Below are 60,948 nucleotides of genomic sequence, written 5' to 3'. Positions count from 1 at the left end.
GGCTTGTTGGGAGAATAAAGGTGTAATCTCTTTCAGTAATATACGGGAAGGAAATTATACGTTGAGGAATACAGACGGGTATACATAGTCATTTCCGTTAAAAAGTACGCTATAACGAAAATCACAAAACATTATTATCATGATTATACATTAATATATCATAAATAAGAAAATGGAACTTGCTATAAACACATTATGTGGATTACAAAAATCTTGTAAAACAAAAATTTGTATTTGATAACTGAATTTTGTTACTAATTCGTACTTTTGCCCGTGTCTTTTACTGTGCGCAATTCGATTCACTCCGATAGTACGAGTATTTTTCCATAAGCTCAGCAAATGTGTGGGAGATGGAAGGGTTTTTGATAATCACGTGGGCACGGGTATCTTGATAAAAGGACGAGTATATTTTACTAACAACGACTTTAATTGGTTGCGGTTAAGAGTAACATTGGGACGAGCATACAATAAAAGAGCAACCGGGTCTTCATTTATCGATATTCACCATATGACGATACCATGGTTTCTCAGGGTGCATGACAACCACTTGTTTCTATTCCAGAGATAATTTTTCTATTCTAGACTTGTTTTTGGAATAAAAATCTATTTGATAAACTTATTTCATTTTTCTATTTTTGAAATAGATTTTTTGTTACGAAATTAGATTTGGAATAAAATCGAAGCATAAATTTTCTACTTTTCTATTTCGGAATAGAAATGAGAAATAATAATTTTTTTTTTATCGTTCATCAACTAGTCATTCACCCGTTCATCAACATTCTTTATCCGTTGCCGTTGACCACCATCCATCGGTTGGCCGGCGAAATGAAGAAATTTTGTATTGTTATCAAACAAATTTCTATTTTTAAATAGTTTTATATTAATATTAAATGATTATTTTTGCTTAGAAACTCATCTAGAAATCGCCACGGCATTCGTGCTCTAGGGGTGCATGACAATCACTGTTTACCATTAAAACAATTTTTTATTCTAGCCACTTATTTCATTTTTTTATTTATGCCACCGGTTTGGAATATAAATTACAAGAAATTTTCTACTTCTATAGGCGTTCAGGCACCAGGGGCCGCCGCACCGCCGGTTGCCGCCACCGTGACTTTGCCGGTCGCCGTTCGAAATGAAAAAAAAAATTGTTCGTTATCAAACGAAATGGTTATTTTTGCTTAGAAACTCATCTAGGAAGAGAAATAGAAATTTTTCTCTTCCGAAATCAATTTCGACCGAATGGTTATCATTTGTGCCCTCCCGATACTCAAAAAGTTGTTAATTTGCACGCGACTTATGCCCCATTTGTTTTGTAGAAAAAAAAATTTTTTTAAATCAATCATTTGTATTACTTGAAATAATTTGTTAATAAAAAAATATTTCATTATTAGCAATAATCTATTTGTAAACATTTTTGTAAAAGAAGAGAATATATTTCGTCTATTCATATTTTTTATAAATGATATAAACGATTATTTTAAAAAAATATTTTTAAATTATTTACTTTTCTTGAAACGAGTGAAGTCTTAATCAAGTCACTTTATAGATCAGTTTTCGTTTCTTAGCAGCAATCCCAGCCCATAGCATGTTGCTTCTTCGTGCGATCGGTGTCCATGTTGGTGAAGGAGCGATCACACGGTTCATCTTGTAGCGAAGGCTACGCAAAGCCAAACGCGGCCAAATTGGGGGCGAATGTTGCGGCCGGCTCGAATATACAAAAATAAAAAGGCCACCATTTCAAGAGTTGCGGCGAAGGCATCTCTCAGAAAGACCGAAGAAATGGAGTTGACAAAGGAGGAAGAAACTTCCCCAAATTTAGAAACCCAATTTCAATCACATTGCCCACATTTAACCCATTTTTCTCTTCATTCTCTCTGCCACAAAAACTCTTACTTTATTTTGCAGAAAATCAATGATGTGTAAAATATTTTTCTAAAAATGATTAATGATACCATTTATAAAAATGAATAGACGAAAGATATTTTCATCATTTACAAAAATATTTAGGCATAAATTATAGTCATTAATGAAAATATTATTCATTAACTAATTATTTCAAACTATACAACCTATCATTGTTAGAAAATCATTTTTGAAATATTTATTTTCTATGAAACAAGCAAGCCTTAATATGCTATCTCCATTACACACATATTATTGTCATTTCACATACACATATCATTCTCGCTTCATAAGTGATCTTAAAATTAATCTAAGTCCGTTTCATTTTCGATCACAAATTCATATGGGTCGATACAATCCGATTGAAGATGTTCTAGTCCTTGTTCAATATCCCAGTTTTCCATTTTCTGCGAATGGTGGATATTTCTTCATTTTCTCTTACCAATAGTATAAAAGCAATCGACAATTTGCGGGAGACTTTACTAGATTGAATTATACTCCAATATGTAGATCCAGATCGAATAGCTGTAAAAAGGATGAGGACCTACAACAACTGCTTTCTCCAAGTGAAGCATTCGACCATAGGTTTTTGGGCATACAATATAGCAATTTGCTGCTAGCAAGTTGCAACAAAGCCTCCATGCCAACCCAATCTAGAACTCAAGTACTCTGAATTTTGACTTAAACCGATCTGACTTGCAATGCTAAAAAGGACATTGGGAACAGTTGACAGGAAATCTGAAGTACTTCACACTCCTCACTTTATCTCTTCGAGATGCAATATTACATCCTTTGCAACATTCCTAGTCCCTATAAAAGGAAACCAGGCCGCGACCCTTCTACCAAAGTAACCCATCGATACCCAACAAGCTTAACCGCTTGAGATACGGTCGAAAATGGCTAAACTAACGGCGCGGCTAGGCATGTTCCTAGTCCTCCTCCTCTTCGTCGTCGCAGCGGAGGCGGTTCCGGCCAAGAAAGTGAGGTGCACGGATCCTGCGTACCCGGATTGCATTTCCGACGGCCTCTTCGCCTGTCCCTCCGGGTGTCCTCAGACTTGTACCATGAGTTGTGACAGGTGCGCCCCGGTTTGTCCGAGGTCCCCGCCCCCACCAGCATCGCCACCGCCGCCGCCGCGCAAGCAGAAATCACCACCCCCGCCCAAGAAGCGGTCGCCGCCGCCACCGCCGCGCAAGCAGAAATCACCACCCCCACCCAAGAAGAAGTCGCCTCCACCCCTTCCCCCATTACTCCTACCCACCGCCGCCCCTCCAGCGCCCATGGTGGTCCCCCCGCCTCCGTCCGGAGATGTTTCGGGACAAAAGAGAGCGAGGTGCAAGAACAAGAACTACCCCCTGTGCTATGGCGTTGAATTGTCTTGTCCTGCCGGTTGCCCCACTCAGTGCGAAGTGGATTGCACCACCTGCAGCCCTGTTTGCAGTAAGTTTTTCTTTGCCCGTTCACATCCATCATCCTTTACAAAATGTCGAATATATATGTTCATGAATTCTTGTTCTCTCCATGTCGCAATGAGGATGGGAGATCTTAATTAATGTACGAGGAAGCTGTCAAGATTATTAGGTTACTAAGTGTCCTTTCCTTCTAAAATTTCGTCACTCGTTCTTTCGTGATGGATTTTAAACAGAGTTTAATGTCATGGTACGCATTCATGTGATCAGGTTGCGACCGGCCAGGTGCGGTCTGTCAAGACCCGAGATTCATCGGTGGCGACGGCGTAACCTTCTACTTCCATGGCAAGAAGGACCGGGACTTCTGCCTGGTTTCCGACTCCAACATTCACATTAATGCTCACTTCATCGGACGACGGAACCAGGACATGAAGAGAGACTTCACATGGGTCCAATCTCTAGGAATCCTCTTCGGCAAGCACCAGCTCTTCATCGGCGCCAAGAAGACGTCGACCTGGGATGACTCCGTGGACCGCCTATCCATTGCCCTCGATGGACAGAGCGTCTACCTCCCCGAAGCCGAGGGTGAGAAGTGGCAATCCGCATCATCAGACATATCCATCACGAGGTGGCGGGACACCAATGCCGTCGAAATAGAAGTGGAAGGGAACTTCAAGATCAAGGCAGTCGTTGTGCCGCTCACCGACAGAGACTCCTTGATACATAACTATGGCATTACGCAAGAGAATTGCTATGCGCATCTGGACCTGAGCTTCAAGTTCTACTGGCTCAGTGACGAAGTCACTGGCGTTTTGGGCCAGACGTATGCAAAGAACTACGTGAGCAGGGCCAAGATGGGAGTTGCCATGCCCGTCCTGGGCGGCGAGCGGGAATTCACCTCCTCGGGTCTCTTTGCAACCGACTGTGCCGCCGCCCGGTTCATCGGCGAGCTGAGCCTAAGCAACTCAACTGGGAATTTCCAGTACGGTGACCTTAACTGCTCCGGCGGAGAAGATGGCCCTGGTGTCGTTTGCAAAAGGTAGAGATTCTCGCATCTCAGCACGGGGACATCATTAAAGCTCAAGTACTTTCTACATTTGATATTTGATGTATACAAGCAATAAAGGTCAGAGCCGAAGCAATGATACTCGCGTCTGACCAGTTTCAAAAGGTCTTCTTGTATTTTACTCTTTTCGTGAATAACAATATTTAATAAACGTGTTGTTCTTTAAATGAAGCAGAATAAAAATTAAGCTTCACTAATCAATGTGCAAAACAGTTCTCTCCAAATGACAAAGCGAAAAACAAATAAAGGGAGTTTTACTATTGTCGCTACTAGAAAGTTCAATCTAGAACTTTAAGAATATGTTTAATTTAAATTAACTAAAAGCGAGTTACTTTTTTTCTTTCCTATTAAAAATCTATAATATTATTCAAATTTTAGAAAATCTTTAATAAAAATTATATGTGAAAATTTATGTGCCGAAATATCGTTTTTATCACTTGACAAATGGTCATATGTATTTTTTATATTTATGTGATTTTCTTCACATATCTACTTAAATTTTTAGTTGAACTTTCAAATATTTTTTTGAAACAAGTAGTTATTAAGTGGAAGGATATATATATAAGGCCTATATGAACTCTGTAGATAGATGATGCATCCCAAAAGTTTAAATTATTAAATGGGGTTTATATAAACCTTGTAAACAAATAATATTTAACAAATGCTATCCTTACAATTGCCAGAGGTGTGCACAAAAATTGTAAACCTCCCAGAATTGATCTAGAATCTTTGGTTCTTGGTTATGATTTATTGAATTCCAAATTTGGAGCTACCCATCCAAATCAAACCAATATATATAATTTTTTATGTTAGAAATTTCAAAAATGGAAAACTCTCTCTCTCTCTCTCTCCTCCTCCCAACAATATGACATCTTTTTATGTCACTTCTTTTCATGTCCCTCACAAACTCTCACACTCCCACTCTCTTGTCCTCCCAACGTTACATCTTTTTACGTCACTTCTTTTCATGTCTCTCACAAACTCTCACACTCCCACTCCCTAATTTTATTTTTTATTTTTTTTATGATTTGAAACCGTCATACAACCGACAGCAGCTCTCTTTCTTATACTCAACATCACATCGTTTTACGTCACTTCTTTTCATGTCCCTCATAAACTCTCAGACTCCCACTCTCTTGTCTTCCCAATGTCACTTCTTTTCACGTCACTCACAAACTCTCACACTCACTCCCTAATTTTTTTTTAAAATGATTTGGAAATCGCCGTATAGCCGACAATCGGCGATATAAACCTGGGACAACGCTAGTGTGAGGATCCACCTCCCACAACGCCATACTTAAGTCGCACAAATGCGACCGCAGTGATTCGAACTCCCCCAACCATAAGAAAGGGAATGCTTGAATCAACGTGTCTACAATGGGATGGGGGTGAGTCAACTCCCTAAAGTTTGCTATCCCTAGATTTCTAAAAAAAAAAGTAGTATGCTATCTCGCTAGAGAGATGTATATTTTCTCCCCACCTCTCGTTCTCAGTCATTCTCTGCCCTCACCCTCTACCACCATGCCTCCACTCGTGCTTCACCTCGTTGTTGCCATACTCATTATCGCCTTCTGTCTGGCCCTCTCCCCCTTCTACTCCACACCACCCGATGACCTATGCCCGCCCTTCCCCAGCTCTCTCGCTCTTGCTCTAGCCCCTCACCCTACACCACCATGCCTCCACTCCCGCTCCACCTCGGTGTCGCCATATTCATCCTCATCCCTTGTCTTGCCCTCTCCCACCTCTACTCACATCCCTTTCCCACCTCTCGCTCCACCTCATCATCACCGTACTCATCCTCGCTCATCATCTTGCCCCATCCCGCTTCTGTCCCACCTCACCCCACCCCACCTGACAATTTGTGCCTGTCCTTCCTCTCTTCCTCCACCCCTCCCTACCCCTTCTCTACCTTCTTTGGCCGATTCTATGGACCTACTCAGAAATTGCTCACCCAAGAGTTGATCACCCCAATGATTACACTATTTTTCATCTAGATCAAGATGTGCTTATGGGTTTGTCATACAACTAATTAAAATTCCTGGCAACTCACAATAACGGTTAAAAAAGCATAAGTATATTTTTTCATGACCGTTGCGTTGGTTTTCCTTTCCCTACATTGTTCCAAATTATTAATTAAATGCATTTATCCTTGTATTGTGTGTGAGGAAGAAAGACCAATTTGACTGAAATGTAAAGAAATAAGGAGATGATTTTATCCTTGAAAAATCATGTGCTAAACACGTGCAAACGAAAAATTGCACATGGGTTACAATTATAGCAAAATGATTGTTAAGGGAGGTTTTGTCGAACGGTGGAGAGAGAGGGAATTTACTTCTTTGAATAAAGACAAAATAAGGAAAGATAAAATAGTATTTAAATCTAAAAATTTAACATGAATTTTTAACTTGAACAAACTACTAAATAAATGACTCATTGATTCATTCAAGATCGAGGATAGCAAAATGAAAATTTCACAAATAACATCTAGATATCCAAGATATTTTCATTTCAATAATCATTCAACAAAAATTCTGTCGATGAATTAAAAACTAAAGTTTGTTCAACCGAAAAAAAAAAAATTGAAGATGGCGAAATGAAGACAAAGGAAGAATCCGAAACCAAGAAAACATGAAAGAGAATGCTTTTAAATGTACAAAATATCATGTGAAAATTGAAACTTTTCAATCAAATAATCGATTGGCCAATTAAAAATAAAAAAAGTAAAATTTTAGATTTCATAAATTAATTAAAAATAAGCTTATGTGACCATGCAAAGTTAAGTACTAGAATTATGATTGGGTAATTTAATAAAAACATGAATTTCAACATCATCTCAGAATTTGAATAAATTTTACTTCTAAACATATAACACACATTTAGCATTTCCCAACTTGATTACGTTAACAAATTAATAATATATGTAGTTCCGGTTCAATCATCATCTACAATCCAATATGTAACTTTAAAAAGTATGCTTGATCTCATTTTTTTGAAGTTTCAAAAGTTTTTGTGCATTAAATAAGATAATAAATTTTCTTCCTATTGATAACCACCTAAATTTTTCCAAACGAAAAAGGTGGGCCAAATTACTAATTTATTTATAGCAAAAACTTCCATTCATGTTTTGATTTATTCGGCTTAGCTTTAGATATCTTACGTTTTTAAAAGAGAAAGCTGACTTTTTAATGAGATTTTATTTGCGAGCATTTATATATTTTTATGTTAATATTCAAAATAAAGAAACTTTTTATATTTCTGAAAAACCTTCAAATTTTCATATAATCATGTGATATTAATACACTGATGATACGAATATTTCTTTATTAGCTTCAACAAAAAGATAATAACACAAATAATCCTTGAATTTTAATTTAATATATAATATAACATCTGAATTTTAAATTTATTTAATATCATCTTAGAATTATTGATAAATGATTAATCTATTCTCTTCGTTTGCTTCATTTTCACTTATTTTGAGGACTAAAATTGAATTTTAATAAACAAGTCACTCGGCCACCCGCAAACGACACCGATCTTCTTCTCCGGCAAGGGTTTCGAACGAGTTTCGTCCTCGCTTCCTTCGCTTTCTTCTTCTTCTTCTTCTTCCTGCAATCCGGCAGGCCTGCAAATCGTAAAGCAAACGAGCGGGTTCGGTTCGGCGACTCCGTGTCAGACCCTCTTCCTCACGCTTCACCGTCACCCGAACCTGCCCCCTGCTCTCCCTCGGGGCGCGGGGCTCCGAATTCACGCTCCTTCGCCCCGACTCCATGGCTGCTTCTCACAGCCACCTCGACGAGGCAAGTCGCCACGCATGCTCACGTATGCTGGCACGGCTTTTACCCGCGCGTGCGGCATTCTAATGGTTCGTTTTTCACTATAGGACGACGATTTTGGAGGAGACTTATCCGGGGCTCACAATGCTAGGCGTTCAGGTCTTTCATCCTCAGCATTGGTGTTTCTGTTTCTTTTCTTTTGCTTTAGGGGAAGTTCATGCGACTTTGGGCGGAATTTCTGTCGTTTCAGGTAATAAGAGGACTTTTGGAGACATTGAGGACGATGAAGACGACCTCTTTGGATCCAAGAAGGTACCCAGAGCGTGGAGCAGACACACTCTATTTTGTTCAATCTTGGAATGTCTGTCGGCATTATGCATGCTCATAAGTTGCATGGCATTCCATTATAATTTATAAGGGTGCTGCGCATGTGTTGTAGTTCTTGAAGGCCTGTGTGTCTATCGGTGATCAGACAGTTTCAGCACTTCAATCGTTGGCCGAAAATTACTCCAATGTGAACTAGTCAATTTTATTCTTGCCGGAAGGAGAAAGAGGATGCATTACCGTACAAGCACGGGCATACGGGCACGTTTTGTTTGCCAATTGTAGTTGTTTAGCTCTCTGGTTTTTTGGTTCTGTTCTTGTATGCAACAGCATTGAGCCTTTTTCCATTTTTTCTCTGCTCGAGCCGTTGACTTAAAGGCTGTTTAGGGTTTAACAGTTTACAGTCATGTTTTGGTCTTATTGTGTGTTATGCTTATAATCAAACAGAAGATGCCCGGCATCTTAGGCTATTTGATCTAATTCTTGGAAGTTTAGATTTGCCTTGCTTCGCATACAAGTCCGCCGTTTTAGTTTCATTTTCCTTCAGGCCTTTAATGCTTAAAGAGTCCCTTCTTTTTCTTATTTTTGATCCATAGAAATTTATTCTCTCTTAGTTTCTTGCTACAGGGTAATACAAAAGCCGAAGAAAATGCCCCTGGTGCAGCTACAGGAATGATATTGTCACTTCGTGAGAGGTAATTAAGAACTTTAAATTCATACTCTATGCTTTTTTAGATAATCAATGGTTGTGTACATTTGGCACGCTTCCAACATTTTGGCAACCTATTCAGCTTATTGCTCATGAGTTTCTTATTTTCTTTTTGCAGTCTTCGGAACTGTAATGATACTCTAACGACATGCCAAGTACGTATTCGGTGATAGGTGTTGTCATCTTATCCTCTGTCATATGTTTTTGAACCATATATGCATGTGCAACTGTGGTTCAATTGCTAAAGTTTCCTCGTGCCAGAAGCATGTTGATCATAAGGGGTCTGTACTGGAGATGCTAGAAAGGTTGTTAAAATTGGGATTTAAGTAGAATTGCTAAGGGGTCTGTAAAATTGAGTCATAAGATTTTAACAACTGCAAAATAACGTAGAAAAACATCATCTCCAATAAGTAGTGACCCCAACAATGCAAGATCAATTGAAACAAGCCCAGTAAGGTATAAGCCTCATGCAAATACAAATTTACTTGTTTAAAATGTCGAGTGTTGAAGCGTGAAAGAAGGGTGAACAAAGACAATAGATGCAATCTAATTGCACAATCCATTTTAACAACAAAAACACACATACCCATTACTATTAAATAACTCTAAAATAGATTTTCAGCAGCTTTTACCACATCCTCATCAAGGCTACAGTCATTTCCATCATCATTATCATCCTCATCAAGTTCGTTATCAGATCCATTGTCATTGTTGTCATTGGTACTCTCAACGAAATTAATTTAATTGCTATCCAACTCTAAATTTCTAGAAGCTTAAAATGTTCCAAATCATCTTGAACGTCATCCACATCATGGAATTAGGGGCAGTTAACATGCTCTCTCATTGGAGAATGCTATAGCCTTTTCATCATTCAGTGCTATTGCTTCCATAATGATTCAGGGAATTGTGGAGGTTAGGGCTGTAGTCGTGTTGAGGCAACTTGATTCAAATGTGATGTTCAAATCAAGCTCCATCTGCTTTAGTTTCACACAATGAGGCAATCAGCAGGCTCAAGCTCGACCATCAAATCTATGATTAATTCTAGTTCGGTTAAACTTTAGCTTAAAGTTGAGTTCTCAATGTTCAACAGAGCTGCAAAATAGTTTGTTTATGTTTCTGATGTTGCATGCACTTTTGTGATCTTTGTGCTATTCTTTTTATATCTGTATCTGAAACTATTTGGATTTTTTTACCCTGTCGAGTTTTTCAGACAGAACTGGAAGCTGCAAAATCTGAGATTCAGAAGTGGCATTCTTCATTCCAAAATGAGTCCTTCATACTTTCTGGGACATCTCCTGGTTAGTCTTCTGTTAAATTGGATAATTAGTAATCGGAACTTGATATATGGCATGAGCACAAGAGGTTAGTTCAAACTTATTGCTATATATATACTGATACTCTCCTCTTCCTTGCAGAACCCAAGGTGATAATCAGCTACCTTCAGACGCTTAGATCTTCAGAAGAGGCATTGAGAGAGCAGGTTGGTTCATGGGCAGTATGTTTCTCTTTCCCTTTGTTCTATTTTGCAATCAGAAGTTATTTATCATCTGTTGTTTCAATTTTTGTATATTAGCTGGAAAAGGCAAAGAAAAAGGAAGCAGCTTTGATAGTAACATTCGCAAAACGGGAGCAGGAGATAGCTGAGTTAAAGGTGAATCTTTTTCTTGTGGTTATGGAGGATATTAGAATGATTTGTTAATGTAGTGTTGTTTCATGCTGTATCTCCTTGTTTTACAAATATACTGCTTATCATTAACTATGTGGGCACTTAGGTGAAAAGTAGATGAGAACCCATTGTCTATGATTGTGGCTGCATTCACAATCTAGTTACCAAGATGGATTGTTTCAATTGATTATCTTTCTGCCTTCTCTGTTGTATTGCATGTGGATTCTGTAACCATAGTTATAACCTATATGAAATATTTTGTTGACCTCATGTTAATAAACTTAATGAGATAGCAATAGGTATCATAGACTTTTAGTGACAAAAAGAAAGTTGTCCCACAAATAGGGAGAGTGAGGCAACACCATTTAAGGGCCTCTTTCACAAAGTAAGCTGAGATTCTTTTGATGTTAGTTGGGTAGCCGTCTAAAATTGCTTCAAATTTCTAGTATCTGGGCTGCATTTGACCGACACAAGATTTACCCTTTATCTCAGTCTGCTGTTCGAGACTTAAAAGCACAACTCAAGCCCCCATCTATGCAGGTAAGGCAGAACGTACCTTGCTTCTTGAACATATGTTTCTATGGTATGGCAACGAGTGAATGCATGTGAATTATCAATTAACCGTGTAAATTGTGTATGATTTCTCTTAGAATGAAGTCTACTTATTTAAGAGAGTGCTTTCAATTTTTCTGGCTTAGACATGAATGACTAATATATGTTGACAAGCCATACATTTTTTAATGTTTGCCCTATCTGTTTAATCTGCTTGAATGATGATTTTTGGGTTGGACTGGAAAAGCTCAGGCTGTAGACACTGTGTTTTGATATTGTGATTCATGTGATGATACTGCAATCTTCCTGATGTTATATCTTGGCCAGTTAATCCTCTTGCATTTACTTGCCATAGTGATTTAGTCTGTTCCTACCAAGGATTTCCTGGGTGTAGATAGGATTTAAACTTTTATTTTGGTTAAAATCTGGATTGGCTGGCTCTTGCTGTGGAATATATTTTCTCAAATTGCTTGGTGGCTTGGAGGGAACAACTTTTCTGTTTCAGTTGGGTAATCCTTAAAAAGCGGCAATTTTGTAGCCACTAATGTGTGCCGGTTATTATTCTGCTGTTGGCATCTTAAATTTTGGCTGTTCATGTTGCATTGTTGACAGGCAAGGCGGTTATTGTTAGATCCAGCAATTCATGAAGAGTTTACCCGTCTGAAGGTCTGTAGTTGAACTTTTTCATTGAACTTTTGTGGACGTGGTATTAGTCAAAGCATCATGTCGATAAATGTCCTAGGGCAAAAAACACTAATTGGGAAAACTTGGCGATGTGATTAATTGGAAATGTACACATTACAGGAAAAATTATCTACCCTGCATAGGTGGGTTCACATTCCATGTCACATTTAATGAGTCTGCAAAGTGCCTGAAGACTTTCTTATCATTTTTTCTTAGTACAAGAATCCTTTGCCGTGGGGTTGAAACTTATTTCTAGGAATTTTTGAAGTCCTTTGATAAGAAACTGTCGATAATTGGAGAGGAGTCAATCTGTTTTCTTTTATGTGGAGATCTGTTCTCTGCTCTTTGCTAAGATTTGTCTGATTCTCCTAAAAAATTATGAGACATTTGGTTTCTTGATTTTAGGACTCCTCATAGTAGGATATGCTTTCTACATAAAGCCAAAAGTGAACTTAATGAAACTATTTTGTGCGTGCGAGTTCTTAATGTTTGCTTATATTTTCTCTTTATTATGTGAAAAAAGAAGAAGAATGTTGTCAAGTACATTGCCAGTATCAACACCTCAGTTTTCGTGGTCTTGGACTGGCTGATTTCACGGTAGTAACATTTTCTGCTTTTGTAACTCTAATTTTCCCGGTTTACCTTATGTCGGCTTCTTGCATTGTGCCATATGCTATATGAATATCCATGTTGACCCCACATTTGACTTGGATAATTCTGTCCTTGGTGTGTACCTCGGAGGAGATATCAATTCATTGCGAATGATTCTAATATTTGAATGTCGTTCTAATGCTAGAACTTGGTAGAGGAGAAGGACAAGAGGGCGAAGGAGTTGCAGGATAATATCGCAGCTGTTAGTTTCACTCCACAGAGCAAGATGGGTAAGATGCTCATGGCTAAATGCAGGACCCTTCAAGAGGAAAATGAGGAGATTGGGAATCAAGCAGCTGAGGGAAAGGTACTGCTATATGTATCATGATATCCTGCAAATTTCAATTATTGAGTCTTGTATTTACGTTCTTGATTTGTATGCTTTTTGCGACAGAGAGGAGACACCATTACTAATTAAAATAGCGCTCGTCTATGAAAAGCTATGCGGTGTAGGGGTTCTGTTAAATTTTATCTCAAGAATAAGATGGTTTGGGCTGATTTACTTGTTTGTCCACTGTTATCTGGCTTGCAGATGCATGATTTAGCAATGAAACTGGCTTTACAAAAGTCGCAGAATGCAGAGCTGCAGAGTCAATTCAAAGGTTTGAACGTGGCTCATCCGTGTCTCTTTGAATTTGTACAGTTCTTTTTGCAAATTTTTTAGCGTAAGAGAATCTTCACATGTCTAATGCCATCAGCAAAGGTTACTTCTTCACTAAATGGACATTGAATGAACGTAGAAATGGCATTTGCACGAACAGTGTCACTTGTCTTTGAAGGAATTTGAATGTAGATGTGTATCGCTATTTAGATAATACATAGGTTATTTTCTTCTGTTACGGTCGATCTTCCTTCGAGAGTCTTACATCAACTTCTCTCTCTGAGTTCATATTGTGGTTGTTGCATGCAGGATTATATAAACACATGGAAGGACTCACAAATGACGTTGAAAAGTCGAATGAAATGGTGCTCCCTCCCTCTCTCTCTCTCTCTCTCTCTCATATGCTTCTCAGGAGGCCAGATGGAGAGAGATTGATAACCGACCTCTTGTAAATGTAGGCGCTTATATTGCAAGAGAAGCTGGAAGAGAAGGATCAGGAGCTGAGAAGATTAAAGAACGAGCGGCGGCAGAAAAATGTGCCTGATGCAATGAGCGACAAAGCTCCTGTTAAAGAGGAGAATCAAGGTGTTGGTGACTGACTGGGAAGCAAAGAAATCGGACTCTCGTTTATTCTGTTTCTTTGTCTATCCCCAGTCGTCTTGTTTGTACATTATCATCGTTATATTTTTCTCGCAAGAATCTCGAGTGGAGCATACACCTGTAATGTAACCGTTACCTTCTTCATGTTATTCATCCCTTGTGTATGAAAAGTAGTCAGAAATAAGAAACACCACGTCAAACGTAATGATTCTAGTCCCATCTCTGATGCTACAAAATCCAGTGGGCTTGAACATGAAGTCTCGCAAAGCAGATCAAACCGACAATATTGTTCAAAATTCAGCACAAGAACTTGCCTCTCGATAAGTAAGACGCAACTTGCCAAGACTAGTTTAATGACAAGGTTCCGACAATCTCAGATAAGCGACGGAAGGGGATGGCAAGAATCGACGGAAGAGCATGGTGGCATTACTGGACGGCAGCAGTGACACTAGATTACCAACCAACAGGCACGACAAACCTGGATGACCATTAACCCTAAGAATTGCTGTGAAATGCTGGCGCCACCAGCGTTGCAAACGCTCTGAAATGCGCTACCGGTGTATAGCCGAGTGGTGGCGAAAGGCGTGACTTGTAAGCGAGCTCATATCAGATGCCTGCAAAGACTTCCAGAGGGCTCAACACATCATTTCTTCGTCCGGCTGTGTCGCATGGTCCCGTTGTTCCTTGGAACTATACTCCAAAATAAACCCACACGGTCCATAACAAAACCACATTTAGCCGACTTTGGCAATTTTTACCGCTTACAATTCTAGAGATTGTCAGGTACACAAACACTTCATGTTTTCTAGAGGGGATAATGACATATATGATCCATGAACATCGGTCCAACATGCAATATTTTAGTACATGTTTAATTTAATTCTTGGACAACAGGAAATATTCAATGTTGTCATTTCATTATCTCAAATTCAAGGATAATATAAAATATGTTCATATAATCAATAACTAAATTGAATATGTACCAAAAATTCAGAAATTACATCGAACAATTTAGAAATTCAATGACGACATCGTACATTAGGTTAAAGTTTATAAATTACATTGAACAAATTAAAGATATAGAGACCGCATTACACGTTATATGACGGTCGTCCTCGTCGTCCTCTTAGTCATCCAAATGAAGAGCCTCCAAATTCAAGACTCGCCACGAGTGCTTCTCGGGAGCGACTATTGAAATGGAGGTAACAGAAAAGAGAACCATCCCAATTTAAAAACCCTATCTTAATCAGGTTGCACGCTTATTTACCCTTTTTCTTCTCTTTGGCACCAAAAGTTCTCGGCTTTTATACGTATGCCATTTCCATCTCGCACCTATCATTGCCATTTTATGTCTTTCTGGGAATTGGATTTTCCCGTAGCCATAAGTCGAATCGAAGCCAAGACTTTTCGTTCGCTTGAACTCCGACACTTCGCCTCTCTATACTCAATCGGAGATTGATTGTTTCATCTTCATTTTCGATCTCGACTTCACGTTGGCGCAAATATCCAATCTTCCCCCAAGATGTTCTAGTCCTGGACAAGGTAATCATGGTATCGGCATGGACTATCCTCTTCTTTTTTTCCACGTTGAAAGGCCGATATTTTCAGTTTCGAACGACTCACGATTGATAGGATATAAAGAATTAACGACTTGGCGGAATCTGTACTAAGATCAAATCTCATTCCCTTCGTGTAGATCCAGAAAAGCTGTAAGAAAGGATGAGGGCTGGAGTGATGGAAGGGGGAGAGACTAGGAGATTGAAAGCTTTCTCCAAGTGGAGTATTGAACGCATCTATGCACAAATCTTTCAAGCTTCCACCTATTTTTCCATTACAATATTATGGCAACTAGCTAGTAAATTAATAAGCATTTGCTAAGGCGTTCTCCTGATTAACGCCTTCAATCTATTCAACAAACAGGCTCGCAAATATCAAATCGTGCGATCTTTAACCATCATCGATGACGTGATAAATCTTTTATACCTAGACTTGCGAGTAAAATATCCATCTCTTAATGAAATAATTGCTATAACTAAAAATGAAGAAAAGATGCTGGTGATGTCTCTACAGTGTGAACCCTACTAGCCCAAAGAGCTTTCTTCTTCTTCTTCTTCTTCTTTTCGTCAGCTGCGCATGAAATTTAAGTCCAATAAAAGTACTCTAGATTTCAACTTTTAAACCTAGTTTATTGATCTCTTTAGCCTAGTGTTTCCAAAAGTCAAACAAGAGAGGGAGGGGAGGGCATTTGACTTGCAATGCTGAAGAGGAGCTCATGAAGACCTGACACGAAATCAAGCACTTCGTACTCCGCAAATCAATTGCCTCAAAAAGCAATGTCGATGCATCTTTTTGTGACATTCCTAGTCACTATAAAAGGAAACCAAAGCACGAGACAATACTCACTAAATAGCCAACAAGCCAAACCGTTTTGAGGCATGGCAAAACTAATGGCGCGGCTAGACATGTTCTTGGTCCTCCTCTTCGTTGTCGAAACAGAGGCCATCTCGGCCAAGCGAGTGAAGTGCAAATCCGGATTGCATGGCCAACGGCTACTACAGTTGTCTTATAGGATGTCCTCAAACTTGTACCATGAACTGCGAGACATGCGCCCTGGTCTGTCCGAGGACTCTCCCACTCTGGCATCGCCCCTCCACCACCGCCCAAGAAATCGCCCCTGCGAAAGTCGCCCTATTATTCCCCTCTGCCACCACGTTCTCCGGCGCCGGGTGTGCTCCCTCCGCCTTTGCCTCCCCCCCCCCCACTAACAATGCATCGCCACCGCCACCACCTCCGTCTGGAGAAGTTTCATGACAGAAGAGAGCGAGGTACAAGGACAAGAAGTACCCTCTTTGCTATGGCGATGAGTTCGCTTGCCCTGCTAGTAGCCCCACTCAGTGTGAAGTGGATTGTGTCACCTGCGGCCCCGTTTGCAGTAAGTCTCTTGCCCGTTGAAATCCATCAATCTAGCAAATCTCTGATATATCTGTGCGCGCGAATATAGATAAGTTCCTTTTACTTTACAACTTATAATGACATGTGTATATACTCTAGGGCAACGGCATGCCACATTTGTCGATGAATAATACTTCTTTTATGTTGCAATGAGCATGGGAAATCTTTCCATCGAGAGAGTCTGGTTTGTTTCCTTAATATACGAGGGTGCGCTTCTGCGCTCAATATAATTAGGTTATTAGATAGCATAAGCATTTTGTCGAAAATTTGAATGTGCGCGGAAGCATGGTTTTGATATAAATGATAGTTTGTGTTAATGTGCAGGTTATATTGTGTTTATGTGTAGGTTATAGTTTGTAGAGGAATAGACAAGGGTAGGATACACGAAGGAATATATGTAAGAATTATTGTGGCCCACATGATATGATTTAATATGGTTTAATAATTGTTGAAATGCTATAAAATAAATAAATATTGGTTATGAGAAGTTATGACTCTAATAAAACAAAGAGGTGTGACTTTTATGAAAGTTGAAAATGCGCTTTGATGGAAGGCACCTATTGAAAGAACGTATAAATAGAGTTCGATCTTCTCTCCATCTACGATGAACAACAATAACTGAAAAGAACTCAGTATTCTCTCCTCCATCGATAGAATACATTAAAGAATAGTGGGTTAAGGGAGAGAAATCGGATTTCTTTATTTGGTTCGAGTTCTTCGATTTTTCACAACGATTATCATCAAGGGTGATGCTATGGACAAAGGTACGTCTTCATATATTTGTGAAAATCATGAAGATCAAAGATCACTGTTTTATTATGAATTTCCACATTAAAGAATTATATATATTGTCTAACAATATAGGTTTATGGGAAAAATATATTTTATCTAACATAACAAAATAGTTTGGTAGAGATGTGGTGCGGAAGCTGCATGATATGGAGTTTATTTTCATGCTTCTCACACTTTTACATAGTTCAGCAATGATTGTTCAGCAACGATTGTCTCCACCGCCTTAGATAGTCTGGACTTCTCTTTATAGCTCATTTCCAGCCATCAACTTGCAGCCGTTCTTGTCTTATTCAGCTACCGCCTAGGACTCTTATAGCTGACTTTTCTTGCATCACACGTACAACCTCCAAGCTAGAGATTTGCTACTCGTTCTCTAGGCTGCTCTGGATATTAACTAATTATTGTTCACGTTCTTGACTCTTCTTTCTTCACGATTAAGCGAGTAGTTTCTAGATTTTGTTGAAAATGGATCACAATTTCTAACACATTTTCTATATCATTCTATTGCAATGAACTTTCTTTTGGCCGGTTGTTCAATTTGTGCAAGATCTTTACTCTGATAAACTGAGGGTTTAACGCTGCTGATCGTGTCCAAACTTGATTAGGTTGTGACCGACCAGGCACGGTCTGTCAAGACCCGAGATTCATCGGCGGTGACGGCATAACCTTCTACTTCCACAGCAAAAAGGACCAGGACTTTTGCCTGGTTTCCGACTCCAACATCCACATCAAGGCTCACTTCATTGGAAGAAGAAACCAAGATATGAAGAGAGACTTCACATGGGTCCAATCTCTAGGAATCCTCTTCGACATGCGCCGGCTCTTCATTGGAGCCAAGAAGACGTCGACTTGGGACAACTCTGTGGACCGCCTATCCAAAGCCTTTGATGGACAGATCTTATATCTCCCTGAAGCCGAGGGCGCAAAGTGGCAATCCGAATCGTCACCCGAGGTATATCCATCATGAGGTTACGCAACACCAATGCCGTGGAGATTGAAGTGAAAGGGAACCTCAAGATCAAAGCCATCGTGGTGCCGATTACTGAGAAAGACTCGTTGATTCGTAACTATGGCATTACACAGGAGGATTGCTATGCACATCTAGACCTGAGCTTCAAATTCTATTCGCTGCACGCTGACGTCAGTGGCGTTTTGGGCCAGACTTACGCTAAGAACTACGTGAGCAGGGTCAAGATGGGAGTGGCGATGCCGGTTTTGGGCTGTGAGGGGGAATTCGCCTCCACGGGTCTCTTCGCGACTGACTGTGCCGTCACCCAGGTCGTTGGCAAGCTGAGCCCGAGCGACTCGACCAAGAATCTCGAGTACAGCGGCCTCAACTGCACCGGCGGAGGAGATGACCGTGGGCTTGTCTGCAAAAAAGGTAAGAGATTCTCCTATCTTGAACTCGGGAATAACAATTAAGCCCGAGTAAATTTATACGTTTGCTATTGATGTATACAGCAAAGGTCGGAGCAGAAGCAATGAAGCAGAACAAAAATGAAGCTTCACCGGAACTTCACCGACCAATGTAGATTCAGGAAAGTGAAATGATTATTCCGCTTTCACGTCATAATTGTCTCGTCTTTGCGTGCACTATCATCGGTGAGCTCTGTTCTTGTGTCCTGATTGAGTTCTTGAAAGAAGAAACTGGGCTGAACAAAACAGTCTATTGCAAATCCTCGATATGATATACTCTAGTTTTAAGTGCAAGGCCCTTTTTTGTTTTTTTGTTACGGAAAAGGCCCATCACAATGACGAATGATGTCTATGTAATAACCTACAGGAAGAGTAGTACATCCCGACGTCACTTAACTTTGCAGCTTCATAAGCATTTTCAAGCTTGTTCCTTGATCTAATACCAGCCCACTCAAAAGCAATTTTCAGATTAATTAATTTCCATAAATGAGAATGGATGAACAGTTAGAATACATGAGATATGCAAACCAGCTATTCATTATAGCCAATCTATCTATGACGAACAGCTGATTTCCAGCCTAGTGGCGAGGAGTCATCTTGAGATGCTTGTGATCAACGTGAATAAACAGTAATACGCACGAAGTTGAACCTGTAATGGCAAGCTCAAGAACCGAAGAAGAGTATGAAAATCTGACGATGGGGTGATGGAATAAGACGATGCGAAGGACATCGTGCGATCGATTGAGGCCACATTTGCCTGTACAGTCCAGTTGAGGTTGGACTGATGCTAACATTTGCATGTCGTCTCATGTTCCTTGCCTCCACGTGTTTTTAGGGTTCGTCTTTTCTTGTTTCGGATGGTGGCACATGTCGTCGATTTGGCGATGCATGAAAAGCATCATCTTCCTTGAGTCTATCTTGCTAGTTGGCCACCACCATGTCACGATGGACTAAATATAGCCGCAAACTGAGCATCTCTCCCGACATATTGGCGACAACGTTCTGACGTTGTCCACGCATGTGCTAAACATGAGTTTGCTAGATGTCGGTAGTACAAGGTTCCTTTCATCTTTCCCCATTGCTCTCCCACGTTACAAATGAAAGAGTAGGATCAAGTTTGGTCCATGTGTACCTCCATTCCCTATGGCCACATAAGCCTTCTACAGCTAGTCTTCCTATCAGTAGACTACACGGATGGAGATGTCATCCCCGCGTGCAAACTTAACCATGTGGATGATATTCATGTTTGTACCCGCCGAATCATAGACTCGAGATCCATCAACGGGATATTGGTAACAAAATCGGAGTCGATGGTGAATGTGTAAACAAATTGCCGACATGTAGGATCTGAGTTCCAAACCTGATGGAAACACCAAATGATCTTCTTTTACTGGTAGACTAAAAGAGAGTTCACGAGATTTCTTCATAGAGTAGCTAGCCAATATCTGCGACACGAGTATTCACTAAATCACATTTACAACATGGTGAGACAAGCAAAGACAGATAAGACAATTCTCTGTCCCTAGGCATAAAAGCATGATAAATATTAAAGAACTATGACCAAACTTTCTCCAAGAAAGTTTTTCCCCGTACAACCCCTTTGACACGTCGGTTGGCATCAAAACCCTAGTTAGGAGAAATAGTGTTTTCCAAAGTTGATGATCGTCCTCGTCATCCTCTCTGCGAACGAGATGCTTCTGCAGAAATATGCTTTAGTGCTGGTCAGAGAGAACGGTGTTAAGATAAGCGAATAGTTTTGCCTTTTCAAGACCTAGAGACCGACTAATGCTGTATGACCTGACATAAGTAGAAGGAATCATGTCGCGGAGCTGAGTCAGTATTGGTTCCAGCGAAGAATGCACCAAATGAATTCGAATGTTCTCCACCTTCGCGGACGTTCGGTTCAGTAGAATCAGTCCTGACAGTATTAATATAGTTTTACCCCAAGAAATATGATTTACATATGATGCAGGTTATGTCGTGAAGGTCGCCTTTTTTTATTATAAAATAGTTGTGCTAACAAGTATTTTTTAGACACTTGTTAAACATGCTTTATCTAGAATAACTTTTGTCGATTAGCGGTGACACAAGAGTGTATGAAGCTGCATAAATTCCATAAATTAATTACCTGATTAGTGCCCTAGTTAGCAAAGTCTTTGTACTACTAGTGGTCCTGTATTGCATGCTCTAGTGGTGGGAATAGGGATTTTTGATGATGAGGAATGATCTGTGATGACTTAAGGTGATTAGTCATGTCGAGAGATTATTATGCTTCGGTGGTGCTTTTAGTAGATATTGCAATAATGCTTGTTCTGTTGCTGGATGGGATGGCAATATTTTCGTTCAATTAGAGCTCTTCATCTCGTTTTTAATGTATGTACAGCGTAGTCGATTATGTGCCTTACAACGGCCTTTGACTCGAGAGATATTTTTTGCAACAATTATATTGTCGGTATCTAATCTAATTCATTAAAGTAAAATAGACTTTTGGACATTAGATGCACTAAATTTAATGGAATGAGCCTCTTCTTTTTGGAATAAAAATTTAAGGGTTTTGCCTAAGAAAGTGAAAATCCAAGGATATTTTTTTTAAACTCATTGTACGTAGTATGCACAAATATTTCATTATGTTGTCTTTATATGTGCGAAAAAATTTAATAATGCAATAGAGAGAAATATTTCAAAATTCCTAATTATGTCATGCTATAAAACACGACAGAATTTATTATCATATCTCATAGAAGTAGAATGCGTAAAGGCATAATATGAATTTGTAGTAATTATCAACCATTTAAAAAATATAAAGATAAAATCCATGAGAAGACCAGTAGAAAAGTAATTGATTAAGTTGCAACAACCTGACGATCAAAAAAAAAAAAAAAAAAGTTGCAACAGCCCATTAGCTTCATTTCCTTTGAAAATAACGTATTTTTTCCTCTGTCTTTACCTCCGCAAATACCATTTCCTATTTCTTATAATTGAATTTGAATGCTCTCTCTTTTTGCTGAAAAGAAACGAATAATTACCCACCAAATTAGCGTTGATTGAAATTCTCAGTACAACAATAACAATGACATTTGCTTTTGTATATGTAGATGTTATTCCTTTTTCCCAATATTATGTAAATCTTATTCCTTGTTTTAATACCTTTAAAAAAATCACTCAAATTGTCAGAGTTTTATCTCTAATTTCGCTGAGTTATCATATGTATGTACGTGTGATTTCACAAATTAACAAGGAAATTTGAACGACCAAGGTTTTCTAAGATTAAAAAAAAAACTTCTAATTTGCAAAAAAGAAATTCTCCAAAAACATCTGTGTATCAAATAATGTTCGCATAAACTCATTTATCGGAAATAGAAATTATTTTCATTATATAAGGATCATCTTAATTGTTTGTGTCAGAAGATGGTGGACTCAGAGCATATTGTACATGAATGCTCGAAGAAGAATAGTGTATATATTAATATAAACAAAAGAAATAGTACTCGACTTTGTCCAAACCAAATGGTAAATGGTATCTTTTTCTAATATATTAAGAGAAGTTGTCTAGAGAGTGCTCATTATAAAAAGGAAATCCCTCATCCTATGTGAAGAATAAAAAATATATTCTATCGGAGCGATTATATTAAAGGAAAAGCACTAGATATATCGATGAAAATTGACCATAGAAGAATACATCGAGCCGACAACTTAATCACTTAGATCGAATGGTCTAATTTAAACCACCGATGGTGGAATCCGGACTCCACCACCGGCGGCTGGTAGAATAACTTTTTTTACCTTTTTGTATTGACAAAACATCATTAACGATGGCTTATCGGAAAGTAAACCTCAGCGATGGCATTGGAAGCCATCAAATGAACTTGCAAACAGCTATTTTTTCTATTTTAGAAATCAACTCCGTCGCTTTATTTCATTGACATAGTCATTTCTCAAATTGGAAGTATGTTTAAATATTTTCAATAGGTCAAAATTCTCTGTAATTTTAGGAAAGGATTCATGTGCAGATTGACGAGCAAATTAAATTATCCAATCCAATAACGCGGGTGATAATTATATATTACATAGGCCACCGATAGGTTTATTTATTTTTTTATTAGTGGATAAGATTGAATCATGTTTTATTTGAAGAGTAATGATATATTTTTCGGATTCTGTCTTTTCTTTAAAAAGGAGGAGGAGGAGGAGGAGGAGGGAGTGAGACCATTAACAAGGTGGATTGCTATTCTATAGTTTTTAATTTCACGGACTAATCATATCGGAGCTGACTTCACAAACTACATGAGCCTTCTTTACGAACACAACATAGATCGTATCCAAATAAATAAATAAAAATTTAAAAAAAGGGCAGCCTCATCATGAAACTTCCAAATTCCAAATCTGATCTACTTAGATCCGCAAATCGATTTTAATTCATTAAAGTCTCCTTTTTTCTGAATATAAAAAAAAAAAACGTTATAATAAACGAGCCCTTTGTACTAAAAAGTACCCATTGCACTATGAGCTCCACCATGCGCACATGCAATTTACAACAAAAATTCCCGTGATAAAAATTTGGAAAGAAGTTATTGTCTTCATTCATGCTTAGAGGTTGGACGAACTGAGTGGTCAGACAAAGACGTAATTTAGTGCTTTAATATGCTTACGCTCACAATATAAAACATTCACCCCGACTATTGAAATTAATCAATTCCGACATATATATAAAATAATGCAAAGTTACATCAAATCGATGTGCGTTGAGCCCCCGGATTATCCGTGGCAATAAATTTAACAGAGACATCAATTTAGTTGGTGAGAAGCTCGGTCCCCCTCCCCCGTGCTTCAATGTATATAATTTGAGGGATGACGAGGGAGCATTCGAGGATTCCTAGGTCAGGTGCATTGCTTCATGGGCATGTTTATTTTATATTGTTGTTTGTAAAACCAAGCTGTTTTTTTATTATTTTTTTTTAAATTAAGTCGCTTTTTGAAATCCTTGTTGCTATCACAAGAGATTCGAATATGGGCTCTGGGGCTCGTTACTTGAAAGGTATTGCTTCAAAGAAATGCAATTTGATTGGCGGTTCCTGACGAGGAAATAAACAGAATTGATGTTTGTATTCTAAGCAATCCACTGTATGTTTTCTTTTCTGGAAAATTGCAATAAAAAATAAAAATAAAATAAACCTACTATACATTTACTAATTTAGTCATAAACCTTTTGATTATACCAATTAAGTTATAAATCTTTTCACTTTTGATAAATTGAGTCTATTCGGCCAATTTTAACCAGAAATCACTAACATAAATATCAACCATCCTATGAGACTAACGCTAACGTGAATTTAATAGTGTTTTTTATATTTTTCCATTTTTTCTTCTCTTTTCCTTGTTTTCTTTTTCTTTTTGTACTGTGGCCGATAAGGGCCAACCACTGACGAGAGAGTCCTGACCCTAGTTGGCCATGATATAAAAAAAAAAAAAAAAAAAAAAAAAGAAGGAAAATATATGAAACTAAAAAATAAATATTCTAAAATATTACTAAAAATTTATTCACGTGCTTGCCATACCACGGAAGAGGTATTTCTGGCTAAAATTGGTTAAATGAATTCAATTTGCAAAACGTAAAAAGATTAATAACTTAATTAGCACAACTGAAGGGTTTAGGACTAATTGTTTAAAGTAGAGTGAGTTTATGATTTTTCGGTAATTTTCACGTTTTTTTACCCTTCTTTTTAAAAAAAAAAATTGTAAATGGAATAAGAAAATTCTTAAAAGACCAAGTTTAATGAAATCTCTTGCTAATGCGTGTACATGAGAATGGAAAAGAAAATAAATTAACATGACGATAAGACACCCACTTAATTTATATACCCACGTTCGCAATCATGTTCCACAATGGTTAGACTAACCTAATATATGTTATTCTTAATCTACTTCCAATTGTATTTTCTTTTGTCAAGTCCACCAGCTTTATTTTGTTGATGCAACTATTCAACGACCCACGGCGGCGACCCTGCTGAGGCACCCCTCTCCTGAACAATCACCGGCAAGCCGCCGCTCATGGTGGCAGTGAGACCGGGAGAGAACCGGGCTTGTTGGTCCGTGCCCACGACCCGGACGTCGAACCTCCGCACCAATGCGAGCGCCACGCTCTTCATCTCAACCACCGCCATCTCCTTGCCCAAACATGCCCGAGGGCCGGCCTGGAACACCGGGAACTTGTACAGGCTCTCCGGACGGAACACTCCGTCCTGCAGCCACCTCTCGGGCCGAAACTCGAGGCAATCGGGTCCCCATATCCGCTCCATCCGGCCCATGGCATATGGGTGGTATGTGACCCGGGTCCCGCCTCCGACAGCCGTCCCATCCGGCAGCATGTCGTCCGCCGACGCGAACTTGGAATCGAACTGCACGGGCGGGAACAGGCGCATGCTCTCGTGAACAGCCGCATGCAGGTAGTGCATGTGCTGCATCTGCTCGAAGCTTGCCAGCACATCCCCGGCCGAGCTGCCCATGACCAGGTCCGATTCCCCCCGGATCAACCTTTCCACCTCCGGGTTCCGCGACAGCAGCCAGAAGAACCCGGTCAGGGCCGAGGCGACCGTGTCGCGGCCCGCCAGGAGGAAGCTGATCACAATGTCGCGGAGGTAAACGTCGTCGTCCACCGTGCCCATGAACCGGGACAGGAGGTCGTTGCGGGTCGCGAACGACCCGAGCCTCCGCCTCTGCCTAATCACCTCCTCCGCGAGGGCGTTGACCAGTTTGATCGCGTCCCTCAGCCTCCGCTCGCTCCCCACGTTGAGCAGGCGCTTGGCCTTCCAGACCCCGTGCGACACGTGCGCCGCGCGCTCCGCCGACAGCCTCGACGCGAGGTCGAAGGCCAGAGCGAAGCTCGAGACGGGGAGGGAGAGCTGGAGACAGCCCGGGTCGAGCCCGAACGAGAACTTGCAAATGCTGTCGAACGAGAACCTCCGGAACACGTCTTGCAAATCCACGTTGCCACAACCCATTCTCGACGCCAGGAGAGGGACGAGCCTGGTCTCGATCTCGCCCCTCACGATGTCGAACGCGTAGGCGCGCACCGACACGCTCCCGAGCTCGAGGCTCGCCATCTTCCGCTGGAACCGCCACGATTCCCCGTCGGCGTTGAAGATGCCCCGGCCGAGGAGGTCGCCCAGGATGGCGTTGAAGGGCTTGCCCTTGGGGTAGTTGTCGAACCGCGCCCGGACGATGTGCTCGACGTTGACCGGGTTCGCAGTGATGGTGTTGCGCAGGACGTGGACGTGGATGGTGCCGGTCGGAGAGCTCCGGAGGAGGTGGGTGTACCAGTCGCAGAGGTTGGGGAACTCGGACGACCAGCTGGAGGAGAGGTAGCTCGCGCAGACGTCGCAGCTGCAGAGCGGCGCCTGTAGCGATCTCAGTAGGTAGAGCGCGAGGGAGAGGAGGGCGAGGACGAGGGCGGAGAATAAGAGGAGTGCGGAGTGCACGGGCGGGTCGAACCACAGCGAGAACAAGCGCTCCATCGAGAGAAACAGCTGGGAACGAGAGAGAGAGGCGGAGAGAGAGAGACAGAGATCGAAGGAGAAAGGAAAATGGAGGCATTAAAGACTGCAATGCTCTAGGATCGACTGGTGCAGAGAGGCATTAAATACTGTAATAGTGCCCGGCGTGACGCCGGTGAAAGTGATGCGGGCTTTCATAGCATCATAGTTTTGGTTGGGGCTTTGTTATTTATTTGTTTGCGGCACAAAATATGCTGTACCATCGACATCGTATAAGCATTTATCTTGTTTTTGAGTCACTGTGAGAGTACGGATAGGTCACCAGTCATCAATAATGTCTAATTATCTGTTATTATTTTTTTTTTATTATGGCCCAAAACAAATTGGTAATATCACAATAAATTAAAGATAATCACATGTGCATTTCTCTTTCACGAATGTACACTCTATGGAACGGTTCTTGCACAATCCACATTTATCACCGTTAATTTGGATGTTCGCTGGAATTTTCGAGTCGTTACTATTCAATAGATGGAGATGGAATGTGGGTTGCGTGAAACGAGATTACACGAGCCTTGTGCCACATAAATACTATTGCAAATAATGTGAATACTTGGTCAACTGTTCAAATTATAACCGTCCCCCAAAAAATTGATTATGAAAAGGTGAAGAATACACGAGCTATGTGCCATATAAGAATGTTTTCTATAAATAGGCATTAGTTTCTCGGACAATATATTGTGAGCCATGAATTGTTGAAGAAGTGGATCCCATAGATTTTTAATTATTTGTTAATTATTTTTTGTGATCCAAAATAGGTTGTTATTCTCATGGTAAATTAAAAACAATCACATAAGCATTGTTTTGTTAACTCGATTTTTTTAGTGAAATGGTACATAGTGACTCTATAGTAAGAAGTTAAAGAAGCATTTGTATGAGATTACGGGCCCGTTTAGTTCGGCTTTTGGGAAATGTATTTGTCAAAATGCAAATACCTTTGGGTGAATGGGGTTTTCCGAAATGTAAATATCGTTTGGTAAAATTTGCATATGTAAATGACTTTTATTAAATTAAAAAAACAAAAAAAGAATTCTATTTTCTTTTTTGAAGTCCGGTCACCGAATCTGGCAGCCGGATGGCCAGATCTAGCTGCTTGGGTCGCGTGACCTGAGGCGACCGTTGCCTGGGGTCACAACCCAGTCGCCTGGGGTCACGCGACCCCAGGCGGCCATTGCCTGAATCGCGCGACCTTAGGCGGCCGCTTGGGTCGCGCAATTCAAGTGACAGCTGCCTGGGTCACGCGACCCAAGCGTCGCCTGAGGTCCGGCGACGGTCATCAAGGTCGGGCGACCCTTGGCCGGCAGTCGCCGACGCATTGCCGGCGCGCGCGACCCCTTGGCAGGTGGTCGTCGGCCTCCGATCGACTTCTCCACCGGAGAGATGAACAGTAATTAACAGTACGGAAAGTTGCATTACGAAAATGCAACTTCCCAATGGACCTCTACCCTTCCATTTCCCTAAAGGCCTTTGAAGGCCCTTGAAGATACAATTGCATTTTTCCCAAAATCCTCAAAAAATTAAACCAAACACTACAGCATTTGACCAAACCCCTTTAGAGCCCCAAAGAGCATTCCAAATGCTGAACCAAATAGAGCCTACAAGACCATTAATGTTCGTACTCTTTGGTCTTCGAATGAAATTTCAATCTTTAAAAGGTGAAAGTTGAGATTCACTCGTCACCCATGTTAGGTACGCTTTGATAAGCTCAAGATGTAAAGGGTGGCGTGATCCATCAAAGTAGGCACCTCGTAAAAGCAACCATGGGATTTTCATGCCTGAGGTTGAAACGTTCAGTTCGAACCGTAACCGCCCAATGTCATCGGCGCATCGCCACCGATGCAGGTTTAGAGAAAAGCCGGAGTTATACGAGGCCGATTGAGTGTCTCGAAATCAAAGGGAGACGCAGGGATTCGAATTTATGATGAGGAGATTTCGAGGGCGAGTCTTATCCAATCCGATCGACCGCTTCCCCTTTGCTTTGAGATGCGTTATGATGTTTCGAAGCATTAGCAACTAGACAGGCATGGAGTTATTACAGAAGGGTGCGTACAACGGGTGCAAAGAATTTAAGCAGCGCATGGGCGGATGAAGGGATGAATTTAAGCCATCGTGCTGCTCGTAATATCTTCTTTTCTTTTCTCTTCCTAATGTCCGCTCCAATGTGCGCCGGTGGTTGCAACATTGCGGCGCTGCCGAGACAGTAGAGATAAGCTGGTTTTATATATCGTTCTTATCGTTCGTTTTCGCGAAAAATGAGCCATTTCCGAAAAATATTTTCCCAAAAGTCAAAATAACAATATTTTCTGTGTTCAGCTAAAATCTGAAGATGTTTCAGAAAAAAATTTCCGTAAGCACAATATTTTCTGCTCACCAGATTGGCGAGCGTGAGCGTCAAGCTCGAGGCTCGCCAAATCAACAAGCGTGAATTTGAAATCGACGAGCTTGAGGTTCACATGGTTCGACGACTAGCCAAGAAAGAAGAAATTGGGAAACAAAGAAAAATAATAATTAAAAATAATTCGAATTAAAAAAGAAAAATAAAATTAAAAAATAATTCTAATAAAAAAAGAAAAGAAGAATAAGAAAGGGGAGGGAGAAGTGAGAATTTGTAAAAATGTGAGATAAAAGAGATCAAGTAAGTAAAATAGTGGAAAGTGGAAAACATTTTCCTCTATTTTAAAAGATTTTTTTTCCTTTGATGGAAAATATTTTCCCCAATGAATTCATTTTTCGTGAAACGAATGCCGGAAAAATCAAAAACGTTTTTCCCGAAAATTATTTTCCGCGAAACGAACGAAGCCTATCTAAACTGCTTTTGCTTGTTTTAGCATCGAGCCAGAAGCCGATTATGTAACCAAGTCCAAGATCCTCTGTTCTCCTTTGATCTCCGCACGGTGCCTCAATCCTTCTTGATGATGCATCGAGTGATAAATTTCAGAACGTAAGTTTTTTTTATTGTATGGATCAACGGTTGAGGTCAATGAGGCACAAATTGGGAGCACAAGGAGTTTATTGAAAACCTATGCAAACAATTTTCGTGAGTACATAATTGATTTATGGTTTGAGTTCGATGTATCTTCTGGTGACGGGAATTATTTTTACTATTACTCACAAACACCACTATGAATTTTATAATTTGTAATGTTTGCCAATGCTAAGAGTCATGAAAAATTGATGGTAAACAATAGGAGAAAAAGAACAAATTCGATTGCTTCCCAAGTTCCTAGTGTCGCATTGAAAAGATTCGGATCCAAATCAGGATCCCGTGGACAAGAAATAAATTGCTGGAAATACTCATGCCTTTAATATTTATTGACTTTTGAGGTGGAAAAAGTGAAAGTAGAATCTGGCGGTGGGCCAGGGATTCAACCGCTGGCATTAAGATCCAGTTTCTTAATGTAGTTCTTTAGTCAGTCATCACACGCACACCCTCCTTTACTTTTTCCACCCGTCAACATCCCAATTTTCCTCCATATTAAATACTACGTAAAAAAAATGACGTATACTCATGAGGAAAATGATACGTATAGACTCTTATATTATAGCCCAGTTGTCATCCTTAGATTTTAAATTCATTAATGAGATCTATAATTATTTCAATCTAATTCCTAAACTTTCAATTTAGTCCATCAACTTTTCGTAATTGCACTATTGCCTGGATTTTATAATATCTTTTCTTTTTTATTCAAATCGACAAAAAGTATATTATCTCTTTACTACCTTTTCACCTTTTGGTCTTTATGAATATTAGTATAGTTCCAGTTATTTGTCTTTTTATTAGCTTTTTCAACTTTTTAGCCTTTATCAATATTAGTATAGTTGTTATCTTACCTTTACCAAAAAAATATATATATATTAGTATAGTTGCAATATTTTGCAGACTCATTTGGAATTATATATGATTCATATTTTTATAAGAACATTTAATAATGATGCTAATTATAATTTATTGTGCTAATATTAATTTAATTCGGATTCATATTCCTATTTTTAAATTTTAAGTTTTTGTGTTTCCTATTTTCTCAATCAAAGTTAGTCAAATCATAAAATAGCGGGAACACCAACACGATACAACTCCAATTGATGTTCTACTTTTACTATTATAGAGATTTGTTTCGTCAATTTTGGATCCCGCAACAAAATATCTTTAACCAAGTATTGTATTTTAGTTTTTATTAAAGGAGACCCAATGTTATCCTTGGGCAGAGAGGGTCAAATGCAAAAAAGACTATACACCTTATAATCTCCAAACTAAAGAAGTCGTTAGCTTGTCGCACATATAATACCAGTAATAATTAGTGTTGAAACCTCATTAATAACATCATCAACACTCACTTTATGCAATAACGAAATCCCATTAAAATTGAAGTAATCTGCACAATATCGGAGGTCCTTCGACAAGGCTGGGTATGGACAAGATGCCTAGTAAAGCACAACTTCTTACTAAGTTTGAGGACACAACGTCGGAAATGAATCGACAATGCTGGATACTAAAGGCTAGGTATTTAAGATGAATATGAGGACGCAACGTCAAAATCTAATCAACGACATTAGATAATGATAACCACACCTAGTATACACCATCTCTAGAAGCGCATAAACACAACGTTACAATTTAATCAACAACGTCGAGCAGATGCAACATCTAATGAACATTGCCTCTAGATGGAACTGAGGACACAATACAAAATCTAATCAATGACGCTAGACAATGGTTAGCATTGGAATCTAATCGACAGTACTTTTCGAGATATAGACGCTCACCAGAATTGAATTTACAACAAGAATCTTAAGCTACAGTTAGGCTAGACTAGGAAAAGATAAAGACAGTAGAAATTAGTTTTGTGTGTTGTTTGGGGGGAGGGGTTTCTTTGTTTGACGATTGATGGTATTTATAGGCTAACTTGGTAAGCGTCAATGATCGCTTACCTCCTCCTCAAGAATCGCTTCACATTTTGGGTTGAACTGCATTATCCATGTCTATTCGACAAGTGTGTCATGGCTTACCCAATAAGCATTTACCGTTTTCCTTTTGAGTTTGGCGCCTTTAAACCTATTTCCGCCTATTTCCACTGCAAAGGCTGTATTTCCATCATTGATTTTTGGCTTCGACACGTGGTACTTTGCCACTCCATCTTGTCATTCCATGTCATGGTCTTGTCAAAATTCAACTTGAATTGATGGACTGAGCTGATAAATTATAGCCCATATAGGGTTGCGATGACTATTTCAAAGTTTTCTATCCTCACGCCTTTCACTTGCTCATAGGGGTATTTTTGGGTGTCAACAAGATCACAACCTAAAATATACTTAAAGAGACAAAAAAAAAAAAAAAAAGGCACAAAAATATAATAAAAAGATACCCGTATCTTTTTTTTGTTGATTTAGGAAATGATTGAAATTTTATGATCTCTTAAAATTCGGGCAATAGTGTAATTATGAAAACTTTTGACCTTTTTGAGAAAAATTGATGGACTAGATTGAACAAATCAAGTTTGGGGGCCAAATTGAATATTTATGAATAATTCAAGGATCACATCAAATGAATTAAAAGTTCCAAAATGACATTACATATTGGGCCAAATTGTAGTGATTATTCGTGACATTTTCCCACAATCATAAAATGGAAATAAAAAAAAGAAATAGCAATGTGACAAAATTCTAAGTAACTGTGCCATATTCCAAGTATATAAATGATAGACCAATTATGTACGTCTCTAGCTTTGTTCCTTTTTATAACATATTACTCTTTGGAGCTACAAGTTGTAGACTACAACGATATCATACATCAATGCTTGCATGTTATACCCAAACAATTGCATGTGCATACCCTTCAATTATGGGAAGATTCTCTTGAATGTGGCCTAGCCAACCAAATTCAGGAACTGCTCCTTAAAAGTAATCACCAACTGCACCAACTGCACGACGGAATCTCAACCATAAAACAGTTTTGAGTCTTATAAAACCTCACATTGATGCCGCCGCCTGTTTTGTTTACACAATACAAGCCCATGCGACGCTAACCGACACGCGAGTTTGGACCGCATCCGTGCTTTGTCTGTGCAAGGATCCATGTCCTAACCTAATGGCATATGATCACACAGGTCGGATTCCACATGGTGGGTCTTCTCTCTCGGCTTGTCTCTTAGCCCGCCGAACGATCACATGAAGCCGCCTCTCTGATGAGCCGCGCGCATGCGCATTTGTAATTTATTCAGTCTTAGTGGGCGATTACGCCAGAGGGTGCGTCATGCGTAGAGTGGTTGGTATGCGAGATCATCGAGCTTATGTGCAGAGCTAAAGGGCCATCCTTCGTACCGATTCTCGTTTCCAGTCATGCGTTTGCAGGAGGATGTGTCTGTCGTTGTCCTCGTACATCAGATATGACGACTTTGATTACGTAGTCGACAAGCATCCATCGCTCTCTCTGCTCGGCTGGCGAAGTATGGAACGCGATGCACCTAGCCAATTCGATTTAAAACATTTGAGATTACAGCCATACTCAAACGCTAATAATCTAATATTGCCACGGCGGAACTTTAATTTCATTACAGCAGAATTCTGTCGTTCGTTTTTAATCATATACCTGTTCTTTAGCTTGTCTACTATCTTCGAAGCACTTTAGTTCCTGTTCTGGTCTGAGGTCAGTTCTCGAATGCGATAGCTTGTCAACTGTTAGGTACTCATCTGGAGACGGAACAAAGCATCATGGGACGTGGAGCTTCTTATAGCCGAATCCAGAAGTTTAATGGGCCAATTTCAATAGACAATAGTAGCCCATTGCACAAGAGTATCTAACCAAGTCTTAGATTGGATCATCAAAACCCAAAGATCTCAGACACTCCATTGTAATTGAATTTTTTACCCTCCTTTATCATTATGGGACCTCTTATGCTTAGAAACTCATTTTACTTGTTCATGGCATGTTACTTGAAGTAATAGAAGTACTTAGTTCCGACAAATATTAAAAAAAAAAAAAAAAAACTAAATAGCAAAAATCATCACAGTTATAATGCAAAATCTTCTATAGACTACCATGGAGAGAACACGTTTGGTAGAGCATTCACAAGCCTATCGAGTCACCTTCTATAATTATATTAGAACCATTTTATCTAAATAAAAGCTAAATAAAAAACAATCCGAGAGAAAGAATAATCAAAATCTTGAAGGTAATAATACTCAGTGCCATTTATCACCACAAGGCTAAGCCAGAGGACGAGTGGTTAAACTAAAATACCCCTGCTAATCATTGCATCAACAACTGAATAGTGGATATCTATATAATTTTAATTTCATTACTAAATCACAAACTATAAATTTGAACATTTTAGAAGAACATTTCATTTTAGAGATTAGCTGGCTTATCAAAAATAAAGAAAACCAACTTGAATATTTAAAAGAAGATTTAGAATTCGAAAAGATGGAACAAAATCTAAACAAACCAATAGTCCAAAGTAAAATAAAATCAGCACATTCACACATAGAAAATAACATTTGTTCTACTTCTTTTTTTGGTAAAAACATTTATTCTACTTTGCCCAATGCGTTCTGGGAAAGAAAGAAATATATAGTTGAATTACTTTATGAACCAAAATTCTCCTAGAAAAATATCCCTACCAAAAGCGAAGCCTACCCAATTGAATCATGAAGTATTACAATTTTGTCAAAAGGAAATTCAAGATCCACTTGACAAAAAACTTATTAGGAAAACTCAATCACCATATATAATTGCATGAAAAAAGGGTTAAAGCCGACTATAAAAATTTTCTTTTCTCATACCATCGATTTGTTGGATCTTGTGAGTGATATATCCACAACATGATCCAATGGATTAATGGATATTTTAAATTTGCATACATATTTATTTTTGTATTTATATTTTTGTGTGTATACAATAAGATTTAAACTCAGAAATAAGTGAGAACATAGTAAAACATTCAGTACATTTTGGTTGATGATTCGTTGCTTCTTGGACACCAACGTACAAATGGTTACGACAGTAGAAATTATGAAACCACACAACAACTCGCTTTGCAAAACAACATTATACCTAGAAAATGTTTTTTTGGGAATGGAAAGCACGAATCAATCGGGACGGTAACATGTTGAACGACGTCGTTTCGTCGGGAAGAATCATTTGAAGACGTATTTAACAATTCCAGGGATGTGAGTATTCATGACGTAGTCTTCCCAGTCTATACACTTGGGGTCAAAGTAAAATAGGTCGGTCTCCACGCTTCCGCTCTCTCTCGCCGCCGCTCGCAGCTTCTCCGTGTTCGTATCGTCGAAGCTGCACAGAAACCAGAAACAAAATAAATCAAAGAAAGAGAAAGGACAAATTGGCTAATGAATTAGTTTTCTCGTGCCAAAAATAAAAGAATTATATATAAAAACGTACATGCCCTTGAAGAATAAATAAGGTTTGTAAAGTTCCACGAGCCGCATCACGAAGTTAATCTTCTTGTTGAGATCGCTGCACGTGCCATTCAGAGATTGGCAGAATGCCGTATTTACCAATTCCAATCCCTATCAACAGATTTTAAGAAGAAAGGGAAAAAAATCAGTACGAATTTAGATAAGGAGATCGAAGTGATTATGTGAGAGGTAGCCAGAGTAATTGTGTTTCTAATAATCTCTCGATCGAGGCGAGAGGAGGCGAGGCAACGGCTTAAAGTGATCGAATTAACGAGGATTTTACCTTTAACCACATGAGGTAACGAATGGCCATGTATCTGTGGAAGCTAGCCATGCTCTTAAGCACGGTGACCTTGCCGACTTTGATGGGCTTCCCGTCCTTGTTCCTCCACGGGTTCTTGGTGAAGTAACGTACCCCGTAGTCTTGAAGGCTCGAGTATCGCACTGGATTCCTGGACGACGATCCCACCTGATAGATCGCGTCAGTGGACGGTTGATTCCCGTGTGCCACCATCGCCACCAACATTGAGTTCACCACCATGTCCGCCGGTATCTGCAAAAGCCATTCGATGGATATTTACCTATAGTTAGTCTTGAGACAAGCTTGTCACTACCATATAAGGAGCAAGAAGTTCAGTTGCCAAAGAGACAACTCCCAATCGCTTAATGAAAAATGTTCAAATCCGGTCAAGGTTGAGATTAATCGTGAGTTTCCCATCTAATAAAGGTCAAGTCCTAGTTGACTAAGGTTCATTAAGGAAACTCGTACTTATTTCTTCAATGTCGCTTGCTGACATGGCATGTCGAGTTATTATCCAACCCAATAACATGTCGACTGCTATGAGTCTCTCTTCACTAAATTCCTAAGTTCGTTAAAACGAGCTTGTATTCGAATAACAAATCTCAAGTCAGCATCCACAGGTACGAAACCTAGGACACGACTGATTGATCACAGAACTCACCGTGTCCACAACCCCATTCGTGTCGCCGAGAAAGCACGTCAATTTTCCGGTGGCATAACCCACGGCTAGGGTGTCCACGGTTCTGCAACCAGGGAAGGGTTATATTAATATTTACTAGTCATGCTTACTTCTTGTGAGAAGTTACGTTAATCACAAGGATTAAGTGGGCAATTGAGTAAGCTTAAACCTGACTCCTTCGGCCCAACCTGGGAAGGGTTCTTTGTAAGTGCTGGTGACGATGGTCGGGCGGACGATGACGGCGGAGATGTCCTCTTTCAATTCCCCCACCAGCATCTCTCCCATCGCCTTTGTGAATACGTACGTGTTTGGCCATCCATACATCTTCGCCCTGCAATACACACACCCCGCCACCACTCAAAAATCTATTGGATTTCAAATTGAGTTTAGTGCATCGAACGATCGAAATCATATTCCAGCGACCTCATTGTGAATTTCACTAAAATTTCCCGTGATGAACAATGAAGTTTACCCTATCGATTTCGGTTTGGGCAAACTTTGTCTCGGAGATTGTCGACTCAACTATTAGGTTTTGAAACTGTGGAGGGTCCCCTAAGTTACCTACCGAGAAAATGTCTTGTAAATGAATTAATTGAAATTTTAAGGAAGATTGCTGAATAAAAAATGAAGCGAGTTGTCACTTTGATAAGCAACGTCGCTATCATCACTGACAAGAGTATAAGTAATAATTACTAATCATTGAGCAATAATCGGCAAGAGGACACGACTACTCATCCCAAGGAATGACGCCCCAATTTTTGTATCAACGCATTTGTATCTGATGAACTTTTTTTTTTCTTTATTTACGCCAAATTTTAGAGAAATTACCCAATCAATCTCAAATCTATTGAACAAATATCAATTCAATCGTAAACTTTTCAATTGTATTAATTTAATCCTAATATTTTTATATGGAATTTCAATGTAATCTTTTCGGTCAATTCTTATTAGAAAATACTAACATGACCGGCAATAATTGAACTGACACATTAGTGATTTTCGATAAAAATTTACCGAAATAAGTAAATTGGAATTTCACACAAAAATCTAGGACTAAATTGGTAAATTTAAAAAGTTAAGGGCTACAATAGGCTTAAAATCGATTAGGTGATTTTCCTCGGTTTCAACAGAATGATGCTTGTACTAAGGGCTAAAAAGACCCAGCAACAGAAACCTAGAATTGCATTGTGTCCATAAGAAGTTCTCTCCTTTTTTGTTGTGGAGATAGTGATTAACAAACCTTTTGAGGCCCAACTGCTTCATGGCCACTCTAGTTTCCTTCTCGGAAGCTCCCTCTCTTCTCAGTTCAGCCAACCTATCCTCCACAATTCTCTTCTCCGCATCAATGTCCAGCCCGGCGACCCCATTCAGCGTCTCCCCCATCCGATACGGACTCTCCTTTATAAGCCCTGCCCTTTCGCCGCACACGTAAGCTGCGATCGAACAGGCAAGAACAGGTCTCGTATCAGGTGCATCCACTAAAACCATGACGCTCGGTAATACGATAGACCAAGTCAATCACAAGAGACAAAGCGCAGCGAGCTTATCTCTTACCGTTTTTTGTTCTGGCCCATCGATACTTGTTACCCAACAAAAAGTAATTAGAAAGCATAAAAAAGAGGATACAAGGGTGACTGATGAACTTACATGTTGAGACATGGACAAGAACCATTAGTTGGGAGCATTTCTTGGCAAACTCTGTCACATATTTTGCTCCATATGTATTGACACCCAGTGCGACATCATACCTATATACACATACGAAATCAAGTAAATTTAGTTCGAAAAACAAGTGTTACTAACAACAGGAAATGAAGATTCAACCGAGAAATTCATATCAAGGAAGAATTCACGTAATTAATTGAGTTACAACCTTTCATCAAAGTTGGTGGTCGCGGCTAAATTGATGACCACGTCAATTTGAGCCAACATCTGCTCTCTCAAATCCGAGTCCATCACGCCCAAATCCTCACCAGTGATGTCCCCAGCAACAACGGTCACCTTCTCTGATATCAGTGAGCTGAAGTCCGGACCATATTTTTCCTTAACCACTCTGAACAGGTCCTTCCCAAACACCTAAAGTCAACATACATATTAACATGGGAAATTTATATATAATCTAAAGATCAACACTAGGGAATATATATGTCTACATAACAAAAGGCTAATCCTCGTTCATCCCAAATTAAAAAGACATTCTGTCATGGTCACCTTCCCTGCCCTAGCCAGCAAAATGACTTCTTTCTTTGATTCGTCTTATTTTAATTTCATTCTTATCTGTTCTGTGTACCTCGCTGTGGAGGCGCTGCGTGGCTGATTTTGCGTCTGCAGCTCTCAAGAGAAGATAGAGATTCTTCACATTTGGCTGAACCCTCAGGACCTTCTCCACGAATACTGCACAGTCCCAGAAGACGAACAAGCCATAATTACATCTCACAGAGAGAGAGAGAGAGAGAGAGAGAGAGAGAGAGAGAGAGGGAGTGAGGGAGTGAGGGAGTGAGGGAGGGAGGGAGGGAGAGAGATTCTCCACAAATACTGCACATTCCCAAAAAACAAACAAAACATAGTTACATCAGAGAGAGTAAGAGAATGAGAGATGGAGATACTTTTGGCAAGAAACCCAGCAGCACCGGTGACCAAGATGGTCTTGTTCTCAAGAAACTGAAGCACGCTCTCCAACTTCATCGGTGAGAGAAGAAGAACGGGTAATTTTGATAATAAATTCGTGGACTGTGTTGTTTTATGTCAGAGAGAGAGAGAGAGAGAGAGAGAGAGAGAGATGCGAGATAGAGAAGGTTTCGGCCTCGCTTCCACTGGAGAGGAAACCAGAAAGCAACCCACAAGATGTTTGGCCCAAAGCAACACGGCTTGGTTTTGCATCTCCGATATAAATTGTTCCGGAAAGGGTGGCCGAAAACGATGTTGGAGTGCACGCAATCCGTTTTTCTTTTCGTTTTTCCGTGATTTATTTTCTTCGTCTGATCGAACGTCAGTTCTTCACTTTCCTTAATGCGAGAAAACATCCCAGTTCATCCCTTGCGCTCTTTTCATTTATTTATCTTCGTCCTTGTCTGTCTTTGTTCTGACTCGCAGTTCGCGCATGTGTGCATGACATCTGGCCAACCGCATGCTTTCTTTGGTAAGTAACCAGTCAGTAAATCTTCCAAACCACGCATTTCTAAATAACCTAAGACACTGCTGGATCTTCCAAACCACACATTAGTAGATAACCTAAATCCAGCTATTCTATGGAAAAATGGAAAAAAGAAAAATTGGGTTCAAGTACATAGTGAAGTGAGCAGTTTAGAATTTTGATTTCAGGAGAATGCCATTAACTAGTCTGGATATAAAACAAAGAAGAGCTTATGTCTTTTTTTGGTTCAAGTACTTGCCAATGTTAGGAGTTCATTAAGAAAAGTAACAAAAACATCATAAACTTATTGCACTTGCATCAATTCAGTTATAAACCTTTCAATTATACTAATTTTAATTCTAAATATTTTCACAATTTATCAATTAAGTTTATCCGATCAATTTTAACTGGAAATTACTAATGTGGATATCGATCATCCTACCTAATATAGCCGACACTAATGTAAATAATTTTTACAATTTAAAAAAAAAAATTCTTTCATCTACTAGCAAGGGTGGCAAATCTAGGGAGGCCCAAGCCAAGATCTAACAAAGGGCCACCTCACCCGTGACCGGCTAGGCCACAATGGCCTCGCCTAGGGCCATCGTGGCCTCATCGACTGCGAGGAAGGGTGTGAAGGCCCTCGCTTAAATCTTGCTAGAGGGCTTGGGTGAGGGCCATGATCCTCACCAAAAATGAAAAGAAAAGAAAAGAAAATTATTTAAAGAGAATATGAAAGAAAAAATTGTATAGTATAATATTAAAATATATGTCTATGTCGGCTGTAGCACATGCTCATAGGATGGTCAATGTTCACATTGGCGATTTCTGGCCAAGATTGGACGGATGAAAAGGTTCAAGACTAAATTCCATCAATTGAAAGATTTAGGAATAAATAGAAACAACCGGAATAGGTTTAAGGTTTTCTTCTCTCTTTTTCACTTTTCTGGAGTTCATTGGTTAGCTAATCTTATTTTACATGCTGATGTGTAAATATATTTTAAATGTATTTGACATTTTAAAATGTGAAGTCAAGCATCGGACGTCCCTTTTTCCCACTGAGGAATTATTCTCAACCACCCTTCGATGTGGAGTTGAGCACACTGATTAAGTTATGACTTATGACCACTCAAAAGATATGCGAATCTCATGGTAAGTATGTTATTCGTGCGTTTTATAAAATTAGAATTATATTGTATGGAGAATATCAGGAGCTAATATTTCATGCATGCGCCATAACTGAGGGTATTTTATTCATGACGTGTACCATTCTTCACTAATCGTGGTTATTGAGGATCAAGTTGGGGTGAGGCCGACGCAACTGCCTTTAAAAAAGACTGGTTGATCTTGATCATGATCCACCGCCAAAAGATCTTGTCTTAAAAAGCGTGGACGAAAAATTTGTCTCTATGTTACTAAAATATAGAACTTCTCTTTCTTCAGAATAGCATGTGCTGGCCACTGGTTAGCTTGATGCTTGTGAACAAGGTGGATGTTTTGAATTATAATTCTGGACCATACATATAGGAAAGCCTGAGAAAGGCGCTTTCAGTTGGATTTACGGTGACGAATGAGAGGTTGTCATTGCTTTGGTCTCTCCTATTTTGGATGGTCGAAGGCCTCGTTTTGTAACTTGTCCCCACTTTTTCTTGAATTTACAGTCTACAAGGGCCAACGTACTTTCGTCTCCATCACCTTAACTTGAAGGTCAAACGATCTTTTTATCGTATAGTTGAAGCACTCCAGTGCTCTCTTAACACTTCCCGAAGTTGGGAAAACTTTCCTTTTTTTAAATAATAGGGAATGTCCACTTTTCTCGTTTTACAAGAGATTATAAATTCTTTTGATTATATTCCTAGCAATTGAAATCTTTCAGTTGGAAGAGGTCGCCATACGCTTGCTGGTATCGTAATGTCGTGTAATTCAGTAGATTCGAAGCTGGAAACTTAGGGGCAATCACATGATCGTTGAACTGAGGTGAAGGTTATATATGAAAGAAAGCAATAAAGAAAGGCAAGAGGAAAGGAAGAAGACAGAGAGAATGTCGTAGGGGAATTTTCTGTGTTCCAATATGTATTGAATGTACAATTCAATCTAATAAATAATACAAGTTGTATTCTGTGCAAGGAAATAAATGATCTAATAATCAATCTAGATCTAAATCTAATATTCAATTGACATAAATACACAAAACACAATCAATCAAGATATCGGACAATTCCGCATATCTTCCAACAATATAGAGATTAATTCTCTCGCGAGACCGTGTAGGAACTTGTGCCGTGAATCGAAGCCGTTTTGTGGGAAAGGAAGTGTGATTTAACATTCCTATGCTAGAACACTCCCCAGTTGAAGAGGTCGTATTCAATTCTCATCAGGTAGAAGCTCTTGATTTCTCTCACATATCAGTTCACAATTTTAATTTCCATTCCGGTGTCTCCTGTCTTATGATCGCCACAGATGGGTTAGTGAATTCTCAGCCACACATTGAGATGCATACAGATAGCAACTAGCAACCGTAGATCCATAAATCAATTTGTTGCCACGCGCAGAGCTTGCATGTGCCCGCCAGGTAGTGTCTTCAACATTATGCGCTGTCGCCAAAAAGGCGTGAGGATGACATTGCAGTGGGTTCATCTCTGGAGGAATTTCAGTTGAACGTAATATTTCATCATAAAAACCATTTTAGAAATTGCATTAGGTGACCAGTCATTTTTGGGGTTTTAATTGGAGGTAGATGCCCCGTACGGTTACTTTCACAACACCCCCATAACCATAATTCTTATAGTTTGGTTCATCTATATCTTCTTGCGGTGGCCATGAATATCTTAATGCCACATGGTGTCCGACGCTTCTTTTTGACATGTGGTCGTGCAGGCATATGTCCAAAAGATACTTGTCTGCCAGAAGCATTGAAGCACCGTCTGTACTGTTGCGAAGGGACCTTCTGCAAGTTCCTCTAGGTCGCTTTCTTCCGTTACAAGAGGCCTAGTAAAGTATGAATGGAAGAAGCCAGATTTTGAGCCATTTTTACATTATCGAGGGAAGCTCGTTTCAAGCTAATCAAGCTTGACCTGGAACAATCGTTACTGAAAAGGACCTGTGTTTAGTAGTTGGAGAAAGGGTAAGGAACACGTAATCCTAATTGCAAGGAACTGTCTTATTCCAATCTAATCGAAAGATTAGTAGAAATTGAAATGAAGAATCATGCTTAATCTTAAGAAAATGAAGAGAATACGAGTTATATTGGAATCTACATGAGATTCAATTTATCATTCGTTATGTCATGCTAACTAGTATTTATTGTTAACTAATGCATTTTCACGGGATGCTTATGCACCATTTTTGCCCCCTCTTTTGTCTTCAAATTTTGCATAGGTGGCTAGCGTGTTTGATAATAATCATTCAATCAATCCTCGGTGCACATGCAACCCGCATCGATCCTAGTGATTTTGCAACCGTAGTCGCCACCCTATACGTAGGTCAGACACAAGGACCCCGTCGCTTACGTGCCAGGATTAGTATTCCACCGCTTACGTGCCAGGATTAGTATTCCACCGCTTGACTTTTACTTATAAATCTAGTGGCTAGACGACACTCCATTGCCTTTAGCCCTCGAAAGCAAAAATCTGGTCCGGCCAAGTCAAGGAAAGTTACCTTTCATCTCTTTCAAAATTTCTTGTCTCTGCAATTATTGGTGGTTGGAGCGTCAAGCCAGCTGAAAACCCCTTCAAGATCAGCGACTTGGATGCCACCGCAAGAGAACAGGAGGGTGCTACTTGAGTGCCGTACTCTTCCTAATCCCCACCGGCCACGGCGTCCTCGAGGGACCAATTCACCTTTGGACCCCGTCGTCCTTAAATGTATTTTGTCGTAATGCATACGCATATTGGCACAGGACATAAACCATCGGGGAAAGTTTCTTTGTCGGTCAATACCCTCAAGAAAGAAGGAAGCGACTCCAAGAGATTCGTTGCCCGCGGATAATTCCGACTACACGAAGTAAACCAAGATAACAGAGCACCAAAGTCTCCTCAAAACACTGTTCAACCGCATTCTAGAGCACATGCATCAACCAAAGACCGGGGAAAGTCTTGCCAGAAAACAAAATTCTGATGAATTGGAATTAGTTACTGTTTTAAGTTTCGAAGACCGTAAGCAATTCTCCGGAAAAAAGCAAAGAAATTCTTTTCTTTTCTTTTTCACCTGCAAAGGTTCAAAACAGGGTAGGTCTACCCAGGGAGTTGGAATGCGATTCAAAGGAGCATCAGATCTGTGATAGCACTAGGGCCAAAAGAAAAAAACTCTACAATCAGTAACTCCATAAGAATCGAAGGGTTCATGTCCAAAATAGCTTGCTACAATCGTTACAAGGGAAGCATGAATCATCTCTAATGCTGAATCTAATCAACAGTGAGAAGGATCAAGAATCTAAATGATGTACAACAAGCTAAGAATTCCAATTGCTATCTGTGACAGAAAGAAAATCCGAAAGGCAACTGCGCTTAACGTCTCCCAAAGCAACTGAGCGAAATGAGACATCCTGTTCGATACCCCAAAGCACTCCAAAAACTTGAAGCTCGTAAATAAGCTGCATCCCGGTATAAAGACGGGCAAGGTTCATTAGCATATTCTGCATGCCCTTCGTGAGGGAAGCATCTCTTCCTTGGGAATTGAAGAGAGGGTAAGGTGGTTCTATGGATGGGTTCAGTCGAGGTCAAGCTTAGATGGTAGTCAAGAACCTGTATCTTTTGGTAGATTGATCTCTTCAACATGTTCGGTCGCTGGAGGATCTCTGCTTAGTGAATCTGTTTCTGCTGGAGGTAGAATCTCTTGATCCATTGCTGACGCATGGGAATTAACTTCTTCTGAGGCCTTCGAGGCAGATTCTGCTTGATTTATGTCCAGTGTGATTGAATTAAACCGATCCTTTGCCTGCAGGCAAGTCTCCAGAATGCCTGAATTAACTTGATCTTTTGCCTGCAAGAGAGGATTCACTTGGTTTTTCTCATTTGTCAACAGAAGCTCAGGTAACGGAGAATCTGGATCTTTTCGGTCCGAAACAGTTTCTTTCTTGTCCAATATAATCTCAATGCTCTCATATTCAGATAGAAGATCCATAAACTCATTGAGTAATCGTTGAACTTTCCTATTTGATGCCATTGCGGGGAGAATGTCATCCCGCAGAAGTTTGTGCTTCTCAATTCCCTGCAGAGAACAAAACAAGCATTTGGTATATTCCAAAGACATAAGACCTGCAACGTAATTCAGAGGAAAAAAGCAGACTCCCATCCAAAATGAGATGAGTTCAATGGCCTTGCTCTGGGCAACACAAACCAGGAGTCCTCAGTAAATGCAACTGGCAACGCCATTCCATTGTTAAATCAACTGACTTAGCAAGAAGATAATAAGACAAAATGCTGGAGCCTTCTCACAGCCAAGACCTAAAGCAAGATCAAAGCAGGACAAAAAACTGCCATTTCTGGCAACTACTGCAAAGTTGATCAAACATCATATTTCGAAATGAATTCAGGACCTTAGAGGCCACCAGTAGTTCCCAGCGCAAATTTCAAAGTCAAGGGTCCTTGTGGGACTGGTGAAAAGATTTCAACTCAAAACCAAAACCAACAATGCACTTGGAGGAAGAAACAAAAATCAGAATTACTAGTCTCTACATTGAGATAACTGAAAGTGCAGAAATCCTTACAAGCACAAAAGGATCCCAAGCAGCAGTCTTGGTATCTGAAGGGGTAGCATTAGCCATCCCAGCAGGAGGTCCAAGAAAACTTTCACAAACTTCTCGTAGTCTAGATTCATCTGCTTCCCTGCAATCAATAGATAACACACTATGCTCACTAACATGCTAAACAGATGATACGTTGTTCCTGCTTCAAACAATTTCTGCATACTAAAGAGCACACATCATGATAATGATTAAGCATATTACAGGAAATGGATCTTGAAGCAAATAGATATTTAGTTTCTAAAGTCTAAAGTCTAAACAGCTACAGATACTAGAAACACGACACAATAAATAAATTTATATCCGTAAATTAAAGTCCTACTCCTTAATGCCAGCCTGTTGAAAAAATCCTCAAAAATAATAAGAGGAAAAGCTGTGCCACTGATGATTCAAATAAGAACTGGTCAACATGGTTTTAGAGCTCTGCCATGTCCATAAGTAGAGGCGGACTGGAATTTCTGAAGCAGACTAGCCAGAAAAACCCCTCAAGGTGCTAGAAACAAACATGTCACAGAAGCACTGCAATACCCCACTAGTTGACATCCTGCTAACTTAAACAATCAATGATAGCCACAAGACCAGCTTAAGGGTAATTGTTTAGGAATGCACTATGGAAAGAGGATAAACCCAATCTACTCCAACAGTCAATGGTAGGGAAAGACAAGAAAGTTAGAGAAAAGTGAACGTTCTCAAATTCTGAACCTAATCAGCTTTTTCTCCAAGCTGCAACTCTTTCCTGAAGGAACTTAATTCCTGCCACTGAGATACTAAAGTTTACCTTGCAGAAGCAAATCAAATAGCAATAAAACTCAGCAAGGAAATGCTAAGGTGGGGCAACCATAAATGATACATGAGGTAGGCAGACATAACCCAATGACTCAACTCCAACTCCAGCCAGAAGTTTCTTTCAACTCCAGCCAGAAAAGTTTTGAAGCCTAGCCACCTTTTTAGGTCATTAAATGAAGCTTAGTAATTGCCTTGGACAAAACATATAACCTAAAATCACATTTATCCCATCCACATAAAAGCATGGCATTGATGAAGTAGTGGACATGAGAGGCATTTGCTTGTGATCTAATTACTAACAAATTTAAGCCACTAGCAATAATTAGAGGACTTCAGAACAAGTGATCCCATCTGACTTACCTAGTCAAAAACCGTATATAAGACAGAAGGCATTGGCGATACTCATTCGGTGACTGCAGCGTGAGTGCAGATGCAACCTGTGTTTCCAAATGAGCTCGCGTTTGCATGCCATCATCAGTAAACCTGCCAGAGATACCCCCCAAAGTTAGATTCTAGGCATTTAAGATTATCAAAAGCACACATGTATAAGAAGACAATTTCAACATGTGTATGAAGACAATTTCATTAGGAACCACTTAGTCACGTTAAACCTAGAACAAATTAACAATGATTTGGAAAAGATTCCCTCTGCAGTTGCTCCATCAAAACCTCAAGCACTTACGAATGAGGAATACTTTCATGACTTAAGTCAAAAAGAGTACAGACCTGCTCCAACCTGGTTTTCTGGCCATGTATTTCCTCACATCCACCTGCAGTGAAGCAAGCTCACCATTTTGGATGGAACCCAGACTCCAGGAGCTTGCAAAATTTGATGCAGGGAAGCAATCATCCGCAACCCTCAACCAACACATAAGACTCATATCAAACAGAAATGCATGGCGGGTGGCGAGAACAACTAGAGGAGAGCCACACTTCGATAACTTTGCAGATATTACTTTAATTGTCCCTGATAGCATTGATGAAACAATTACAACCAGCCAAAGGCATGTGGCTTATAAGAATGAGAGTGTGAAAAGGGCTTAACCACTTAAAAAGACAGACAATCTTCTTATCCTAACCTTTACCTTTGTCAGACAAGCTAGGATCACAAGTAATGAGAGATTCCAATGAGCCACGAAGAATACAATTCCGGTTGAACAAATCCCAAACGTATAATGACCCCTTCCTTGTAACAACTAACAACTTCCAGCAGTCATCACAGTCCACAAACGTTGGTGCAGATCCAAGCATCATTGTTGGCATTGCACGTCTCCCACATTTTGTGTAAACCTTTTTCATAACAAACAACCAAACAGAAAATCAACAATGATATATTCCTTGATCAACCAACAGGTACATATATGGCTAACAAGCTCAATTCTTCTATTGAGTTGCAATGTGTGCATATATTCTAAGCAGAGGTTAAAGAATTTAGAAACTATCAAGATGGAGCACTAATTAGACCACACCCAAAAGCACAGAGGATGCAAGACGCAAGACTCTCAACACCATCCATTAGCATTTTACCGTCAGGTAAATGAGCATTATGCGACTGATGATAGAATTGGACTTTAATTCCATACAAAATATACAAAGCACAAAAAGAATATTATAATACATATACCCTGTTGAAAGTTTTGTGAACTTACAGACAGATTTAAATAGGTCAACTCAAGGGGAAAAGCAGCAATTAGGACCATCGTCAAACTAATTGAAAATCTCGCTACAATATCCTAAACTTGAACTAACTCAGATAAAAAGAAGATTGCATTTTGATTGGAAATTCTATTGGTCTGCATACTATGAAACATCACTCTTAAAGGTAACACCTGAGAATATAAAAGAATATATTAAACCACAACCAAATGATCACTCTACCGATAGACGCATAAATCTTCTTACTTTCTTGTTTTTCCTTTTACCTACTCTGATGATTTGGCTTCTCAGTGTTCTCCATATCTCTGTTTAACTAAACAACTTTAAAAGGCTGAATTTTAAGATCAGATCTTCTACATTGTATGAAATTGCTAATGCTATCAAGCACAATCTGAGTACACACCCAATAATAAGAACCCGCATGACAGATGCTTGAAATGCCATACTGTCAAAGCTAAAAGGGACTGAATAAAACTCAACAAACTATAGTTCCAGTAGCATTGGATCATGAATAAAAGTGAGCTTGCCATTGGGACAAACTGGAAACAATCATACTCAGCAAGGAGGGTAAAGAAACCAACTCGAAAGAGTGAATATCAATTACTGTGTATGCAAAACTTCATTCATGCAGTGGGCAGGAAACAAATTTCACCTACAAGATCTCCATAGAAAATGAAACAGACAAAACAAATGATCACTCAGGCTACCTGTAAGCATCCATCCTCACACCCCACGGCCCAGAAGTTTACATTTCCAGCTAAAACAGTGACATTTCCAGATATCCTATCAGACCAAAGAGTTTGGGCTCCTTTCGTACAAGCAATTTCTGTTTCTTTCATCATCAGTGGATTCCCAACTCCAATGACATCATTTACAGGACGTTCCCGTGGCCGAGATTCCAAGCACACAGGGAAGGAGTCTTCCCCTTCTTTCTTATCAAAAACCCTGATGATAAGAGTAGCACCACCATTGGGAGATCGAGAGGATTTTATACTTCCCACTGGCTCCACACTAATACTCCCATCTCTGCCAGCGGAGACCGGAACCTTCTCAATAACTAGACTATCAGTAACAGTAACTCTAGCAGTTGCTCCAGAGCGATCCTTTATACTTGAACTTCTGCCAGCTGCTCCCCCAACAGAAACTTCCCTGACGCCATTGTCAGTAGTAACAACCGCATTATCATCCTTCTTTTGCTCAGATGAGATAAGAGCGAAATCTAGTGCTTGAGACGGAGTTCCACCAGAGATATTTTGCTGCTGGCTGGGAGCTCCCACCGCTTCTGGAATTATCCTCTTTCGACCATCAGGGCGCCTGTACTCTCTTTGCTTCACAGGGCTAGAAATACGAGCAGAAGTTGCAGATTTATTCAAGCCATCAGCATCAGCTGCTCCAGATTTCTTTACAACTTCAACTTGTGGTTCAGATACCTTTGTTTTAACACCCAAATCAACAGAAGGTTTGACAGTTGCTTGCTTTTGCTGCACATCCGAGACCACCTTTTTGTTAGCAGTTTGTTTAGCAGAAGCTGCTTCAAGCAACAATTGAGCTGGGCTTTCTGCTAGGTTGGCCTGCCGACCTCTAACATCGCCATAACGACTTCTCTTTAACTCGTCCAGTTCGTCATCACTTAGTCTGTTCCCAATTTCTTTCGCCTCAAAATGGAACGTAGCCACTGTCCCATCCAAAGAACAGGCAAAAAGAGAATAACCATCGGGACTCCTGTCCACAAAATTAAAGTCAATGAAGCTAAAAAGAAAATCACGCAGCGAAAAATTCAGTGCATTTTGTATTAGGTAGCATGCATATCCAGCTACATGGAAGATGTTTTAAGCCTAACATACCATGACAAATCGACGACACTTTGGCTAAAGAAATGTTTAGCCACAAAGAGAGGGCGAGCACTTGCTGTTGTCCATACAGTTATAGTGCGATCCTGACTCCCAATTGCAATGACATTATATGGTTGTGATTCTTTTCCTCCAGTATTTGAGTTCCCATTGGTCCAGGCAACAGGTGCAGTGATCATTTCATGATTATTAGACAAGTTCCTTCTGAACATTGAGTGATTGAACTTCACAACAATAACAGGTGCATTGTGACCCAGGAAGTCAAAAGTAGCAGACCATTCTCCTCTCTCAAGAACGGGAGCAGAATGCCTTGGCTTCTGGAAACCGTGGGTTGTTGTTATAAAATGACCACAAGGAGACCACCCAAGCCGCCTAAAAAAGGTTGAACCAAGCTGAAAAAAAAGGAGCAATCAGAACTCATTAAAAAGAAGGTAGAGAACAATAAAAACACGACATTAATATACATACAGATTTTGTCCAGTGGCCGTCCGTTCTGTGAGCAAGACTCCAATCGCTTGTTCGCCAAATAATAACAGTCTTATCATCTGATTGACTTGCTATAAATGAGCCAATTGGATCCCAAGCAACGCCTTTCACCAGACTAGAATGCCCCCTAAGAACAGCAGTGCATATTCCGTTGGTCATATCCCATATATGTACAGTGTTATCCAAACTTCCACTAGCTAACATCGAATCATCGGAAGACCAGTTGAGATCCACCTACTTTAAGCACACGGAAAACAATTTGCAGTTAGACTAGACCTGGAGGCATCTTCAACAATTCCAAGAAACAAACTGTCCTGACTAAAATAAGTTCGTACATCAGGTAGGATAAATTGAAAGAAAGATATTCAATATGCTCATTGAAGAGAAACTTGACAAGATCCATTCAGCAAAGTCAAATTCTGTATTAGTTAGGCCAGATGCAAAAGCAATTCCATTACCACATCTGCTGTGTGCCCTCTTAAAGTCATGACAACTTTCCAATTCTCCACGTCAGGGGGTTCTCCGCTACCAAATTCAGTGGTTCCTGAACCAGGCTTTCTCTCATGGATCAAAATTACTTGATCATCAGACCCAGATGCTATGTATCGTCCATGCTTAGCCCACCTGACACAATTCACAGACCCAAAGTGATCACGGAGGGTAGCAAGGAGCCTCTGCGTCACATCATCATGCTCGACCTCCTTGTTGACAGATTTCATGTTCCATATCCGGACCTACATAAAATGCCAAAGAAAGAAAATTGTCAAGATATATATCTCAACACTTGGGAGTCTTGCTTTACCAAAAAAAGTTTTTACTTTACCAAAAAAAAAAAAACACTTGGGAGTCTTGCAGCAATTTTAGTCCTCTAAAATTGCATGGTAAAACAAGCTGACGTGCATGAGAACAATAAACAATTTCCCCATGCATGACACTTTCTCATTAATGTGCAACAGCTTCATCTCACATTTTGAAGCAAACAATTCTAACAGAAAACCATAGATAAATACATTCATAGATCAAGACTCAAAGAGGCCTCACTTTTCCAACAAAAGAATCACGACAATGACCAATTTTACTCATCTCTCATCATTGTATACAAGAATTACCAACCACCATGAAAACAAATGATTAAGCAGTGCTCAATGCTATTTATCAATAAGGAGGCTTTGAAACACGCTCAAAACTTATGACAAGGAAAGCTTCCGAGCTGGAATTCGAGCAAACCGTGAGCTGGAAGGTGAGAAATACCCGAGACCTGGTACAAATACCTTAAATTTCTTTTCTTTTCTCTATCCTTTGCATTCTCAAACAGAGCAAAAAAAGTGAACCAAGACGAGATCGCATTACCTTGTGATCACCACCTCCAGTAGCAAACCTGAGCCCTCCAGGCTGGACATCGATTGAGAATATCTGCATTCCCTCATGCCTCACCCAGGCCGGCTTCTCTGCAATCATCTCAGCTCCCTCTCGCTCTGCTAATCTTGAGTAGCAGCCCCTAAAGCACACTCATTGATGGTCTCTGGAAAAACAGACATTTCCTTTTGAGCCTTGCTAGGAACACCCATTCAGCTCGCTCCTTAACCGACACAAAACCACAGACTACCTCACTCTTCCCTCGAAACCGCAAAAACTACTGGAATTAGCAATCCGGAACCGAGAAAACAAATGAAGAAGTCACTCCTACAAAGAGCGAATTCCAGGCGTACTCGAACGACCCAGGAAAACCCCGAAATTTACCAACCATGAAGACCATCCTAGAGAACCCCAGGTCAAGGAATGAATCAAACGCAAAACCCTAGATGGGTCATCTCCAGGCTCGAAAAAGAAGAAGAAAGACGAAAGCTTTGACCCCCTCGGCGACGGTCAAACTACTGGGAAGCCGCCGAGGTCGTAGACTCGGGACTCTAGTCGAGGAGAGACCCCAATGAGGGAACCAAGAAGGCCGGTTTCAGCATCAGACGCGGCCCAAATTTTGCGACGACGGACGGGGCACGAGCAAGAAGATTGAAAGAGACGGCGAAGGACGGGAATGAGGGGGGGCACGGTACCTTGCGTTGTTCCCCGTTTTGATTAGCTTTCACTTTTTGGAGTGTGCGTGCGCGTGCGAGCGCAACTTTTCGCGAGACGGTTTGAATTTGAAAGCTCCCCCTTACGCCTGGTCAATTACAGTCACCATGGGCGAGCAAATTCACCCAAGAACAACGAAATCAGGACGACGGAAGAAGAAGAAGAAGAAGAAGAAGAAGGACGACGACGGAAGAAGAAGAAGAATAAGGGCGAGGCTCTTACCAGAGAAATCAATCCGTCGCACCCCGGAACGTATTCGTACGTGAAATGCGCACCTAGGTTTTCTTCTGTTCTTTTCTCTTTTTTCTTTATTTTTTTAATTTACCCTATCGGTGCGTAAAAAATTGGGGTCCCTGTTTCTGCTTTTTAGCGACGATAGAAAGTGAAGGGAACATTTTGCCTCTGTTCTTTTCTTTTTTTATTCCTTTTTTTTGTCAGTATTAAAGTGAGAGAAATAAAAAATTGAAATAGTAATGATAAGATAAAATGGGAAAAGCTAAGAGCTAAGGTAAAGTGCTGCGTGCTTGCTTTTAACCGGGGTCCATCGATTGAATTCCCCCCATTATCAAAGAAAAAAAAGGCAGAAAAAAAAAAAGCGAGGTTCCAATTCTGTGTGGAAATTAATTTAAAATTCAATTGATTATTCAAGGTATCGGAAAAATGGTTCTTTCCAATCTTGATATTATGGTCTTTTCGATTATAATTATTCTCTTTTTTCACTTTGTCATACTTGAGGTTGCTAGTACAAGATCGGGTATTTGAGGTTACGTGGGAGAACGGAAAACAATTTCGATCCATTTCTTTCCCTATCTCGACAAAGAGCAGCAAGAAACCGTCATTAGATCTTATCATGAGCTAGAGGGTAGAAGCTTGCCACCACAAGGGTTACAAGGCATTTTATCGATGGATTCAGACAAGAGTCTATAAATATAAAGTCTAGCCCAATTCAATATCAATCGGGCCCACTTGGCCCGCATGGTTATTGTATAATCTTTTTACGATGGAGGGGCTTAGGCAATATTTTTTGCCCTATCTCAAGGTCCGAATCCGATATTTTGATTGGGTCTAGCAATCACCAATCTGTGTAAGCACTCGCATTAAACACGAAAATGTGTAGTTGGCTTTGCTTGAGCTTGAAGTTGGTCGGCGGATGGTCGCCGAGCTCGGGATGAGTTGTTGATGGCTGCCAATGGACAAATGGCCCCCTCCCTAGCTTGCATTTTCTTTAAATGCCATGTCAGTCAACGGTCCGATGACTCCGATCGGAGCTAACATGAAATCCTCTAGTATTCTAATTGAAGGAACCAACATAGAAAGAAGTTGAGAATTCAAAGGTAGAATTTACGAAAAAAGAGAGCTTAAAGATCTAATTGGAATCTCTTACAATGATTTGCCCTGACTGATAACTTTACTATTAAACAAAGTGGCTAATCATTACAACTTTTAGAAAAAAAAAATTAGTGTGACAATTACAGCATGATTCCTAAAACTTGTGCCGATTCATATTACAATACCCTAATCTTTAAATTTTCAATTTTATGTTTGAATCCTAAATCTTATTATCGTCTTCAACAATTCAATTTTACACAAATGAAAAATATATATGCCATTTTTTATTAATTTCTCTTTCATTTTTTTCCGCATAAGTGTCACCAACGTTGCGGCGCCATATTAAAAAAAAAAACCTAAAAAAATAATTAAAATGACTGAAAAATTCAAAAACGTAGAGATCATACAAGAGCTAGGATTAAAAGGGAGGGGCGGCAAGGCAACGGCCCCCACCTTTGTTGTTGGCGAGGGTTGTCAAACGATGGCAGCCCTCATCAACCTGATGAGTGCCTACTGCTTTGGCCCATACCTTAGCGATGGCAAGGGCCTTCACTCGATGGTGGTAATGTCACATGCCACGAGACTCAATCAAACTCTAACCCAGTAGTGGTGAGCTACGTGATGCCATCACTATTGAGTGCCCTTGCTTAGGTGAGGGCTACCAACCCTTGCCGCGATCACTACAAGGATCTCCAATCAATCCTTCTACCAATGATAAGAGGGGTGGCAACCCCACTCCGACAAGTCTTGTTGATTTGAATTCCAACAAGTCTCGTCGGCTTATCATATCCATACGAAAAAAAAAATGACAAAAAGGTATTCGGACTTTTCCATTCATTAATAACCAACGGAGTGAAGGGAAGGATAATGTGGAGGATGGCGAAAGGTTTTTTCATTTTTCCTCCTTAAAATGCATGAAAAGATTTTAGCTCTCAAGTGATATGACTTTGAGGACTCCTGTCGAAAATATATATATATATATATATATATATATATATATATATATGACCGCAAATTTCCAAGCCATTGAATAAGCAGTGCGCCCAGCTGCATAACTCTTTCAGACAAAATCTACGTTCTTGAGTGCGAACTCCCGAAACAGAGCCTCGGTCCGGCATTTTCATGCACCTAATCTTTGCATGCGAGACGTAGGAGAATCACGTCGTCTCCTCTGTGCGCTGGTGACGCTCCAGTGGGATCCTCTCGCCGTTTCACTCCTTCGTCTCCTCAGCAGAATGCGAGCTTTCTCAGCCCTCTGTTGACCCTGGTTATATGCTACCGTCCTCAGGAGCATGACCGGGAGTTCGTCCATAAGGACGCTAGGAAATTCTCAAAGAACGCGATTCTTGGAAAACCCATCACGGAATTTGCATCATCGTGCCGTACCTGCTCCGTCCGATTCCTCTGGTCACGCTTCTTCAACTCCGCCGCGCGCCAAATCTCTGGTTTCTCCCGAAGTGCACCATGTGTTCGACAGAAGTCCCCAACGAGCGCAAACAGGGTACAGTGCCTCGCTTTCTGAGTATTCTCGCTACTGTCGAAACCAAGGTCCTCTAGATCTCTTCGCGAGTGTCCACAGGTGGGGTTTACCCATCGATGGATCCGTTCTGTCGTGCGTGATCAATGTCTGTGCGAACTCATTTGACCAAAACACGGGCAGACAGGTGCACTGTCAATGTGTAAAATTGGGTTTTTTGGAGGATGTGAGCGTTGGGACTTCTCTCGTTGATATGTACATGAAAACTGAAAGTGTTGAGGATGGAAGGAGAGCGTTTGATGAGATGTCCGACAGAAACGTTATTTCCTGGACTTCGTTATTGTCTGGTTATACGCGAAATAATTTGAATGGAGAGGCAGTGGAATTGTTTCGTAGAATGCAAGTGGAAGGTATAAAACCGAATGCATTTACCTATACAGCCGTTCTTGGAGCTTTAGGGGATGATGGTTTAGCTGAAAAGGGGGTCCAGTTACATGCTATGGTAATCAAGGACGGTTTTGCATCAGCTACGTATGCGGGAAACTCTTTGATCAATATGTACTCAAAGGTTGGGATGGTTAGAGATGCTAGATCTGTTTTCAATGCGATGGAGAATAAGGATGCGGTTACATGGAATAGCATGATATCTGGCTATGTTGCCAATGGACATGATATGGAAGCTCTTGTAATGTTTCATTCAATGAGAAATGCTGAAGTTAGCCTCAGCCAATTGACTTTTGCTAATGTCATCAAGTTATGTGCTAATGTCCGAGAACTTAGCTTTGCAAGACAGCTTCATTGCCAGGTAGTGAAGATGGGGCTTGAATTCGATGATAAAGTTAGGAAGGCGCTCATTGGTGCCTATAGTAAGTGCTGTGAAATGGATGATGCCTTCAAGAGCTTTTCATCAGTGTCTAGATATCAAGATGTGGTCTCGTGGACAGCCATCATTACTGGGTATTTGCAAAACGGTCAAGCTGCACAAGCGGTTGATTTATTTTGTCAAATGAGAAGAGAAGGAGTAAAGCCTAACGAGTTTACTTATTCCCTGATCCTTGGAGCCCAGCCCCTAATTTCTCCTTATGAAGTGCACGCACAAGTCATTAAAACCAATTGTCAGTCGTTGTCTACTGTAGGAACTGCACTTTTAGATGCTTATGTTAAGATAGGGTCCACTGATGATGCTGCAAAAGTTTTTAAATCAGTTCGAGAGAAGGATGTTGTTTCTTGGTCAGCAATGTTGGCTGGTTATGCACTATCAGGGGACACAGAAAATGCTGTAAAAGTTTTTCTTCAGTTGGGCAAAGAAGGGGCCAGACCAAACGAGTTTACATATTCAAGTGTAATTAATGCTTGTGCAGCTCCTTCAGCAGCAGTGGAACAGGGGAAGCAGTTACATGCATGCTCAATCAAATCAGGATACAGTGACGCTATATGTGTAAGTAGTGCTCTTCTCACAATGTATGCAAAGAGAGGAAATATAGAGAGCGCAAACAAAGTGTTTCATAGACAAAGGGAGAGGGACTTAGTATCCTGGAATTCCATGGTATCTGGATATGCACAGCATGGTCATGCAAAGAAGGCTCTAGAGGTATTCGACGAAATGCAAAGGCAGAAGATGACTATGGATGGCATCACATTCATTGGCGTGATTTCTGCCTGTACTCATGGCGGTTTTGTGAAGGAAGGTGAAAGATACTATGATATGATGGTTAATGATCACCAAATCAGTCCGACGATGGAGCACTATTCTTGCATGGTTGACTTGTACAGTCGAGCAGGAATGCTAGAGAAAGCCATGGATACCATTAATGGAATGCCATTCCCACCTAGTGCCCCTGTTTGGCGGTCTATCTTAGCTGGTTGTCATGTTCAACGGAATTTGGAGCTAGGTAAATTGGCAGCTGAGAAGCTCATCTCCCTTCAGCCTGATCACTCTTCTGCATATGTCTTGCTCTCCAATATTTATGCAGCTGCAGGCAAATGGAAGGAGAGAGCTGAAGTAAGGAAAATGATGGATGAAAGGAGTGTAAGGAAGGAAGCTGGGTATAGCTGGATTGAGGTGAAGAACAAGACCCACTTTTTCTTGGCTGGCGATGTTTCGCATCCATTGCAGGAAAGAATTTATGCAAAACTTGAAGACTTGGGTGTTCGTCTTAGGGATTATGGCTATCAGCCTGATACGAATTACGTTCTTCATGATGTTGAAGAGGAACATAAAGAAGCAATCTTGTCTCAACACAGTGAGAGGCTGGCTCTTGCTTTTGGATTAATTGCTACATCTCCAGAAACTCCCATCCAGATTTCGAAGAATCTTAGAGTGTGTGGGGACTGCCATAATGTCATAAAGTTGGTGTCCGTAATTGAAAGGAGAGAGATTATTGTCAGGGATTCAAACCGATTCCATCACTTTAACAGTGGTTCGTGCTCTTGTGGCGATTACTGGTAATACTTAAGAGATTCATTGAAAAGTGATACAAGACCTTCCACGTTAAGCCAGGGCTCATTTACTTTCCACATCTTGAAGACATGCGTAGATTGACTGCTCGATGTCTCAATCGAGAAAAGAAAACTTGAGCAGTAATTTTGTGGTTTTTCGACTGGAAGGATAAACATATTGAAGAGTTACAATTTCTTGGGCACGTGAGGGTTATTCAGTTCAGTCGGCAGGTCAATCATCTGAAATTTGGATATCGACCACCCTTCCACGTGTGGTGATTGGTGATCTACACGACTTGTGACTCCTCTCTGATTATTACCGGTGACTTACCTGTTCATGCTTGCTTCCTTCTCGTGTTAGGTCGCTCTTCTTTCCAACAAGAAAGATCTTCTCCTGGACTGCATAGCTTGTTGACACAAACAACGCTTGCTTCCATATATCCAGCCACTATCAAAGTTAGTACCGAATTTTGTTGAACGGTAAGCAAAATTCTGGGTCAGACTTTGTCAAAGTCAAGTTTGAGACTGTCAAATCCAATCGCGATCGAGTACAACTGCATACTCGTTGCATTCGAGTGGAATCCAAATATCGAAGACTGACACCCCAGAACCGAGATTGAGAAGGATCCTCTTAGCGAAATTGTAAATTTCCGAAGAACCAGTTGAAAGGTGCTCCACCAGACACTCTAAAAGCGCATTCGAGGAGGGGTATGGTATATAGAGGCTCTGTAATTTTTTTGTTTACGCAAACTGCTTTAGAATACAAAAGGCATATCCATGGCCCTGCGTGTCAATCAGAGTTCACACCGTTTGCAATATAAAAACCTGGAATACGATTTACGCTTAATTTATTTCTGCTCCTATAAGTTTACTTTCTACATTTACGTTGTATTGCTGTAATCTAATCGTTGTTGAGACATGCAGAAGGTTCCCTGGTCTATTTAAGAACAGCAGGAAGGAGCCAAGCATGCGGAGAAAGCTCTTCAAGTTGGCAGCTTCAAAATGCCTGATGACCAAACCGAAGTCGAACCTCGCTTTTTTCTCTCAGCCGGAGAAGAAATACTAGACAAAGATGGACTTTGCGGCATGTAATTCAAACAGTCTCTTTTTTTTTTGGGGTCAAAAAACACGGTCTTGTGTGTATTTCCGAAACAACCTTTTCAAATTACTTCTTTCTGCAAGTTAATAAAAGCAATTTGCAAAAAGTAAACTTAGCAGTTGTGAATACAGAAAATGGGAAGAGCAAATCATCGGCCTGATTGCAGAAGCAAAAACGAAATGGAATGAAACGGGGATTGACGGGTATCAATTACATACAAATCCAGGTGATCAACCTTGTTTTCGGTATAAAATCAATCAAAACCCAATCAACCTTCTTCCCCAAACTCCTTTGTGAATCTCTCATGAACCTCAAGGTCAGCTTTGCTCACAGTTGGTCTCTGTCTCGCAAGCACCTTATCGAAATCTGTTCTGAGATCGGTGGTGGAATGATCTGCATCAGTTGTTGAACACAAAAAACAACTTAATAGTCAGAACGTAGGCACTCACTTCTAATGTTTCTGAGATAAGCACGTTCACATGATAGGCTATATGTCTCTCCAACGACTATAACCATATGCATTTTGCTAAACTAAGAAACTTCCGATTGAGTCACCAGTCACAACAGATCAACAGTGCCGATGTGGCATATTTTAGTATATATAAAGCATGGAGGATCTCATATCAAGCATCACTTTGATCACCAAAAATTCTGTCCATTGCTCCAAGCATCAGCTAAAATGTCTATTCTCTCATTTTTCAAAATGAATATCCTCATAGCAGGAAAGGTTTCACTAATACCTTAGCAGCTTGCCCATCGGCCGCCAGGTCCTGCATGGTGATTTGAACAGCACCTTGTTGCTTTGGTCCACATGGCATCCACATACTATTAGAAGTCTTCATGAAAAACATGGCATCCTGAGTTTTCCGAACAGGCTCAAAGAGGACATCCTTGACCTGTCATTGTGAAAATAGATGGAGTTGGCCAAGAGATAAGCTGATAATTTGAATAAGGGAGGAAAGCTGTTCTATGTTGTGCTTACACAAACAGATATATCTGAACCAGAAAATCCCCCCGTCCTCGAAGCCAAGCTCTCAAAATCACTTTCTGCTAAATTGTGAGGAGTATCTCCTAAGTGCACCTATTCACATTTACAAATCCATAGGAAAGACATGAATAAACTATACTTAGTTTGCAGTATACTTTCGAAACAATGTACTTACAGAAGAACTTCAATACCTTAAACATGTGTTGCCGAGCCTTAAGATCTGGTAGGGGAATATATATACGCTTGTCAAAGCGCCGGCGGATTGCCTGTAGTTTGTCAATAATCATGAGAAACAATCACGTGATGGGCCACCCAGAAAAACCACCGAAACATCTTATCCTACATCCATTTACCTGATCAAGAGAATAAGGAGTATTTGTTGCTGCAAGGACAAGAACTTTATCATCATTGTTTCCAACACCCTGAAAGAAAGCGATTCATATAATAAAACCATTTTAATTCTCAGACCAGCAGAGGATCTAATTCATTCTGTGACCAGTTCTGGAGATTTTTCCCCCATCATCAGTATAAGAAAAACAACTTCTCAAATTATCAACAATTGCCGCTTCGTGTAACCATTCAGTTCACCAATGTTCTATTATACAAGCAACAGAGGAGGCATTACAAAGATCTATTAACAAATATGGGCATCCATACAATATAAAAGAGAAACCATGTGGCAACAGAAATCTCTACTAACCTGCATTTGGACAAGAATTTCTGTTTTAATACGTCTAGAAGCTTCACTCTCATTTCCTTCTCCACGTTGGCCACTTAGAGAGTCTATTTCATCAATGAAGATAATTGAAGGAGCACTCTCACGAGCCATCTGAAAAAGATTGGAAACTAACTTCTCACTTTCACCCATCCACTTTGATACCAGATCTGAAGAAGAAACACTAGCCACCAAAAAGTCAGGTCATAAATGACACAATCTTGGCATTAGACTCATAAATATGACCTAAACTACAGAATTTCCATTGGCGATGAAGATATTTGAGACTCAACACATACACAAATGCATCCAAAATCGCCAGACATTAATTGATCTTATTTAAATGCAAATATGCACTGGAAAAAGTGGGCTTAGTATGAAAAAGCTTGCTGTAGTATATCTTGCGATGGTGATTAGAGAAGCTACAAGTGCAGCTCAAACAGATTCCTAATTGCAAAGAAGCACATTTCACAATCTCTTTTCAAATTAGCAGAATAAAATGGAATCATCTGTGCTTGCAACTAAAATAAACCGCAAATCTACAGGCACTTGCCAGAGAACTCTGTGAGAAAGGACCACCAGAAAGATGTTTTCAGGAAGCGGAGTTAATGGAAGGGGTCCATGAGATTCACGAGAGATAATGAAATATCTAACATGCAAAGTGATGAGAACAAATCCAACTCCGCAAAAGTTTAACTTTACCATCCACCCAAGGAAGGAAAACAATCTGAACTATTCTAGAAGTAAGGAGGATTAGTAGGATTTCAAAAGTGAAGGAAAATTCAACAAGATAAACGAATAGATAAGACATAGGGAACAAAATACTGATGGAGGTGTCTCTCAATTTCTTCTGCAAATTCCGAATGCAATGACAAAGCATATGCCCATTCATGTTGAAATAAGTGTTGCAAGTTCCAACATTAATTTATCACTTGACCTGATTGCATAAGGGAAATGTAAGCCTTTCTGACTAATTACTTGCAACTAATATGGCAAAAGAAAATTTGCAAAAAACATTATAAACTTGAAATCTGCGCTACATCACACTGCATGACAATGTACTTATACAAGAGTATAGACATCATATGCCCCTCTCTAATACATACTCCAGTATCGACAGCTCCAGTAA

At 40.1% G+C, this 60,948-nt stretch overlaps 7 protein-coding genes and 1 non-coding gene across 11 annotated transcripts in view; 4 read left to right on the top strand and 4 right to left on the bottom strand.

Moving 5' to 3' along the window:
* Positions 1–2,766: 2,766 nt before the first annotated feature.
* LOC104434003 lies at positions 2,767–4,524 on the top strand. The gene is made up of 2 exons (XM_010046942.2): positions 2,767–3,345; positions 3,585–4,524. Exons 1-2 carry the CDS (start codon positions 2,802–2,804, stop codon positions 4,355–4,357), a joined length of 1,317 nt encoding a protein of 438 aa, XP_010045244.2. The 5' UTR covers positions 2,767–2,801; the 3' UTR covers positions 4,358–4,524.
* A 3,354-nt stretch (positions 4,525–7,878) lies between these two features.
* On the top strand, positions 7,879–14,156 carry LOC104434002 (FKBP12-interacting protein of 37 kDa). Its single transcript, XM_010046941.3, has 14 exons — positions 7,879–8,180; positions 8,264–8,315; positions 8,407–8,468; positions 9,108–9,175; positions 9,308–9,344; positions 10,400–10,487; positions 10,605–10,669; positions 10,763–10,840; positions 11,348–11,395; positions 12,020–12,073; positions 12,888–13,049; positions 13,275–13,344; positions 13,653–13,708; positions 13,802–14,156. Exons 1-14 carry the CDS (start codon positions 8,151–8,153, stop codon positions 13,940–13,942), a joined length of 1,011 nt encoding a protein of 336 aa, XP_010045243.2. The 5' UTR covers positions 7,879–8,150; the 3' UTR covers positions 13,943–14,156.
* Positions 14,157–16,378: 2,222 nt separating this feature from the next.
* Positions 16,379–19,219, top strand: LOC104435726. Its single transcript, XR_005551739.1, has 4 exons — positions 16,379–16,669; positions 16,758–16,875; positions 18,293–19,068; positions 19,149–19,219. It is a non-coding gene; the product is annotated as an uncharacterized LOC104435726 (transcript).
* A 5,690-nt stretch (positions 19,220–24,909) lies between these two features.
* Positions 24,910–26,690, bottom strand: LOC104434001 (cytochrome P450 94C1). The gene has a single exon (XM_010046940.3). It carries the CDS (start codon positions 26,612–26,614, stop codon positions 25,079–25,081), a length of 1,536 nt encoding a protein of 511 aa, XP_010045242.2. The 5' UTR covers positions 26,615–26,690; the 3' UTR covers positions 24,910–25,078.
* Positions 26,691–34,553: 7,863 nt separating this feature from the next.
* On the bottom strand, positions 34,554–39,016 carry LOC104434000 (fatty acyl-CoA reductase 3). Its single transcript, XM_010046939.3, has 10 exons — positions 38,655–39,016; positions 38,339–38,442; positions 37,922–38,124; positions 37,696–37,796; positions 37,289–37,481; positions 36,218–36,379; positions 36,031–36,112; positions 35,352–35,621; positions 35,052–35,179; positions 34,554–34,943 (listed from the first exon to the last, which is right to left on the bottom strand). The coding sequence occupies exons 1-10, from the start codon at positions 38,731–38,733 to the stop codon at positions 34,787–34,789; spliced, it is 1,479 nt and encodes a 492-aa protein (XP_010045241.2). The 5' UTR covers positions 38,734–39,016; the 3' UTR covers positions 34,554–34,786.
* Positions 39,017–43,455: 4,439 nt separating this feature from the next.
* Positions 43,456–52,065, bottom strand: LOC104433999 (protein HIRA). 4 transcript variants are annotated; one of them, XM_039315852.1, is made up of 12 exons: positions 51,995–52,065; positions 51,754–51,860; positions 51,053–51,224; positions 50,161–50,436; positions 49,685–49,936; positions 49,211–49,608; positions 48,074–49,088; positions 46,796–47,000; positions 46,437–46,677; positions 46,071–46,193; positions 44,889–45,006; positions 43,456–44,389 (listed from the first exon to the last, which is right to left on the bottom strand). In XM_039315852.1, exons 3-12 carry the CDS (start codon positions 51,158–51,160, stop codon positions 43,916–43,918), a joined length of 3,210 nt encoding a protein of 1,069 aa, XP_039171786.1. In that variant the 5' UTR covers positions 51,161–51,224; positions 51,754–51,860; positions 51,995–52,065; the 3' UTR covers positions 43,456–43,915. The 4 variants fall into 4 exon arrangements, with proteins under 4 accessions (XP_039171786.1, XP_010045238.1, XP_018724793.1 ...); XM_010046936.3 differs by having other exon boundaries at positions 51,053–51,860; XM_018869248.2 differs by lacking the exon at positions 51,995–52,065 and having other exon boundaries at positions 51,754–51,962.
* Positions 52,066–54,149: 2,084 nt separating this feature from the next.
* Positions 54,150–57,202, top strand: LOC104433996 (pentatricopeptide repeat-containing protein At2g27610). Its single transcript, XM_010046930.3, has one exon. It carries the CDS (start codon positions 54,394–54,396, stop codon positions 57,025–57,027), a length of 2,634 nt encoding a protein of 877 aa, XP_010045232.2. The 5' UTR covers positions 54,150–54,393; the 3' UTR covers positions 57,028–57,202.
* Positions 57,203–58,158: 956 nt separating this feature from the next.
* The window catches only part of LOC104433998 (protein SUPPRESSOR OF K(+) TRANSPORT GROWTH DEFECT 1), a 5,062-nt gene continuing 2,272 nt past the window's right edge, over positions 58,159–60,948 (bottom strand). The window contains exons 3-8 of the mRNA XM_010046931.3: positions 59,805–60,003; positions 59,458–59,526; positions 59,296–59,370; positions 59,099–59,197; positions 58,857–59,012; positions 58,159–58,509 (exon numbers count right to left, since the gene is read on the bottom strand). Coding sequence (XP_010045233.2) covers positions 58,444–58,509; positions 58,857–59,012; positions 59,099–59,197; positions 59,296–59,370; positions 59,458–59,526; positions 59,805–60,003 — 664 coding nt within the window. The 3' untranslated portion in view covers positions 58,159–58,443. The remainder of the gene's footprint in view (positions 58,510–58,856; positions 59,013–59,098; positions 59,198–59,295; positions 59,371–59,457; positions 59,527–59,804; positions 60,004–60,948) is intronic.

This window comes from Eucalyptus grandis, chromosome 6 (assembly GCF_016545825.1).
Source record: "Eucalyptus grandis isolate ANBG69807.140 chromosome 6, ASM1654582v1, whole genome shotgun sequence".
NCBI lineage: Eukaryota > Viridiplantae > Streptophyta > Magnoliopsida > Myrtales > Myrtaceae > Eucalyptus > Eucalyptus grandis.
This window is presented reverse-complemented; position numbering and strand designations above follow the sequence as displayed.

Coding starts and splice junctions, on each gene's coding strand:
- LOC104434001 (XM_010046940.3), bottom strand. CDS start 26,614: ATGGAGCGCTTGTTCTCGCTGTGGTTCGACCCGCCCGTGCACTCCGCA.
- LOC104433996 (XM_010046930.3), top strand. CDS start 54,394: ATGACCGGGAGTTCGTCCATAAGGACGCTAGGAAATTCTCAAAGAACG.
- LOC104434002 (XM_010046941.3), top strand. CDS start 8,151: ATGGCTGCTTCTCACAGCCACCTCGACGAG. Junction 8,316..8,406: donor TCACAATGCTAGGCGTTCAG/GTCTTTCATCCT, acceptor CTGTCGTTTCAG/GTAATAAGAGGACTTTTGGA. Junction 10,841..11,347: donor AGGAGATAGCTGAGTTAAAG/GTGAATCTTTTT, acceptor CCTTTATCTCAG/TCTGCTGTTCGAGACTTAAA.
- LOC104433999 (XM_010046936.3), bottom strand. CDS start 51,160: ATGATTGCAGAGAAGCCGGCCTGGGTGAGGCATGAGGGAATGCAGATA. Junction 49,937..50,160: donor GAGGGCACACAGCAGATGTG/GTAATGGAATTG, acceptor TGCTTAAAGTAG/GTGGATCTCAACTGGTCTTC. Junction 44,390..44,888: donor CTTGGGATCCTTTTGTGCTT/GTAAGGATTTCT, acceptor TGTTCTCTGCAG/GGAATTGAGAAGCACAAACT.
- LOC104434003 (XM_010046942.2), top strand. CDS start 2,802: ATGGCTAAACTAACGGCGCGGCTAGGCATGTTCCTAGTCCTCCTCCTC. Junction 3,346..3,584: donor CACCTGCAGCCCTGTTTGCA/GTAAGTTTTTCT, acceptor TCATGTGATCAG/GTTGCGACCGGCCAGGTGCG.
- LOC104434000 (XM_010046939.3), bottom strand. CDS start 38,733: ATGAAGTTGGAGAGCGTGCTTCAGTTTCTTGAGAACAAGACCATCTTG. Junction 35,180..35,351: donor GTTACCTCATGTGGTTAAAG/GTAAAATCCTCG, acceptor ATCTGTTGATAG/GGATTGGAATTGGTAAATAC. Junction 34,944..35,051: donor TATTTATTCTTCAAGGGCAT/GTACGTTTTTAT, acceptor GTTTCTGTGCAG/CTTCGACGATACGAACACGG.